The sequence below is a fragment of the Callospermophilus lateralis genome, chromosome 19, assembly GCF_048772815.1.
Source record: "Callospermophilus lateralis isolate mCalLat2 chromosome 19, mCalLat2.hap1, whole genome shotgun sequence".
NCBI classification, from domain to species: domain Eukaryota; kingdom Metazoa; phylum Chordata; class Mammalia; order Rodentia; family Sciuridae; genus Callospermophilus; species Callospermophilus lateralis.
Genome location: NC_135323.1, coordinates 19956791 through 20021740, shown reverse-complemented (window position 1 = coordinate 20021740; position 64950 = coordinate 19956791). Strand labels below are relative to the sequence as shown.

Here is a 64950-nt window from a genome sequence, read left to right as displayed (position 1 = left end):
ACAAATTTAATGCAGTCTCCCAAGTTCTATCTGACAGGGCCAAGAGTTGGTGGGAGGGCATTTCTGGTTAGGGACGGGGTAGCTAGCTCATGGCCTGTGCCTGGAGGGGAGGCCTTCTAGAAGTTTCTGCAGGCTCCAACGGGGATGCAGAAAGTAGCTGGGAGGACTTGACCTTGAAGCTGAGGGCTGGCACCTAATCCAGCATCACGCAGGAGACCTGATGAGCCTTAGCAACAGCAAAAAAAAAAAAAAACAGAAGAGAAAATCATCAAGCTGCAAGAGAAACCACAGCTCCCGCCTGCCCTCCACCTCAGCACGGTGCAGAGGCAGGCGGGAGGGGAGGGAGCAGCCTCAGCCAGGCCTGCTCCCTCCCTCCCCCACCCTAGGCTGGCTCCAGCCTGCAGCCTGGGTCCCTGGGCCGCCCCAGGACAAGCCCCGGGGACCAAGGAACACGGGTGGTCGCTGCAAAGAGACCGGGTCTCGGAATCTTGAGTGTGCCTGAAAATCACGTTTGGACTGAATCTACCAGAACACGACGTCTTGATCATGTTCAGATGGGGGCAGGGGGTCAAAGTTAAAAAAATATATATATGTTTGGTTGAAATAGGTTCTACCGTTCCCTCCCCTCCCGGATCCCGTGGAGTGTCACCTTGCTCCATGTCCAGCGCTGGGTGCGGCTCAGGGACAGGGGACTGGCTCGGCTGCCAGCAGGTCCTCAAGGACCTGGCATGAGCAGGAGGGGCCCTGAGAAGAGGTCCTTGTGACCCGGCCCAGATGGGGGCTGACCCACAGGGGGACAAACCCTTTGTTCTCATTTGACCAACTGTGGACAGGCCCAGCCAAGTGCTCAGACATATTAACCCGGATAACCCCCCTGAGGGCCCTTGAAGGTCTTTGGAGGCTCTTGGAGGCCCTTAGTGTTTTCCTGGTTTGACCAACAAGAGCACCAAGTCCTGGAAGTTGCCTGACTTCCCCAAGGTCACACGTGGGAGGCTCCGTGGCCTGACCGTTCAGAGAGGGAGGGGTCTGGTTGCCACCGTGACCATCCTGGGCCTTGTCCCCAACGTCCTCTGTGTTGGTCCCAGTTATTTCCTCGCCCAGCTGTTAGGTCCCAGGTCTGTGGATCCCGGGACTTTCATTCAAGAAAACCAGAAAGGATGTTCTGAGACGTCCTCTGGGGAGGCCCTGTGCTGGGCCCCAGGAACAGACCTGGGAACATGGACGTTTCTCTTCCCTCGCAGAGCGCTGGGTCCAGAGCGGGGAGAGACAGGAGCACCCCAGCCCCGGTGCACTGGCTCTAGGGGCTGGGCGTCCTCAGGGTCCCCGGGGGTCCTGGGTGAAGTAATGCGATATAAGCACGTGGCCGCTGATTTCTCCCTCCGTCCCAGGGCCCTGAGATGTCCCTGCCCCGTCTGGGGGTGAGAAGCCAAGCTCAGACGGGTCCACGACTTGCCCGTGGTCACAGGACGTAGCAACCTTGGGATTCAAATCCGGGACGGCCACTTGGGCTCTAGGCCCCATCCCAGGGGGCTCCCCAGAGGAGGTGACACCCCTCTGAGTTGTCCAGCAGGGACAGGTCTGGAGGAGGAGGAGGAGGAGGAGGAGGAGGGTGTTGTGGCCTATGAAGGTCTGGAGGGCACCAGGCCGCCACGTGGCTGGTGGCTGCAGGCAGCTGCGCTGTGGCCTGGAGCTCATGTGGGGGCAGAGGTGGTGTCCCCACCTCGTCCCCAGAGGCGGCCCTGCTGGCCATTCTCAAGGGCTGTGTCTGACTTGGGCTCAAGAAGCAGGACAAGACCCAGCACAGGGCCTGGCCCCGCCCACAGGGCCAGGGAGGGACAGGATCCTGGTGGACGGGGAGCCCGGGCGGGATCCTGTCAGTCTGGGCCCTACCGCCCAAACGCAGCACTCGCCTTCCCCTTGGCTGGCTGTGTGACCTTGGGAGAATGACCTGCCTCTCTGAGCCTCGGTCCCCACAACATAGGGACAAGGATGCCTCTGGGGCTTTGATCAGGATTGGCTGTCTTCCTAGGCACAGAGGCCCGGAGGTAGGGACCTCCAAGTGTCCCCTGCCAGAGCCTGGAGGCAGCGTTATCTGGCAAGTTCTCTGCTTTCTCTTAAGGTGAGTGAGAAGCTGGTGGTGGCCATAGGGGCTAGTGTCACCTGGCCACCTGCTGTCACTTCAGATCAGGGCTGTGACCCTCCCTCACCAGCCCACTGTCAATGTCACCATGTCACCGCTTTTCAGCTCCAGCCCACCGCAGGTGTCACAGGCGGCTCCCAGCAGCTGGGGGAGGGGTGGGAACTAAGAGAAGCGTGACTAAGACGGGGACCTAAAACGCACTTTCCTGGAGACCTCCCCCAGAGGCTGGGCTCTTTCACTTTGGCTCTGGTGGGTGACTCATGCGGGGGCAGGTACGGAAGGTGATGCACACCCCTCCCTCTCAGGAAGCTGCTGGTACTGTGGGCTATGGAGGGCCAGTCGGGTCTTCTGGATTCTGAAGGTCAGGGACCAGGGTCAAGAGGAGCTGGGTTGGGATTCCAGCAGGGTTGCTTCATAGCTGTGTGACGCTGGGCAAGTCACTGCCTGTCTCTGTGCTTCATTTTCTCCGTCTGTATCAGGCTAATCCCACATCCACATCCCAGCACTGAACCTGTCCTCTTGTGCTGTGTTTGGAGGACTCCCCATCTCGGAGACCTAAAGTGATGGGTGCAGTGGTGCAGGCCTGTGATTCTAGCAACTCAGGAGGCTGAGGCAGGAAGATGTCCATTTTGTGGCCCGCCTGGACAACTTAGTGAAACCCTCAGCAACTTAGCAAGACTCTATCTGTGGGGTAGGGAGAGAGCCAGGAGGAGACGTTTGTGGAATATCTGTTCTAAGGCCTGTTGCTTATTTCAACCTCACACAAACCTATTTTGCAACTGAGAAATCCAATTCCCTGCAGGTACCCAAGTCACTGAGGGCCACGCCCAGGGCAAAGCTGGTCTCCAAACACCGACCTGTGCTTCTGCCCCCAGAGCCTGTGTGTGAGTCCACACAGCTTTACCGGGTCAATAGAACGGCAGGTATTGAATGAAATGTGTCTTGTTTTTCTTGCAAAGAGAAAAAAGAAGAGCGAGGAGAGAAGAGCCATGAATTGGCTCCAGGGTCTCCTCTCCTTGCAGGTTCCAGTGACAGAGTCTGACCTGCTCTTGGGCCAGGAATCAGTCTGAGGAGAAGGCCCCTGTCCCTTGCCCTTCAGCCTTGGTGACTTGGACGAGTTAAGTTAGAGACATACCTTGACTCGGCTCCTGGGTTCCTTCTGTGTCTCTTAACCTGGTTTTATGTTGCAGGCTATTTTTGTACGTATAACATGATTTGTAAGGACACCAGTTCCTGATGATTAATTTCAAAGAGGAACTTAAGTACCATCAGATAAAGTGGTAAAAATAATGGTGATTCCACTATTGTCTAACTAATTAGACAAATAAAAAAAAAAAAGAGAGAGAGAGAGAGAAGAAATTAAAAAAAATAAAATAAAGGTGATTCCAATGTTACTTAAACTCTTCTGGGCCACCAGAAAAACATGGTAACTCTCTGATTTATTTTATGATACACAGCAAACCAAGGAACAAATTACAAGGGGAAGAAAAACCCCAAAGGACAGGGCTGGGGTTGTGGCTCAGTGGTGGGGCGCTTGCTTAGCACACGTGAGGCTCTGAGTTCAATCCTCGGCACCACATAAGAATTGATGAATAAAATAAAAAAAAAAAAAGAAGCAAAGGAATTGCAGATTAATTTCCCTATGATTTGGATGTAAACTTTCTAAATAAAATACAATTGTAAACTGGGCGTGGTGGTACACACCTGTAATCCCAGCAGCTCAGGAGGCTGAGGCCGGAGGATGGAGAGTGCAAAGCCAGCCTCTGGAAAAGTGAGGTGCTAAGCAACTCAGTGAGACCCTGTCTCTAAATAAAATGTCAAAGAATGGGCTAGGGGGTTGGGATTGGGGCTCAGTGGTGGAGAGCTTGCCTGGCATGTGTGAGGCACCGGGTTTGATCCTCAATACTACATAAAAAAGTAAGTGAATAAAATAAAGGTGTCCATCTAAAAAATTAAAAAAAAAATGGGCTGGGGATGTGGCTCAGTGGTTAAGCACCCCTGGGTTCAAAAAAAAGTACAATTATAAATCCAAAGAATAACATATCTGGAGCAAATAGGGTTTATTTCAGGAATGATCAAGTAATTGATCAACATAATTGTATATTTCACACTAAAGGAGAATAACAGTATGATATCAGCAGAGGTTGAGAAGTCAGTAGAGAACTAAAAGTTCTTTAAAAAAAACTTTAAAAAGGAAATAAAAGTAAACAACTTAAATATGAGAAGTCTTCTTCCCCAATATCTAACGGCAAACATCGTTCTAAACACTAACGCCATTTCCTGTAAAATCAAAACAAAACAGTGTCTTGAAGCTTCCATCCAATACATCAGAATGGAAAAAATGAAATATCCACTATTGTAAAAGAAGAGATAATCTGATATTGTTAGAAACCATTGGCTAGAGGTGGAAAAACACAAATAGATCAGGTGTGAGGGCCTATGTCCTGTAGTCACAGGTATTTGGGAGCCGAGGCAGGAGAATCGCAAGTTTGAGGCCAGCCTCGACAATCTAGGGAGATTCTGTCTCAAAATAGACAGAAAACGCTGGGACATAGCTCAGAGGTACAGTGCTTGCCTACCATGTGTGAGGCCCATAAACAGGGGCCTTTGAAACCTTAACTAACATTATATAAAATTTCACATAGAAATTCACGTCAAAAATCCACAAGCCACAGAATGGAGGAGAAAGCTCAGAAATGGATCTTGATATCAATAGGAATTTAAATCATAACCGAAGTTAGAACTTCCATGCAGTCAGAAGAGGGCAGTGTGCCTAATAACGGGTTCTAGCAGAACTGGCTATCTGTTTGGAAAAAAAGTAAAGAAATAAAGTTGGATTCCGTCTGGTGAGGTAGCCCAACGGTAGAGCATTTGCCCTTCATGTACCAGGCCCTGGGTTCGATCCGCAGTATCACAGCCGGAAATATACAACAAAGAAATAAAGTTGGGTCAATATCTCACACATATGCAAAGGTAAATCACAGACCAACTAAAGGATTAATAAAAGTCTTAGAAGAATAATCTGGGCATTATGCCACATGCCTGTAATCCAAGTGACTTGGGAGGCCAAGGCAGGAGGATTGCAATTTCGAGGTCAGCCTCAGCAACTTAGCAAGGGCCTAAACTGCTTAGTGAGACCCTGTCTCAAAATAAAAAAATAAAATAAAAAGGTTTGGGAATGTGGATCAGTGGTAAAGCACCTCTGAGTTCAGTCCTTATAGCAGTAAGTCAGATAGCCCAAAAGAAAAAAGGTTAAGGGTATATAAAGACAGTCCACGCAGAATCGGATCCGAATTACAAGTAAATAAAACATGCTTGCTTTCACTCATCACCAGAGAAACACAAAGTACAATGAGCTAGTACTTTACACCTCTCAGGTAAGAGAAAATGCACCGTGGCGGCTTCCTCAGGAAGTACTCTCATGGATTGCTGGTGGGTAAGCAGACTGTGGCCAACTAGAAAGAAGATGGATACAGGTGGAGGGAGTCAAGAGCAAAAGCAAACTAAGGCATTTTGGAAATCAATCTGGCAATAGCCAGTAAAATATTTTTGCAAAGTCCCAAGAAATATATTTCTTTTTTTAAAAAAAATTATTTTTTTTTAGTTGTAATTGGACACAATACCTTTATTTTATTTATTCATTTTTATGTGGTGCAAAACTCAGGGCTTCGCACATGCTAAGGGAGTGCTCTACTGCTGAGCCACAACCTCAACCCTGTATTTTATTATTATTATTATTTTTTGGGGGGGTATTGAGATTGAACTCAGGGGCACTTGAACACTGAGCCACGTCCCCAGCCCTACTTTGTATTTTATTTAGAGACAGGGTCTCACTGAGTTGCTTAGTGCCTCATTTGTGCTGAGGCTGGCTTTGAACTCATGATCCTCCTGCCTTAGCCTTTGAACTCACCTCCCCAGCTGCTGGGATTACAGGCCGGTTCCACCAGAGATTCAACACAGGGAAGGGGCCAGGGACTACTTGGAGGAAGGATGAGAGGAGAGAGACCCCAAAATAACACTGGTCAACTGATCTGGGAGCAGTCGGCTCATCTTGGAGCAGAGAAAAAATCTTCAGCAGAATTGTAGCGATTTCTTCCAAGAAGATAAAAATCTGCAAACCACTTAATTCAACTGAACATAATTATTTAAATGCTAATACCCATATTTATTTATTTACTACATTCCCCAGCCCTTTTTACGTTTTATTTTTATTTTTGCAATTCTGAGGTGAGAACCCAGGGCCTCAGGCATGCCAGGCACCTAAGTGCTCTACCACTGAGCCACACCCCCAGCCATTTCAGTTTTATTTTGAGTCAGGGTCTAGCTAAGTTGCCAGGGCTGGCCTCAGACTTGTGATCCTCTTGCCCCAGCCTCCTGAGCTGCTGGGATTACAGCCTGCACCACTGTTCCTGGCTGGATTTTAGTGCAAAAGTAAAGAAAGCCAAAGATTCTGAAATTCCAAGGTAGCAAGTTTCTCTGGCCTGGGTCTCTGGAATGAGCGTCTGTCTGTTTGTGGGTGTGGCTCAGAGCACCCCAATGACGTGGCCTTGCAGCCGAGTGCTTTGGGGTTCAGGAGGGCAGCCTCGTGCTCTGGGGCTCCAGGGCCTGATCCATCACAGACCTGCTGGCGCTCATCACCCCAGGACTGCAGGCTGCAGGGAAAGATCACCTGGGGGTCTAGGGTCAGGTCCTGGTGCCCAGGAACAGGGTTTAATTGTTCTGGGTGGTGCCTTGGAATCTCTATGATGATGATTATTTATAAATGATTATAAGTTTTTATTTTCACAAAGCTTTTGGAAACCAGTGCATCTCGGCTTATTCAGACAGTTAGCTATTCACACAAGAAGCGGCTTCTGGTTTATAATTGGATAATTATCCTTTTCTGGTGCAGCCATTAGCGGCTCTTTAGGGGTTGGCCAGGGACCATTTTCTATGTCATCCATTTTTGCCAAGCTTCAAGAGGAGAACCTTTATCAAAAAGCTATACTTAAAAAAAAAAAAAAAAAAATCACATGATGTCACGCCCTGCTTCACACCTCCAAGGGCTTCCTCATACTCTCAGGATGGAATCCAAAGTCCTCAGTGGGACCCAGCGGGGCTGATGTGGTGGGGTCCAGCCTGGGCTCCCAGCGGCCCCCCACTCACTCAGTTAAGCTGAAGCCACACAGTCCTTCTCTCAGCCCCCTCCTGGCTTCTCATCTTCAAAATATTCAAACACAGGGTCTGGGGTTGTGCTCAGTGGTAGAGCACTTGCCTAGCATGTGTGAGGCACTGGGTCTGATCCTCAGCACCATATATAAAAAAAAAAAAAACACAAATAAATAAAATAAAGGTATTGTGTCCACCTGCAACTTAAAAAAAAAAAATTAAAAAGACATTTAAACACGGAAGAGTTGAAAGGATGGTGTAATGGTCACTTACACAGCCACAACTGAGATTCAGTCACATCTGTTTTGTTGCCGTGTATTTTGCTAAAACATTGAAAATTTAATTGTAGATACCATGACGCTTAACCCCGAAATACTTCAGCATCCATCTTCTAAAAAATAAAAATGCTTTCCCCTCTAGTCACATGTTATCATATACCCAAGAAAATTAAGAGGAATCCGTTCATATTGAATCGATATTCAAATGAAACCAATTATTCCCAAATTGCATTTTATAGATTTTTTTCTTTTTTTGTAGTGGGGATTGAGCCCAGGGATGCTTAACCACTGAACTACATCCAAAGCTCTTTTAAAAAATATTTTATTTAGAGAGAGAGTCTCGCTAAGTTGCTTAGGGACTCGCTAAATTGCTGAGGCTGGCCTCGAACTTGTGATCCTCCTGCCTCGGCCTGCCGAGCTTCTGGGATTACAGGCGAGGGCTGTTAGGTGCAGGACAGGCCGAGTCAGCTGTCTGCAGGGCATGCCAAACAAAGTTGGCTGCAGGATGATCTGGCCGCTCAACCCTCTGTCTGGTTCTTTATCAACTATTTGCTTGGAGCCCAAACGCCCAAGCCCCCGCTCAAGACTGAACACTCAACCCCCTGCTCAAAGCCAAACACGTAACCCCCTTGTGTGCCAACAAGGCAGTTTGCAGACCCAGAGACCCCATTAGATTTGGGCTATAAAAACTCCCTCCTGCCGGGCCCCTCTCTCTTTTCTCTCTTGCTCTGTCTCTCTTGCTCTCTCTCTCTCTCTCTCTCTCTCTCTCTCTCTCTCTCTCTCTTTTCTCCTCTGTTGCACTGCTGCAATGAAATGTAACTTCACAGGCCTCACCCCAGAGGACTCTGGGGGAGGTGCCCAGATACCTGTTCCAACAAGCCAGGGCCTTCTTCCTGCCCAGGCTTCAGAAACACGGGCGTAACAGCCCCTCATCTTTTCTTGCCTCTGCGACATTTACTTAGAAAGAGACCAGCCTCGCTGTCTGGAGCACACCCCGTGTTCTGCACTGGCCAGCCTCATGTTCCTTGGTCCTCAGCTACTTGGTGGGTGACACTAATAAGCAGCCAGGTTAATGACTGCTGTGACAGCTTTTGGCTGGGCCAGCAGAGCTCTAAGACCCTTTGGGTCCTTGGGGCCTCAGGCCTCCAGGGAGCTCTGTGGGCTGGATCCCATTGCTGTCCCAGCAAAGTCACCTCAGTCTCTCCGTGTCAGCACGGACAAGGAATTTAGGGAACTACAGCAAGACCTGGGCTCACAGGGGACGCAGATGGAGGACAGAGGAAGCCGAGCATCTTCTGAGACCGGGGTGACACAAGGTACCTGGGAACCCCAGAGGGGGGCATGGCTGCAGGATGTCAGTCTGCAGGTGGCAAAGAGGCCGTGTCCGATTCCTTCCCGGGCAGCAGAATCCAGGGACAGACTTGTGACCCCGTCACATTCCGAGAGCCTAGACCTCCTCTCAGTTTTCTGGTGTCCCTTATTACCCAGAGGTTTCAGGTCCTTCTTTTTTTCTTTTCTTTTTTACGGGGGGGAGGGGTACTGAGGCTTGAACTCAGGGGCACTGGACCACTGAGCCCCATCCCCAGCTCTATTTTGTATTTTATTTAGAGACAGGGTCTCACTGGGTTGCTTAGTGCCTTGCTTTTGCTGACACTGGCTTTGAACTTACGATCCTCCTGCCTCAGCCTCCTAAGCTGCTGGGATTTACAGGCGAGTACCACAGCGCCCAGCTCATGTGATTCATTTTTCATGCATTTAAAATGCTAAATAGACAAAATTAGTGGATATCCACTACATCTTTATTATTATTATAATTAGATGCTGGGAATTGAACTCGGGGTCTTGAAAGTGGTAAGCAAGTGCTGCACCACCAAGTCACACACCTAGCCACATCTTATAGTATTCGTGGCATCTCATGGTCCATACCATAATTGTAATGAACTATAATCCCAAATCCACCACTTCCAGAAGTGCCCCCGCCACCTTTTCCTTTAGGTTCAGAACAAAATGTCTGGAGTCTGTCCTTACTACATACCAAGGAAAATCAAGTCCTTCATGATCTCTGAGGATCCCCGAGGTGGGGTCCCCCTCTCCTGGCTCAGGCAGTGCCTGTCACTAATGTGCTTGGCCTCGGGAGTCACTCTATCTTTTTGCCCTTTTTTGGCTCCAAGTGGAAACCCCCGGATTCCTGATTGCTCCAAAGCTCCGCTAACTCAAGGTTGGGTGACGAACAATCTCCTTCCCTCGACTGCCAGTAAATACCTCTAAATTACTTTTCTTCCGCCCACATTTCCATCCTAAACCAGGCACTAGATGGTATATAGTCTTGGCATTTCTGAGAGAGGGAGGTGCCGTTCGGGGACTCCCCCTCACTGATGTAAATCTAAGTTGAGGAGGCATCTATTGTGCGAGCAAAAGGCAGAATGGGACCTTCCAGGTTGCTTCTTTCAATATCCCTTGTCTTGGATTCCTTGTGGGGAAAATTTGCATAGAGCTCAAGGAGCATTTTGGGAAAAAAGGAATCCAGACCACAATTCTTTTTCCTTCTGAAGTTCAATGTTACTGGAAGTTTTGATGGACTGACTTAGTCCAGACTGGAGACCACAGACAGAAAAGGACACTGAACTCCTGCAAGAGGGAACTGGCCATGATCTAGAGGAGGGGACCCAGCCTAAATGAAAGGGCCCAGGAGCCCACTGGAAATCAGTCTGGTGCTCTTTGCAGTGTGTGGATAGAGCTGGGAACTCCTCCCGTCAAGCCATTAACATGGGGTGGGGTAGGAGGGTAAAGGTTTTGTTTTTCGTGGTGATGATACCAGAGTGGCAGAGACAAGCTGTTCAACAGGAAACCCAGGCCCTCTAGTGGTTAATTCTCATGTTTTTGGACACATTGGGTGTCCCAAAGAGGTGATGATTTGTACACCAAGCTGGGGAACCTGCTATACTGTTTGCATTTGTAGATTTCCTCTCCACCCTCCAATCTGTTGTAAAGGGACAATTGTCCGCAGGTGCCTGTCCTTACTACTGCAGGACAGTGGCAGACATTTTGGAATGAAGGAGTTTTTCTTTAACATCCAATTCTTGGGTAGCAGTCCTCTAGCTTCTGATCTGGTCTGAGTGGTATTTTTTTTTTTCCTTTTTCTTCTCTTTTTCTTTTTCTCTCTCCTCCCCCATTCCACAGATCATTATGTAACTGATTTAATGTCTGTTTTCTTCTTTAAAAGGAAACTTCATTTTATTTTTTGAAATAATATACAGAGGTTTGAACCCAGGGGCACTTCATCAGTGAGCCACATCCCCAGCCCTTTTATTTTAGATATTTTATTAGAGACAGGGTCTTGCTGAGTTGCTTAGGGTCTTGCTAAGCTGCTGAGGCTGGCTGTGAACTCACCATCCTCTTGCCTCAGCCTCCCGAGCTGCTGGGATGACAGGCGTGGATTGCCTCTCTGTCTGTGGCTCTCTGAAAACAGTGTTGGGTATTCGTTCATTGATTTGATTACTTGTGGCAAAGTGCCCATCATGCGCCAGGCCCTGTACCAGGCATGGATGGGGCGGTGGGGAGTAGCCGTTGGCCAAATCCTGTCTCTGCTCTTATGTAGCTTGCGTCCTAGCGAGGAGATAGGGATGACAATATGTGGCTTGGCGGTGGTGTGGGCTGCACGGTGTGTGATGAAGTTAATAAGGACCCGCAGCCCTAGATCTTTTGACCTTTGGGCAGGGACCTGAAGGGAGGGAGGGTGGGAGAGTCCAAGGTGAAGGTCAAGGCCCTCAGGTGAGGCCACGCTGGGCTGTCCTGGGAATAGCGAAAGGCCAACATGGAGGCAGGTGGTACTGGGAAAGGAGCCCAGATGAGGCTGGAAGGCAGCAGGGCCTGACCTGCTACCCTGTGGGATCCTGGGGATCCCTGAGAAGACCTGGGCTTTGATGTGGAGAGCTAGCGGAGGGTTCTGACCGAGTGATGGGTCTTTTAATAAGTAAGAACCACTCTGGCTGCTGTCCCGTGAAGAGCTTGTGGGGGACTCCAGAGAGGGAACTGTGAGCCAAAGAGGACACTGCAACAGGCTCTGGTGGTGGGGCTGCATCCAGAGCTGTTCCGTTGGCTCCCTTGAGTGGACGTTGACTCACGTAACTCCCCGTAGCCACCCACTTCCCCGGCTTCAGAACCTCCTTAGGCCTTTGGCCACGTCTGCTGCCCATTGAGCTTCCCACACCCCGTGTGACCCAAGGCCCAGAGAACTAATCCTCGGGCCCTGTCTTTAGCCAGTATTCCTGACGTTTCCAAACCGGATGAGCTTCAGGGCCTGGCCTTGTGTTTGGGTAACGTCCATCTCCATCTTTAGATGGCTGCTTTCCAAGCCCGGGGGCACTGCTCACTGCTCTGTCTGGAGCCAGTTTACCAAAGGTGCTCAATAAATGATTGCTGAGTGGTGGCCAGATGAACTGGCCGGCTCTGTTCTTCAGGACTTGGGCCTGTTTCCTGCCCCGTCTGAAGGTTCCAGGTTGAAGCTGGACACCAGGCTAGGGACGATTCCCTGCCCCTCCCCAGAGTCAGGTCCTCAGTGACCCCAACCTTGAGCCCTGGCCTGGGGTAGCAGCCCCCAGTCTGGAAATGCCACCTCGGAGCTCTGGTCCACTTCCAGAGAGGCCCTATGTGTCCCTTGCCACCCTGCAGTCGAGACAACACAGCCACCCAGGGCTAATTTTTCTAAACTTTTGTTTATTTTATAGCAATTGTCATGATAAGAGAAGTAGATAACACATTTAAAAACTTTCTCAGGGCCAAAGGGTGCCAGAGTATTTACAAACACATATGGGGGGTCGCGGGGGCAAGACATGAGTCTGGGGCTCTGGGGCTGGGGTTCCACCAGGACCCTGCCCCAGGTCCCAAGCCAGGCTTGAATGCTACCAGCCTGGGGGCTCTGTTCAGTGGACCTGGTGGGGGACCCTCCAGCTGGCCCGTGGCCCCACCTCCCATCCATGGGGCTCCCCACACCCCACAGGCCAGCTCAGAGGGGCCTCTGGGAAGCACCGAAGGACGGGGGCAGTGTGGGAGACACAGGGGCTTGGACAGAGCCCCGGGACGCCCTGGCCTGCCCCGGGGTGGGTCAGAGACCCCCACAGGTGCGCGCACACACACGTACACATTGTACCTTCACAGAGGAACTGCAAGGGGGAGGGTTTTTTTGTGATTTTTTTTTTTTTGTCTTCTAAGTCTCCATGTCTACGGTGTTATTAATTTTTTGCTATTTTTCTGTTTCTTCAACAATGACATAAACTGAGGTAAACATCTGTGACCAACACCTCTCCTAAGGGGCAAAGGGTCCCAACCCGACCAACAGAGACAGTAGCAGCAGCAGCAGCGGCGGCGGCGGCAACAGGAACAGAGTCCTGGCCCAGTTCCAGTCCTGTTCAGGGTCAGGCTGGTTGCTGCCGCTGAAAACAGAGGGGACTGGGCTACACAGCTAGGGTCCCCTCCAGCTCTAACATCCTAGGTACTAGTACGACAAGGGAGGACACTCCCAACAGGATCTCAACAGAGAGGGAGAGGGTGTCTGGCGGGGACGAGGACTGGAGTCTCGCTTCCTTGTTATTGCAGGAGATCAGGCTGTCGAGAGGCCTAAGGCAAAAGGAGAAGTGGCTGCTGGACAGAGGGCCTGGACGGCCCAGGTGGCCGGGCAGTGACAGGGCCTTCTCTGAGATGTGGCCTCGGCGGGAGGGGGTTTGCTACTTACCTGGCGTAGGTGGGCCCCATGCCCTCTGGGAGAGGGGTCTCGAGGATCGGGCGCATTGGGGAGGTGGCCAGGCCCTGGACGACACACGCTGATTGTAAACTGGGCAGGGCAGGGGACCGATAGCCCTTTTGCGTGGTGGGACTGAGGGGTGGGTGGACATGTGGGGGGCTCCAGGCCAGAGGGTGGTTGGTGTCCCTTGTTGCAGGCCTGGCCTATCAAGGAGTCCCCACAAATGCTCCAGAACCCCAGAAGGAACCCTGGTAGAGGCAGCCGGGGCTGGTGGGCAGGGCACTGCCAGGCAGCAGGAGCAGCCTCATCCATGTTGAGGTTATTGCGGGCCCAGCCTCCACAGAGGGCGGGTCGCCGGGAGCTGGCTGAGGCTGGCTCCTTTCCTCTTGGTTTGGTGCCCAGGGGCCAGGACCAGCCTGCAGGTGCCTCCTTGCTGGATTCCCTGAGGGGTGTGGTCAAAATGCAGGCCTGGCCGCCCTCTTGACAGCTGCCTGGTGAGGAGGCCCGGGCAGGGTTGCGGAGGCGTCTGGCAGCACAGTCACCGGGAAGCACAGGGCATCCCACACATGTGCTCTACACACCCGCACACACCAGTCACTTACCCTCGCGGGCTTCCACGCCCTCCCGCATGCCCACAGATGCCCTCCTACCCCTGCCTTCTCCAGGGACTACGGAGGTGGGGGTGGGGTCAGCCTGTCCGGGCAACATCAAAATGAAATGTCTGACTCCAGCAGCAGCCCAGGAGAGATGACTGTTCCAAACTAACTGGCTGCCCCTGGGGTCCCCGCTGAGTGTCCGGGTGGAGCCCCAGGACTGGGAGGATCTGGGAGAGGGTTCTGGGGCAGGCGGCAGGTGCCCCCGCAGAGGGAGCTGGACCTGCCCTGGGCTCCCCTGCCCTAGTGGATGCGGTGGCCCCTGAGACCCCTGCCCTGGAGCCCTTCTGACCCCCAGAGGTGTAAAGACAGTAGTTTGGGGGATAGGGAGAGGGGAAGGACTACCAGAGCACCACCTCAGTGGCTGTGTGGCCAGGGCAATGTCTCCCCTCCCGGGCTCAGGGTTCTTATCAGCAGAATGAGGGGGGTAGGAACACCACTAGATTCTTGGGGCCTGTGCCCGCACATATGTGACATCCAGACTTGTGCTACATTTTCCAGGGGCTTGGCCTCTCCCTCCAACCTCCCAGGAAAGGGGCAGGATATGCCTGCCCTCTGCTGGATGCCTTCCTCCTTACCGCCAGGACTCGAGCCCCATCTCAGCCCTAAGCTTCAGTCCCTTTCTGTGCCCAGGGTGCAATGGGGACAGAGTGGAGTGGCCAGAAGGGCGGGGACTGTGGGATAATCTACCAGGGTGTGCAAAGGGCCAGGAGCAACTTGCAGGGTTCCCAGGGCTCAGGGAGGTGTGGGGGAGTCTGGCCCGCAAGCTCCCTGGCTCTGGTGTCGGGGCCTCTGAATCCTCGAGTCTGCGGGGTTTGGCTCCCTGGGCCGAGGCCCACCGGCAGGACCGCGGCGCGGTCTCCTGGTGGCTCTATCACCCGCCCGCCGGACTGGCCGGGTGCCTGGGCCGCCTACTCTACTGCTACTCCCTCCCGCCGCCGCAGCGGCTGCTCCATATCCCGCCGCCTGGCAGAACCGGCTCAGCGCGGACCGAGGGCTGCTCCCCAGCCGCCCGGCTGCGTGCTCGGCGCCGGCGGGGCCGGCTCAGACGCAGATCTCGATGGCCGTGGCCAGCACCACCTGCCCTTTGCTCTTGTCCGGGCGGCCATCGGTCCTGCCGGGGGGCCCCGGGGGCGCCAGGCCAGCCTCAGGCACCGGAACGGGCACGGGCACGGGCATGGGCACCGGCACCGGCACCGGCCCGACAGCGGGGGGCGCGGGCCGCGAGCCGCTGCCGCTCTCGGTCAGCACCGTGCGCTTGAGCGGCCCGGGCGCCTCGAGGCGCAGCGGCCCCGCGTTGGGCAGGCGGTCCCCGGGGCCCGGCGGCTTGCGCGCGCGGTGCGAGGGCCGCCGCCGCAGCTCGGACGTGAGCTCGTGCTTGAGGAAGCGGAAGACCTCCTTGGCCGGCCCGCGGCGCTCGGGCTCCAGGGCCAGCAGGCGCTGGAACATGCGCAGCGCCGGCTCCGTGAAGCGGCGCCACTGCGACGGCAGCCCGGGCAGGCGGCCGCGCTGCCAGCGCACGAACTCCTCGAAGAAGGCGTCGGCGCCCGACGCCGCCTCCCACGGGAAGTTGCCGGTGAGCACGCAGAAGATGAGCACGCCGAAGGCCCACACGTCCACGCCCGTGTCCACCGCGAAGCCGTCGGCGCGGCCCGCCTGGCACACCTCGGGCGCCGTGTAGGGGATCGTGCCGCTCACGCGTTTCACACGGCAGCCCACGCGGCGCGTCATCCCGAAGTCGGCCAGCTTCACGCGGCGACACTCACGATCGAACAGCAGCACGTTCTCAGGCTTGATGTCGCGGTGCACCAGCTGCCGCCCGTGCATGAAGTCCAGCGCCAGGCCCAGCTGCTGCACGCAGCGCTTCACGGTGTCCTCCGGGAGCCCAACCTGCCGGCCAGGCAGGAGAGCCAAGCTAAGTGGTGACCAGGCACGCCTGTCCCCACCCCACCTCCTCCTCCTCCTCCCTCTGGCCCTGCCCTGGGGCTGCGGTCCTCTCTTGCCTCTAACTGGACATTGCCCCTCCCTGTGACTGCCCCAGGTCCTGGTGCCAGCCACCCCCCCCCCCATCCTAGCAGGCACTTTTCCATCCCATCTCTGGAGGGGCCGTTGTCATCCCCCACCCTACCCAATAACGGTGGCAATCCCAGACTGAGCCCCAGGTGCAGACCAGGTGCTGCCATAGCCCCTTTCAGATGGGTCTTATGTCCACTTCCCCTAAAGGACACTGAGGCTCCGGGGAGGCTCCAGGAAGCCTCCTCCGCCAGCACTTGGCACAGCAGAGTCTATCCTGGGGCCTTCCCCACTCTCTCTGCCCCAGGGTCACCTCCTTTCCAGGTGGACTGGACACCTCCCACTTTGAGCAGCTCCTGAGCAAGGTGCCGCTGGACTTGAGCCCATAGCCCGCCCGGCTGTCTCCTCCCGGGTGCTCGTCTCTGTCGTCATCTGGCCTACCAGGGGCAGGTTTCACTAGGACAGGGGCAGGACCTTTTTCTCTGGCAGCTCTCCAAATAGGGACGGACATACAGTAGGCACTCAATAAATGCTTGTTGATTCAACCATCTGACTCCTAGTCTCACACTCTGGAGACCCTGAAGACGAACATTTCCCCTCTCTGTGCCACCACCCCAGGTACCTGGGGAGGGATGATGTCAAACAGGTCCCCAGCAGGCGCGTACTCCTGGGCGAACACGTAGCAGTCCTCGGTCTCGAAGACCACGTCGAAGGCCTTGATGATGAAGGGGCTGGACGAGAGGCTGTTGGTGATGCTCACCTCCCGCAGGAAGTTCTTTAGCTTCGTTTTGCTCTTGTTCACAAACTTCAGTGCCATTTTTGTGCCTGGTGGGGGCCATGGTGACAATGGTGAGGCCTCTCCCTGTACCTTGCACCTGCCACATTCCCATACCTGTCTGCACAGCCTGTCCAGCAACAAGGCCCACCAGGGCTCTAGCAGGCATGACGGTCCCTGTCCTGTAGATGGGAAACAGGCCCAGAGAGGGGAATGGACTTGCCTGAGGCCACACAGCAGGCCTTGCTCAGGTGCGTCTGCTGCCCTGTCTGCAGCCCTCCTCAGGAGGCGCCCAGGAGGCTGCTCTCCTGTTTTGCGGCCATGCTACATACTTATTGGTGGCATCTCTTTTCCCAGCCAGAGCATGACCTTGAGCACAGGAAACTGTCTTGTCAGCTGCTGCGTCTCTGAGTCCAGCACAGAGTAGTTGCTCAGCAAAGATTTGTTAAATGGGTGAACAAAGAAGATACGACACTGAAAGACAAAGGCCCCTGACACTGTGCCTGGACAGACACGTGTGCCCTCCCGGGTGCACACACGTGTGTCCACAGAGCACTTACCTGTGACAGGACCAACTCCAGCATCTCACATTCACGACTCATGCTTCATACTGACCCTAGGAGGGGAGCGCTAGCCCTGTTTTCTACACGAGGGAATGGAGGCACAGGAAGGTGGCCACTTGTCACATAGCAAGCAAGCAGTGATCAGGGACCCATGTCCAGTACTACTCCTGCTGCCCTCAGTGGGCACAGAGACCCGGCCCTGGCTGTGTTCTCTGAGTGGGCACTGCTGTGAGGTGGGGGCTAAGCGAGATGGCTCTGGAACTAGCAACTGGGTGCCATCCAGGTTTGAGACCTCTAGCTGCACGACCTTGGCTAGGTGTGGGTCTCATTGTCCCCCTGGAGAAATGGCGATGGTCACACTGACCTCACCTTCTGACCATGGTACCCTACTCCCAAGGACCCCTCACTCTGCCACCTCCCTAGGGCTAGCCATCGCCACATCACCAACTCCCCAAGCACAACTGTACCCCCGTCCTCTCCCCCAAACTCCTGAGGTCCCTGGGTGCATCCCCTTGGCTGTGCCAAATGGCCCCAAATGGCCTGCCCTCCAGCCTGGAACTCTGCCCCGAGTCCTCCTTGTCCCATCTGCTCGGTCTCCTCTCTGGGCCACTTCAGTTCCTGTCCCCTCCACCAGGACCACGGTCTCTGCCTCCTAGCTCCCCACCAATCTTAATAACGGCCACCCTGTGGACACTCACCTGTGCCCTTGTAGGCCACCAGGTCGACCTTCCCATAGGTGCCTTTGCCCAGCTCCCGGACAAGTTCGTAGTGCTTGGTGACATCGCTGGCAGCCAGTGTGCGGAGGGTCAGTGCCTGCATGTCTTCGGTCAGCAGGGGCACACCTGTGCCCGGGCCTGGGGTGGTCCCTGGCCCACAGCAGGGCAGGGAGTGCGGTGGGTCGGGCTCTGGGCAGCCCACGCTCATCTTCTCCCTGTTGTGTGGGGGGGTTCAGTGTGAAGAGTGACATCAGACCAGGTCCCCCTTCTCCACCTACCTGCCGCCTCCCCTGCACCCAGGAAACACTCCTGGGCCCCATGCTAGGCCCAAGATGACCACAAGGGGGCGACAAGCATCTCTGTCACATCACTTTCCAGAAGCTTCCTGGTCAGGCTGGAGCCAATCCCTATGGCTCCTTAGCACTTGTGCACCCCTGGCCCATTGGTCTGCTGCTGTCATCCACCCAGTGCCAGGCAAGACACACATTTATGTCACACCGACACGGCCATGTCAACCTCAGGTGCATGGGCTCATTCATAAATTTGCCTTGTGCTTTGCTTTCTCGGGAGATGGGATCAAACCAGGACTGTGTGCAAGCTCAGCTCTGAGCCACATCCCGGCCCAGCCCCGAATACGAAGCAAGTGCTGTCAGGCGGGCATCGAAACCCTGGGACACAGCACCCACCCGACACACAAATCCCTGCTCTTTGGTGCTTATGTCCCAGGGAGAAGGGACAATAAACAGAGAAAACACAAATTATATATGATGATCAAAGGGGACATGGGCTGGGGGAGGACAAGGCTGGGATGGATGAAGGGCAGGCCTGAGGGGGGACTGCGGCATCCAGTACCTCCACCACGTGGCCTGGCCTCGGCTCTGGCAGGACAGTGCAGACACGGCCACACACAGCACTGCCTAGACCTCCCCCAACAGATGACAACACAACCCTGCTCGGGCACAACACAGCTGTGGTCCCAGGGCTGCACACTACCCCGTCCCTGGATGCTGGGACAAAGACCCCGTCCTTCCTTCCAGTCACCGCCTGAGACTCCTTTGTTGTCCACACAAGCTGGGGCAGTCCTCCTGGATCCACCCCTCACGGCCACTGCGTTTGTCCCCAAGTAGACCAGTGTCCTTGAATCTAACTGTGCGTACTGGGGGGGGGGGAGCAGGGTGTCACAGGGAGTGAGTCCAGGGCTGGGGACGGGAGACCTGACTGAAAGGTTCCAAGTGGGTGACAACAAACTCAAGAGGGTGACAGGGAGCTCATGCCCGATCCTGGCCTTTATTTTTCCCGGTTATTTCCTTCACTTAGTATCTCTGCAGCCTGTTGAGGCGTGTCGGAGGCACATCACTACACATATCCAAAACCCAGGATCTGATGAGTCGTGACAGATCCATATTCATGAAACCACCATATGTCCCTCACCCCAAGAGTTTGCTTTTGCCCCTTTATAAGCTCCTGTCCCGCCCCATCCTTGTCTTCTAGGTGTCCACCCTGGGACCTTCATTTCTTGCGTGCGAAGTAGGGAGGCCTGGGCCTTGGGCCTTTTCCCGGCGCATGCGTGAAGGTGTGCACGCATGCGCGCATCAGCCGTGGGGGCCAGTACCCGCCCTCTATCAGCTGCCCTCCTGGCGCACCTCCCTCTGCCCTGGCCTCGTTCCCTGTTACTTCTAATCCCAGAGGCCTCACCCAGCACTCCCAGCCCCGCAGTCCTCTGCTCCCTGAAGGACAAGCACCATCGCTCCATCTGAGAGAAAGCCCAGATTTGGAGTCAGACAGCCTGGGTTTGAATCCTAAATCTGTCGCTTGCTCGCTGAATGTGATGGGCAGGTTAGTTCATGCCTCTGGGCTTTGATTTCCTCCTGTACAAAAAGGATGTGACCACGGCACCTATTAGCCGAGCTGTTAGGATCAAGTAAAATGGTAGACATGAAGCACCTGGTACCTAGTATACAGTAAGCGCTCCATAAGTGCCTGGCCTGATGCCCATATGATCATGAGCAGCATTTGCAGGGAGGGGCCACTCTTTGGGAGTCCAGCACCCCCCCCCCCAGCGGCTCCCTCCCAGGCCCAAAGCCTCTTCCTCTTCCCTCTCACGACCCAGCCTCCCACTTCGCAAGGAGGAGGAACATCAGGACGGAGCTTCCTGGCCTCCCACCAGCCCCAAGCGGAGCTCCATCTGCACCATCCTCCTGGTTGGCTGGGGCGCAGGGAGCCCTCCCCCAGCTTGACTTCCACCCCTCAGGATTCGCTCCCTCCATTCATGAGCCAGCTCTGCTCGGGGACCGGGCTCCAACAGTCCCTTCCCTCCCCAGCTAGGGCCGTGCTGGGGACTTCATCTGAAATGCCACATGGTCGCCCTCAGGGTCTAGTCTGCAGTCCGGTGAGCTCCTTTTAGAGACCCCTGGAGGGAGGAATGGCACAGACCTCCGGAAACCAAGTCCTGCCTCCCCTTCCTCTGCCCTCAGATCCTGATGGAACCAGGCGTCCAGGTGGTCCCAGCTCTAGGCTGCACGGCTCTGGGTCTCTTTGCAGCAGCCACAACCGGGCTGTAGGGGGTGCTGTTTCCCCACGCTGCTCTCTCCTTGGTGTCTGGGCAGCCAGAGATCACTTCTTCCAAGCCCCAGCAAACATCCACTACCCGGTGACCAGGACCCAGTTGAGAAACTGCCTGGGCTGGCTTGGTGCCAGCAGGGAATGCTGTGGTCACTTTTGTGTGGTTGTCCTCAGGACAGTGTGTCCCAAGCCCCCGCCTCTGTGTTGTGTGTGGTACTGGGGATGGAATCCAGTGGCTCCTGCATGCTAGGCAAGGGCTCTGCCTTGGAGCTACATCCCCAGTCTAAGGATTTCCCTGGTTGCTGAGGCTGGCCTCAAATTTTTCATCCTCCTGCTTCAGCCTCCCAAGTTGCTAGGATTGTAGGTGTGTGCCACCATGCCCTGCTCTCTTGGCCCTTTCTGTGGATGGTGTTGGGGAGATGCTGGGCTGCTCTCCTGACCTGGTCCCGACATGTGTAGACTCCCCAGGGCCGAGGTGGACAGTCCCTGTGAGTGCAGGCACATGTGTACACAAGTGTGTAATGCCACACGGTGGCTTTGGACTGCTTCTGCGTCCCCTGGGAGCTTGACTGGCCCCTGCAAGTGGCCACACGCCTTCCCTGCTCACACCAGGGACTGCTGGGTACCTGGCTTGCCCCTGCCCCTTTGTCCTCTAGGCTGACCTGGGTTCAGCCCTTGCTCTTTGCCTACAGCCTCTGTGGCCCCAGCCAGTCTCCACCAGCGCTGCAAAGCCCCCTCTGTCACTTCCCCGGCCACTCAGGCCTCGTCCTCTGGGAAGCTTCCCTGATGCCCCCCAGGTACCAGTTCCCACTTCTGTGAGCACCAGGATCCTGCACCCTGTCCCTTTCTCACGGACTCTGCGGACCCTGTGGGGAGGGGGTGTGTCTGGACAGCGGCCCTGTCCATCAGGCCAGGAGCTCCCCAGAGGGCCCGGTTTTGGGGGTCCCCACATTGCCCCCTCCTGCCTGTCCCTCAGGTCTGTTTTCCACAAGGAATGGATCCACACGCCTGTCCCGGCCGCCACAGCCGCCACGTCATTACCCAGGTACTCGCTGCCTCTGACCCAGTTACCACGCATGTGACTTAGGAGGCACAGTGGCAGTGACAGAAACAGCACGGGCCTCAAGGCTCCGCAGCCTTGATCCCAACATGTGCCACACTTTGGCTGGGTGACCTTCAGTGGGTCCCACTACTCCTCTGGTCCTCAATTCACATATCCATACGGTGGAGGAAACAAGTGCCATCAGCACTAACTGTCCCTCTTGCTACAGGGCCAGGGGCCACCTTGCCTGATTCCCAATATCCTCCAGGGTAGGTTGTTTTTTTTTTTTAAATTTAATTAATTAATTTATCTGTGTGGTACTGGGGAGTGAACCTAGGGGTGCTCTACCACTAAGCCACATCCCCAGCCCTTTTTTTATGTTTAATTTTGAGACAGGGTCTTGCTAAATTGCTGAGGCATCCTCCTGCCTCAGCCTCCACAGTCACTGGGATTACAGCCCTGTGCCACTGCGCAGGGGTAGGGTAAGTATTATTGATAACACGGTCACTTTAGACACTCAAATAAAGTTCAGAGAGACTAAGTCCTGCACCCAAGGTCACACAGCCAGCTCTGAGCCTGGCTCCAGGCTGGCACTTCACCCACCGTATCTTCCAAAGCCAGAATGCTGGGCTCATCTCCCCCAGATCCCTTGGGAGCAGACAGGGGCGGGGTCTCAGCCAGGAAAGCCCTGCCCTCCGGGCGGCCCTGCTGAACCTGCCTGGCATTGGGCACCGGGCTGGGGCTGCACAGGCGCCAGCTGCTGTGCTCCTTTTCCAGATGAGAACCCCAGGCCCCGAGTGAAGCAGGGACATCCGAGTGGCAGCGGGCGGGAAGGCCTTGAGGCGTGCGCCAGCGCTGGGGGAACTGGATCCTCAAGTGCTTATGTCGCTGCAGCAACTAGAAGGGCAGCTGTGGCCTCTGCTGACCTCAGTTCCCTCTGGGTAGTGGCTGCCACACCCACCCACACTCAGGCTCACTCTGCAGCCCCTGGGGACCTCCTTGGGCCATGCACCTCAAGGGTGTGTCCTCCCTGGCCCCAAGGGAGGCCCTCCATCTCCCTTCTGAGTGGCTGAGAGCAGGTGGGGCCCCTCTTTAACGCAGCAAGGGTGGCTCTGCCATATGCTGGGAGGGCCACCGTGGTGGGGGAGGGTTTCCCAGGAGAGAAGCGAGACTGAACCGCCCACCACTTCCTGTTGGCAGGCAGCTGGGGCTGGTGTCACCCTGCGAAGCTACACTCGACTCAGGCCTGCCTTGGAGCCCTGCCCCCACCACGCGTGGACACACACGGACACACAGGCATGTCCCCAGGCAGACATGGACACACACGGACACACAGGCATGTCCCCAGGCACACACGGACACACACAGACACGCGCAAATACACGTGCGAGCAGACTCTGGAACACGCGTGCGCACGTAGGGAGCGCTGCCAGCTCGGCAGAATTCCCCTCATTGAGTCCTCACAAGAACCGTGGGAAGGGGACAGGAAGCGTCCTCTGTTTTCTGAGAAAAGCTTCATGGAGGGATAAACTGTACATGACGAAGCTGTCCATCAAGAGCGTGCAGTTCAGTGATTTCAGCCAGGCAGAGCCGGGGGACCCCGCCACACGGAGTGTGGCTCTGTTTTACAGATGAAGGTTGAGGATTTGCCATGGAGGACAGCCACCTGGCCGCCAAACTTGTTTCCCCTCCTGCAGTACAAAGTCACTGTTGGAAAGTGGCTGTCCCACAGGAAGTCACATCCTCAGCCTCCTTTGCATCCAGGTGTGGCCCTGAGGTCTGTTTCCCCCTGGGAGTGTGAATTGGAGGTGTGTCACCCCCAATCTGGGGTTTGTCCAGATTCAACGGCTCCTCTAGTCTCCTGGCCTGGTGCAGAGGACTCTAAAGGGTGACGGGGCCCCAGGAAGGAGGGGCCCAGGCATCAGGAGGACCCTTGTTCCTGGACGGGGCACCTCACTTCCCTGGATTAGTATCACTCTTCCGAGACCCTGTGGGAGGCAGCCACGTGCTGGGGTCTCAGGACCAAGGTGCCCCTGTGACTTCACCTGCGGGCCAGGGTTCCCTGTCTGCTTTATTCTGAGCAGGAGAAGCGAACTTCTGCTGTCAGGCTGCGACCTGGGCTGACTTAGCACAGCAACTGGTGCCGCTCCAGTTGAGGGGCTGTGTAGCCAGGACGCAGAGCTAAGATCTGAACCTCCATGTGTTCAGATGCCTGGAACCTAGCCAGAAGTTACCCCGGATAGTGACAACACTGCGGCCAAGTGACAAGAATCCAACTGTAGGAGTGAGTGGGGGTGACGAGTCTGTCGAGAAGAGAGCCTGCCATTCCCCCGCTTTGTGGGAGAATAACACTGGCCACATATTTACCATGTGCCGGGTGCCGTGCTCACCACGCTGGGCCACGTCACCTCATGATCACTGTCCTGGGAGGTAGAAGCTGGCTGTGGCTATCTCTGGTTCTGCTGTGGCTTCAGTGTCCCCTCTAGAATCCATGTTGATATTTAATTAAGGGGTGGGATCGCAAGAACTGGTTAGGACACAATGGCTGTGTCCTCATGAATGGGCCAATGCCATTACTGTGGGGATAGGTTCCTTATGAACGCGGAGTCCAGCCCCCACTTGGCCTCTCTCTCTTGTCCTGCTGCCTTCCACCATGGGATGGCTGAGCAAGAAGGCCCTTGTCAGACGCCAGCCCCTTGACCTTGGACTTCTGAGCCTCCAGCGTTGTGAGAGAGAAACTGCTGCTCATTATTAGTTACCCCGTCTGTGGTACTCTGCAGTGGCCCTAAGTGGCCTAGGACTGCTACTGAGGCACAGAGGGGCTAAGTAGTTCGCCCAAGAGTTTGTAGTTAGCAGAGCTGTGATTTGAACTCAGGCTGCGGATCCCAGGCTGTCACGCTCCGTGTCCTGTGAGGCTCTGGAAGGCAGACCCGGGCAGAGTGACTCAAAATAAGACGCTACAGGAAGGATGTGCGTTACCCATCACGGGGGTGGAGAAGCAGAGGCTGGGAGCCCATCTGCTGGGGACTCAGTTGGGGGGTTGGCTGGACCCAGTGATACAGCCAGGTCCTGCTGATTCTCACACTAGGATCCTGTGATCCCCTGTTCCATGCCCAGGTCCCCTCCCCTAGGTGCCTGGATGGGCAGGTGCTGAGGGCACCCTAACAGGGGCCAGGTGGGGAGGATGCCATGGGCTGGACCCTTGTCCCGGGTGGGTCACCTCCCTTCTGTGGGTTCGTATTATTATTAAAAGGTCCTGAAGAAGCAGCTGTGAGCTGGTGGAGTCGGCACCCAGGAGCCTGTGATTTCGCCTGCATCCCTGTTGGTCCCTGTACCGCGAGCGGCCGGAGCTGCGCCCTCAGCCTGAGCGCTCCACACCTCCGTCCTCCTCTCTCACCTGCCTCCAGGTTCCTGGCTCTGATCCTGCTCGTCAAATAACGTAAGAGCAGATCTGCCCAGTCCTGGCCTCAACACGCATTTTCAACGGTTTCTTTTCTTTTGGGGGCACCAGGGATTGAACTCAGGGGCACTTGACCCCTGAGCCACATCCCAGCCCTACTTTGCATTTTATTTAGAGACAGGGTCTCACTGAGTTGCTTAGTGCTTCTTCCTTTTGCCGAGGCTGGCTTTGAACTCGGGATCCTCCCGTCTCAGCCTCCGGAGCGGCTGGGATGACAGGAGTGCGCCACGGTGCCGCTTCAGTGGTTTCTTGAGTGAGCACGGTCTGTCTCCTTCCGCTCAGCCAGAGCCCCCTTTCTTTGGATGGCCCTCTCTCTGCCCGTGTGGTTCAGGAGGGTGGTCTCCACTCTGGCTTCAGGCGTGGGGCTGACCTAGGCCTCCCCAACCCAAAAATCCATGTCTGCCAGAGATGGACATGTGACCAAAGGTGACCCACCAGGGTCAAGCGCTAGGACTTTGGCTACAGGTCTCAGCACAGAGGTGCCCTCTCGGCCTGAGCTGTAAAGCTGGAGGGCACGGTCTGCAGCTGCTGGGGACTGTCTACCAACATGAGCGGTGAGTCTGCCTGACCACGAGGCAGCAAAGAGATACGAGGAGATGAAAGATGCAGGGACTCCTGGTGACTTTGAGCCAGTCACACCCCTGAACATTTCTTTCATGAATCAAGTCTGTTTCCTTTTTGGCTTAATGAAGCCTGTTGGAGTTGGTTTGAGAACCCCCAACCTAAAGAGTCCAGAAAAGTGTCCGTACAGTCCAGCAAGAGGCCCAGGAGCTCCTGGAGAGCGAGCCCCTGCCACCATCAGCCAGCCATTCCCAGCACTGGGCCAGGATGGGACAAACGCGGGCTGAATAATTCTGTGCGTGTTTGGGAAGCTGTAACTTTTTACATCTTGGCTTTTCAGGATGTGACCCTGTGGGCACGTAATTGTTTCTCCAGGGGTGGTGGGAAGGACCGTTAGGTTCGTTTCATAGGCGCAGAGACTAAGGGCCAGAGGGAACATGCTTTGCTCACAGTCACTTAGAAAGTCAGTGGCAGGGCTGAGCCAGAAGCCAGGGCGCCACAGGGCAAGGCGCTGTCCCATTTGGCAGCCCAGTCCAGCCCCCTGCACAGCACAGACAGGAGGAGCTGTGAGTGGCACCGGTCACTGTGCACAGAAAGGCTGGCAGGGCTGAGACGGGTGGTGACAGCCAGAGAGAGGACAGTGACAGAAGCCCTGCTGAGTGCCAAGCGCCTCAGGTAAATGAACTCATCCTTATACCATCCTGTGACATATTACCCCCAAATTACAGATGAGGAAACTGAGGCACCCTTAACTGAGATCATCCCGTCCAGGGAGCCACAGAGCCAAGGTTCACACCCAGGCCCATCACTCACACCCAGCAGCTTAACCTCTAGGCTGTCTCTAAAATGACAGTGTGAATCTCACCATTTATGTTGCCAATTTCATATTCACTGCAACCCCATTTTACAGACAAGGACACTGAGGCTTAGAGGGGTTAGGCAACTCGCCCCAAATCAATCCATGCATGAGCAGCAGAGCTCCGACTCCCCCTCTTAGTTCTTGGTCTCTGGTTCCCAGCCTCAGGTCCCCCTCCCACCCCACTGCGTTCAGCACCACGGGCGTGGACAGCGCCCAGGCAGGCCCAGCCTCCAAGTGCAAGAGGCCCTAGAGGATGAGGAGCAGGCGGAGGGACTGGAGAACTGGAATCGGGACGGTGGTGGTCGGAAAGCCACGTCTGGGCACATTGCCATTTAGTTAACCAGACCTTTACTGAAAGACACCTGGTCACACCCGACGCTTTGCTACTCACTACACACAATGAGTGGCCTGCACACAAGTCGTTTTGCAGAGTGCACAAGTGTCTCTCTAGGGTAGCTCTACAAACAGGGTTGTGGACTGAAGGGCAAGTGTGTTTGGGATACCCGCAGGTGCCTGACCCCCTGCTGGGAGCTGTGCCCCGCACTCCTGACCCCCCGGTAGGGCAGGGCTGCTTCCTGGAGGAACACAGCGGCGGCCACCAGCCCCTTCATCCTCTCTGGGCCTCCATGTCACTGTCACTGAGGTCAGGCAGTTCCAGATGGTTAGTGCTACCTTGACGTGGGGGAAGGGTTCTCGCTTGCGAGGGTTCACGAAGCCACTCAGCCCCTGTGACACACACCCTATCACCACCCCTCACTCCCACTGGTCCGAGCCACCAGCCTCTCAGCCGCCCCTGCCCCGGGAGCCTGCCCTTGTCACAGCAGCCAGGGGGCACCCCATCACTGCCAGCTCAGCACCTCCACTGGCTCCCGGCCCATTCCATGGTCCTCCCGATGCCCCTGTTGGCCCCCGGGCCGTCTCTCCTGGGCCCTGTGCTTGGCACTAGGGTCTTCCTGCTGTTCCCGAGCCGGCCAGTCCTGCGTGGGGCGGTCCCTCCGCTAGAAAGCTCTTCCCTGACAGCGTGTGGCTTGGCTCCTTCCCCCAGGACCCGCTCAGGGGACACCTTGCCAGAGAGGGCTGCCCTCCTGCCCTCCGACCCCCACACCCTGCTCGCTTTCCCCTGGTAGATGTATCGTTTGCCGATGTATGACACAATTCACCGCCTCGCGGCATCCACTGTGACTTCTCTTTGTCCCACTAGGTCTCAAGCACCTGGACGGCAGGAACCGTGGTGCCTGGTGAGTTAGCTGCTGGCCCCAGGGCTGCCACAGGGGAGTGAAGGGAAGTGCTGTAGGAAGGCGCTTCCTGAGGGACAGTCCTGTAGGGCCTGGGGGGTAAAAGGAGCCAGGTGTGGCTGGGGACAGGGAGACCGGGGGACAGTGACAGGAGAGGTTGTATTTGCTCTTGCACCCAGGCACAGAGCCAGGTTTCCAGAGGACAGTGACCTGCCCAGTGGCCGCCTGAGTCCCCACAGTGGGCCAGGTGGAGCTCGGGAGGGGAAGTCCTTTCTCTGGGTCCCCAAGCCAGGTTTCCTGGGGCCACCTGACTTTAACACTTTCCCTGAAGGATGTCCCTGCCCCTCACGTTAGTTTACTGAAGTTCAGACAGCTGTCCGCACGTGGACTCTCCTGTCACTGCTAGGGAGAGGGGGACCCAGAGCCAGGCCCTCTGGGCCCTGAAGGAGGCTTATGAGCTGCTTAGCCAGGCTCTGGCCTCGGCCACTGGTCCCCTGGGAGCCCTGGCCATCTCTCTTCCATTTTCCAACCTATGAAATGAACTAGTTTACTGGTTCTTACCTTTCAGGGATCTTTACAAGCTCAGGACCCTGTTCCTTGAGAAATGTCCCCATGCAGCAGTGTCCCCTTCTATATATGACACCAGAGGACAGGGCCCTGGGGAGCCCCCAGACTCTAAATGGGACTCTGCTTCCCCACGGTCCTTTGACACAGTACAGACCCTGTCACGCACCCCGTTCCGCTTCAAAGGAAGAAGATGGTGTTCTCAGGTCTCGCCCTTGTCGTCCACTGAGGTGAAAACCATGCTCTGTCCCTTCTTGGCAGTGTGACCTTGGGCGGGCTGTGCCACCTGCCTAAGCCCCAGCTTGCCCAGCAGTGAGACGGAGCTGACCATGCCCAGTGGGCCTGGTGGGCCTGGTTCTGAGCAGGTGCCCGGAGGGGCCGGGGAGCTGGTTCTGTGGCTGATGCTGCAGGTGAGCCTGGTTTTCTGTCCTGCCCACGGAGGCCATGTGGGCTCCCTAAACCTCACCCTGAACCCACTCAAGCCGGAAGGAACGACGGTCAGTGGACCCACCTCTCCCATTTCCCAGATGAGGAAACTGAGGCAGAGTGGGGACTGTACCAAGACCCAGTCACCGCGGCGGGACAGCGCCTGCTCCTCCTCTCTGCCCTGCCTCCAGGGGCCGCAGGGTTCCCTGTGCTGGGTATGAGGCTCCAGGTCTGGCTCCAGCCTCAGCCTCTCCTTCCACTCCCCTCCCAGCTGGCGCGCAGTCTGCCCCTTCCCTGGGGCACAGCCTGGGTGGCTATTAATAGTCTGTGACTCTGCCAGCCTGCAGCTGGTACCCAGAGCTGAACAGGCTACAGAACCTCTTCTGGCCCCAGGGGAGGCGGGAGCCCTGGGCCTCATCCTCCCCTGCTCCAGGGCCTGGGGCAGAGGCAGCCCTGGGGCCCTGGGGCCGTGGGGCCCGGTTTTCCCAGCCTCACTGCCTGGGGGAGGCGGGCAGCCGGGCCCTTCGGGGGGAACAGACTAGGGCACAGGGGGCTGGGGTCCCTCCCCACTGCCTGGCGAGGCAGGGGCCTTGGCTGGGTGAGCAGGGACTCCTGGGAGGCTCGGCCCCTCCCCTGCTCCCACAGGAACGGATGGACGTGCTGTCCCCAGCAGGCTGGGGCCCAGGCCGGGACACCACCATCTGGGTTGTGAGGCTTTGGGCAAATCACTTACTCCCTGAGCCTCGGTTTCCTCGTCAGTTAGTGAGCACAGTGAGGACGCAGGTTCAGATAGAGGTGATAACAGCCAGTGCTCCTGAGCCTCTTAGGGGAGGGGAGCCTCATGTGCATATTGACTCATTTGAAACCTACAACAAACTTAGGAGAAGCTATTTATCATCCCCGGAGACCAGAGAAGGAAAGATTAAGTAAGCATCTGGGTCACACAGCTAGGAAGGGGCCTCCGAGATCATCTGCTGGCTCCAGATCCTTCAGTATTTGTGGAGCGCCTTTGGAGCGCTCGGCCCTGTTCTTGGACCTGGAGGACAGCAGTGAGCCACAGAACAGCCGTGCCCTCAAGGAGCCTGTGTTCTGATTGGTGCCCTCAAGGAGCCTGTGTTCTGATTGGTGCCCTCAAGGAGCCTGTGTTCTGATTGGTGCCCTCAAGGAGCCTGTGTTCTGATTGGTGCCCTCAAGGAGCCTGTGTTCTGATTGGTGGCAGACGAGGAGGAGCTGGGCACAGTGGCACAGGCCTGTAATCCCAGCAACTCGGAAGGCTGAGGCAGGAGGGTCTCCAGTTTAAGGCCAGCCTCAGCAACTTGGTGAGACTCTGTCTCAAAATAATAAAAAAGGCTGGTGACGTAGCTCAGTGGCAGAGCACCCCTGGGTTCAAACCCCAGGGCCACATTTTTTTTTATAAAAAGGGGAGGTAAAGGATGAATGTCAGTGGCAAGACATTCTAGAGGGAAGGACCCCATGAGTGGGCGGCCACAGAGCCTCGCTGAGAAGCCTGTCGCCCATGGACACAGAGCTGGAGAGCTTTCCCGGTGGGAGCCAGGGAGGCCAGCGGTGGGCTGCGCAGGCGTGCTCAGGGGCAGGACGGCAGAGGGGTGGCCAGGGACGACGGGCAGCACGGAGGGCAGGGGGAGGGGGAGGCCGTTGTCATGCAGGGCTCTGGAGACCACGACACAGATCTGGTTTTCTCTCTCGGTGAGAAGCAGGTTAGATCCCAGGCCTGAGCCACCTTCCTGAAGCCAGCCATGTGCCACCCCTGACTGGTGGAGGCAGCCACACCACACCCACCTGGGCCTCGAACCCTCGCACTCAGAGACTCCTCAGGATCCAGCCAGAGCGGAGACCCTTCCCTGCCCAGCAATATGTCAGGACCGTGGCCAAGCCCAGGCCAGGCCCCCTGGGTCCTTCTCACGGCCATGCTTTGTGGGCTGTGTATGAGTGGTGGGGGACTCTTCCCTGAACTGCAGACACGGGGACTTGAACAAAGCCCTGTCCCCTCACCTGGAGCCTCCATTTATCCATCTCTAAAAGTGACGCTGGTGCTCCCTTTCTGCTCAGGGCTTCTGAGGACTAAGAGCAAAACTTCAGGAGACACTAGGTGCCATTCACAGCCCTTTACAAATATTCACTCACTTAAGCCTCATGATGGCCCTACAGGCAGGTACTAGTATCGCCCCTGTTTTATAGACAGGGGTATGAGGCACAGAGAGGTTAGGTACCTTGCCCAAAGTCACACAGCTGGGTCTGGATTGCTTTTTTTTTGGGGGGGTGGGGGTGGGGGGAGGCACAAGGGATTGAACTCAGAGGCACTAGGCCACTGAGACATATCCTCAGCCTGATTTTGTGTTTTATTCAGAGACATTGTTTCACCGAGTTGCTTAGGGCCTAAGTTGCTGATGCTGGCTTTGAACTCATGATCCTCCTGCCTCAGCCTCCCGAGCTGCTGGGATGACAGGCCTGCCCCACGGTGCCTGGCTTGGATTGCAGTGGCGGAGCTGGGCTCAGAGTCCTGCTCAGGGCCAGGAGTGCAGCGCCCAGGGCCAAATGAGAAGATGACGTCCCGTGCCTGGCCGCTTGCCTGGCAGCCGGGTGCACTTGGCGGGGTAAACTCTTCACTGCCTCCTTCCAGCCCAAGGGTGACATGGTCCCCAGGCGGGGCTGAGAGGGGTCTTGAGAGTCCTCTCTCAGGTGTGGTCAAGCCATGATGTGGATGGGACCAGGGGCGGGCAGGAGAGGTGGCTTCCAGGTCCAGCTGCTGCCATTTCCTGAGACCCAGATGGAGCAGGCGAGGGATGCCTGGGGCCTGCAGGAGGTGCTGGTCCTGGCTCTGGCCCTGAGCCACCGGCCTGGGGCAGAGGCCTCCAGCAGTCACTGACCCGCCCAGCAGGCCTTGCCTGGACAGCAGAGGCTGGGGTTCAGAGAGTCCCCCGGACCCTCAGCCCTGAGCCCACCCTACCCTGTGCACCTCGGAGCAGGGGTGAGGTGTTCTTAAGCACTACAAATTGCTACCTTCCAAAGACGCCTGTCCTGCCTTGGGACAGCACCAAGAGCCTTTCATTCCTGGGACCTGCCCAGGGAAGCATAACCACCAAGGCTTACCCACCCTCTCACCAATGCCCCTTTGAAAAACTGCCAACAGTTCCTGGGCACATTTTCTAGGGCAGACCCTGTCCTAGGCCCTTTTCATGATTGCATTCACTTAATCCCCCAGATGACCCTATATGGTTAGTATTATCCCTGTCTTACACACAAGTAAACTGAGGCCCAGAGAGGTTAAGTGACTTGCTGAAGGTCCACAGCAACCAAACGAGGTACAAACCTAGGCATGGTCCAGAGTCCGCGCTCTCAACCATGGTGCTCTGTCATCTACTTTGACCTCAGGCTGCTGCAGACCTGTGTCCAGAAAGATGGCACACTTCCTTCCAGGGCCATGCCCAGTGGCTGGGGCCCAGTGCTGGCCCCTGGCCCATCTACTTGGCAACACCCATCAGTTTCATTAACGTTTAGGGAATGTTGGGTTTCTGAGTGACTGCTGCATCCACGCACCCTTCTGGCTGACTGAAACCCAGACCTCAGTCTCACAAAGTGAGAGCAAGGAGGAGGCTTACAGGCAAGGAAACTTCAGTCTAACGTTCTCTGGACCCAGGGGTAAACTGAGGCCTGGCAGGAAGCCTTCCTCTGAGAATCCTTGGCAGGTCCTGGGTCTAGAACTTGGACTCTGCAAGTGGCAGAGTGAAAACAGATTTAGATGACTGGGTGCCTCTAGCACAGGGCGGCAGTGTGTGACAGAGATGGGACCAGAGTGTCCAGGCTCATGCCCACTTCACCTCTGAGCCCTAAAGACCCCGGATGGCCACGGCTCTCTGCATCTTCCGGCCTGCGCAGGGGAGGCCGGGAACACACACGTGCAGAGACACACAGAAGGTCCCCTGCTGAGCAAACATTTTTCTAGCCTCTTCCCTGGGCCTTCAGACCTGGACGCCAGTAGCAGTGGCCAGCAGGTCACATCAATGAGTGAACAGGCCAGGGGGGTCCCAGGGCAAGCTGCAGGGGCATGTGCCCTGTCCAAACAAGGTGGCCATTCCTCAGGTCCGGCACAGGGTTGCCACCTCACTTGATTCTTCTGGAGGACCTGAATCAGTATTTGAATATGAGACCTTCCAACCGTTTTTTTTTTTTTTTTTTTGCACCGATAGCAAATGTAAACATGTAAATACACCAGGTCGACAAAACGCTTCTATAAGCTGTATTTTTTTTTTTTTTTTTTTTAGTTGTCAATGGACCTTTACTTTATTTATTTCTATGTGTTGCTGAAGATGGAACCCAGGGCTCCCACATGCTAGGCAAGCGCTCTGTCACTGGGCCACCACCCCGCCCCCGTTCTTAAGCTGTATTTGACAACACGTGCTGGGTCATATGCTGGGCTCTGGGTTTGACAAGGCCAATGTGATGGGGATCAGACAGCCCTGTCCCCCGGAGGTCACAGCCCAGATGTGCTGAGGAACTTCCATAGCGTACGCAGACACACGCCACGGTCTCCAAGCCACCAAGCCACCAACCAATCACATTCATCTCTATAGGATGCGCCAGGCCAGGTCAGGTCAAAAGGGGAGGTGGAGGCAGAAGCTGCTCCCAGGCCATTTTAGAGTGGGGCTCTAGGCCGGGGGTGGGGGCAGCATGGGACAGCGGAAGATGATTAGAAAACCCGGAGCAGATGGGCCAGGAGAGAGCAGGCTGGGGAGTGAGGTGGTTTAGGGCCAGACTGCAGAGGCTTGGACTCAGTGGGGGGTCACTGCAGATTAGACACGGTCCTCCTCCTCTGGCCTAATGTCTCCCCCTGGTCAATGACTCCACTCTCTACCCTGGGTCCACTCCCTTCCTGTGAGTGTGTGGTCCCAACCCGCCAGGGCACGTGAACTCCTTCCCGGATGGTTAGGACTCACCTGGATGCTTCTCACGACCCAACTCCTATCTACAGCTGCCCTGCTGGCTGCAGAGAGTGGCATGCCCTCTGTCACCCTCTCTGGGAAATGCCACATGCTTGCCCAAGGTCACACAGTCTTTAGGGCAGCTGCCACTCCCCAGCCTATGCTGAGGGTGGCTGCCTCAGCTGTCCCCTCAGCTGTCCTTGAACTTTCAGGAGGGGCTACAAGAAGTTGGGCCTGAAGCAGTCCCTGTCCTCCCCTCCTCAGGGTCTCACCTTTACCCCCGGGGCCATGCCAGCAGCAGGTGTGTGGGACGGGGAGGCAGGGACCTGGTGTGGTGAAGGGGGAGAAGAGGCATCAACGGCTCAGGCTCAGGGTCTCCAAGTCTGCAGAAGCTGGGGGTCAGGTGCCTCAGGTTTGGGGTCAGGAACTGATCAGCTGGCAATGACCAGGGCCACCTTAACGGTCCAACTAAGTGTGGCCGGGCAAGCCGACAACAGCTTGGGGGTCTGATCAAGAAAAGGAACAGCTCAGGAGAGCCCAGGAGAAGTGACAAAGGGCCCGACTCAGTGCACACACACCAGCTAAAGGTTCGAATGAATCAGTAAACAAAGGAGCTACTGGGGGGCCCCAGGTACCCAGGGTCCTGCATCCTGAGACTCAGTATGCTCACCTATCAACTGGGTTTGGAGCCAATGCCTGCCTGCAGAGGGCTCCCAGCGAGGAGACTGGGGGGATCCCAGCAGCCCAGAGTGTTCTCTGGCATCGGCCAGCCCCTGCTGAAGATCTCCCATTCAGAATTTCAGGGTACAACCTCCGGGGACACCTCACTTCCCCAGGAGTTGCAGGGCCTAGGGTCCAGGACCACACTGAGGGTGGGGACCGTGGATGCTTTGCAGACTGGAATCTAAAGCAAGACCCTGGAATGGCCCCTGGGCTGTCCAGGACACACTGACCCAATCCTAGATTTGGCCCTGGGTGTTTTGGAGGTCAGGAGAAAGGAGGAACTTGGGTTTACTGTCCCTGGGACACATGGGGACAGAAAAGTGCTCTGACCTGAAAGGGCTTCTTCATCTAGGCTACCTCTCCTCCCCAGGGACAAGCGCCTCACTTTGAGGAGGGCCTGCCCCCTCCCGGTTCTGCGGGGCAGTGGTCTGGGTGAAGACCACTGCTGTGGCCTGAGTGGCGGGCAGTGGAGACAGAGAAAACAAGGGATCCCCCCACTCCTTCTCTCAAACACACCCCTTCCCTGCTCTCAGACAAAGACACCACCCAAAGCCCCCCCGTCAGCGCCCCAGAGCCACATGCTGCAGGCCCCTCACCTGTGGACACCCCCATATTTTCCCAGGGGACTCTACTTGAGAACTGAGGCTGGCCATGGGGGAGGGGTGTACATACTCCCAGGACCTAGGGTCCAGCGCTCTGGGCTCAGATTTTGAGGAGCCTCTGCACCCTCTGCCCTCCTCTCCACGCACGGGGGGCTCCCTCATCACTCCCTCCTGGGGCCCCGGAGCAGCGCCCAAACCTCAGGGTTAGGGTGTGAGGTGGGGGAAGGGAGAGGAGGAGGGGGCGGCTCCTCCAAGCGAGACACAAAGAGACGTCCTTCAGCCTCGGCTCCATGGCGACGCTGGGGAGGGGGAGCGCGCTCACAATACTCCCTTCCCCACCTGCAGGGATGCAGGGACCCCGGGGGCCACTCACCTGCCGCCCCACACCTGGGCCCGGCTTACCTGGGCTGGGGCCGCGGGGACGCCGCGGCAGGGGGCCTGGGCGCCGTCTCGGTCTCGATCAGCCCGGCCCCGGGGGCTCAGGGCGCCACAGTCACAGGCCGGGATCCGAAGGGTGCCGTCCGGGGCTCGGTCGCCCGGGTCCCGGAGGTTCGAGGGGGGTCCCCGAGGCTTCTTGCTGGTGAGGGTTCCCAGACCTGGGGTTTCCGTGTGCCGGGGCTGGGGCTTAGGATCCCTGGTCTGGGGAGTTCCGAGCTGGGTCTCGGTGGCTTGAGGTGTGGAGTTGCAGCGACCGGGGTCTTGGGAGGGGTTCCAGCAATCCCGTTCGGGGAGCTCTGCGTTCTGGGTCTTGGGGGGCCCAGACCGAAGAGGGGGAGTCTCCGCGGAGCCGCAGGGAGCTCTGTCTTCGGAATCCGAAGGCTGGCTCCGCTGTCCCCCGCGGGAAGCCGCTCGTGGTTGGCTCGGGGGCCTCCGCTGCCCGGGGCTCGCTGGACGCTGGATGCCGGGGGATCCCCGCGCTCCGCGGCGGCGGGGCTGCAGGGTCCCGGCCACCGGCGGGCGCTGGGAGGACGCCCCTCAGCCGCTGGGGGGCTCCGTCGCCGCCGCTACGAGCAGCCCGGCCCTGCGGTCCCGAACCCCGGCCTGGCCCGGGCTCCGGCTGCGGATCCGGCTCGCGCTCCGCCTGGCGCTCGGGCCCCAGCGCCGGTGCCCGCCCGGGCTGCGCTCCATCGCGGCATCGCGGCTCCGCCCTCCCGCCGGCGCGCACCTGCCCGCCCGGCCCGCGGCTCCGCCCTCCGACTCGCGCGCCGCCGCCCGCCCCTTTGTCCGCCCCGCTTGGCGCGCGCGCGCTCCCGCCCGCCCGCCCGCCGCGCGCTGCGGGGCGCAGAGTGTCTCCGCGCGCGGGGCGCGGCGTGGCGCGGCGCGGCGCCCCCACCCGCCTTCCGGCCGCGCTGGGTCCTAGCGCCCGCGGGCTCCTTCCCCCTCCTCCCACCCCCGCCTTTTCTAGGTCAGAGCCCACGAGGGGGCGAGAACGAGGTTACAGATGACTCGGGGGAGTCTCAGAGGGTCACCTGGTCCAGCTGCCTGGCCCCCGAGGGACCACACTGCCCCAGACTGTCCCAGTCAGTGCTTGTGGGGCGGAGCCTGGGTCTGTTTCAAGAAGGGAAAACAAATCCGAGTTCTCCTATTCGATATGCATTCACTCCATCGTCCCTCTGTCCGTCTGCCTGTCGGCCCATCTATCTAGCCATCCATTCATTCATCATCCATCTGATTTCGAGCGAGAACCCAGAGAACAATCTGCTCAGGGATGAGGTCTTAAACTGGGGTCTTGGGCTGTGGACCACTCGGGTGGCATCCGTGACCCATGCTGTAAACGGGAGGTGACTAGTCAAGGAACGCAGTGGGGGTGAACGGGGCTTGGACAGAAGGGAAGAAAGGGGATTCCTGGCAGAGATAGAGGTGCAGCATGTGTAAAGCCACCCGGGTGTGAAGGAGCTTTGTATGATAACCGGAAATTGGTGGCCTGAATGGAAGTGGGGCGGATGAGGACAGAGATGAGATGGGGACAGCGCATCTTTCCAGGCCCTAGTCTCTCTCCCTCTCGTCCTTGCAGCACACTCTGCTTTATGAGAAAGCCCCCCAACGCCCCAGGCACCTCCCCTATTTCTTCTGTGATTAGGCGTTTTTCTCAGTCCTACCATCTGACTGTTTCTAGAACTTTGAAATCCAGGGATTAAGAGCTCAAGTACCATAGGTCACATAAATTACTGAATAGGGGCTGGGGATATAGCTCAGTGGCAGAACAGCGTCTAGCATGCAGGAGGCCTTGGGTTCCATCCCTGAACTGCAAAAAGTAACTGAGGTCAGGCAAAGGCTAGGGAGTGGTGGAAATGTTACAAACTGGAGGGACCCTGGGCTCCCTGTGGCCAGATGGTGTTTCAAGAAAAGCAGAAAATCCATATCCTAACATAAAATCTTCCCGCTTTTCGATGTTTGCAGTGCGTTCCCCAAGTTCAGAAATATTGAATGGACCAAATGAAACACGCTTTGGCGACACATCTGATCTGCAGGTCGTTGGTTGGCAACCTCTCCTGTTGAGAATATTGCTCAGTGTCTAACTTGTCTTTCTCCCATCTCTACTTACGTGCATGTTTCTTGAATGCAAGTCCTTTGTGGCCATCAACTCTGCAAAATGCAAATTGAATCGAGCGGCTCCCCTATGTGAAATTTTGAAGGACTCCCTGTTCCCTCCAGGATAAAGTCTACCCTCCTTATTGTGGCGTTCAAAGCCTTTAGCATTCGGAGCCTGTTCACCATTCCCCTCTCCATTCAGCCTTGACCTCAGTCTCCCTGTTCTGGAACATCTACTTCCTCATCTTTTTTTTATATATATATTTGATTTCCTTTATCTAGAACATCTTTCTCCTCTTCTCTATTTTCCAAACAAATTATCCTGCCAACCAGTTCCTCTGTGGCTGCTGTTCCTCCCTTCCGTCTTCTTGAACTACCAATGTCAGATTCTACCCTCTCGATTCTAAGGCTGTCCAAGGAAGGCGCAGTGCCCCCAAACTAATGAAGGTGTTTGAGTTACTGGGAACACAGTAGAGGGGGGCTGGAGAGGGAGGATGTGGGAAAGAACGCCCTCCTGTGTCTAACAACCAAGTCCCAGGACATTAGAGCTCAGCGAAGACTTTTCCTTTTTATACGGATGAGGAAACTGAGGCCTAGAAAGGAAACGGGTCGAATCAGGCCTTGACACACTCCCAGCCATGGTTATTACTTGTTTGGATCTGAAACATCCCCCTACAGCCATCAAAGGCTTGGTTCTAAGATTGGTGCAACGGGAAGGTGGTGGAAACTTTTTCGGAGGGACGTAGTGAGAGATTTTAGGTCATTGGAGGAGTGTCTTTGAAGGGGCTTGGGGGACATGAGTCTCTCCTCTCCTCTTTTCATTGCTATCCATGTGGTCAAGGAGCTTGCTCTGCCACATGCTCCTGCCACGTCGGACTGCTTCACCACAGGCCCCAAAGCCATGAGACCAAGGAAACCTGGACGGAAGCCTCCAACACGGTGAGCCAAAATAAACCTTTCCTCTTCCTAAGTTGATTTTGTCAGGTATCTGACCATCACAGAACGCTAACCCAGTTCCTGAGGGCTGGCCAGGTTAAGGCCCCCTTCTGCAGAAAGGGGGCTGAGATTACCCATAAAGCACTTAGGAAAAGTTTGCCAAGACGCACTGTGGGAAATAAGATCCTGTCCTCCCCCACGTCGGAGCTGAGAGGGACTTTTGGGTCCAGAGACACGGCAAGGGTCCCACCAAATTTAAGCTAGGGCTGCTGCTGGGAAACTCTGGGCTTTAGTGTCCTGGGGCCAATGGGCAAGAAGAGGGGAGTCTGTTTTATAGAGTGGAAGCCCACAGACACCTGTGGAATCCAACGGTGCATGGATTATGATAACCAACAGTTTGGGTCCCTGAGGACTGAAGGGAAGATGAGAGCTGATAGTGGAACATGGTAGAAATTTTAGGAGATGAGTGTGGATCATTTGAAACGGACAGTGGAAGGGGAAGGAATGAGTCCCTGGTTAGGCCCCCAGATAACTGCAGCAGCCGGGAGAGGAGGCTGTAGTATGCTCCACTAAGTCTTCAAAGTTTCCTCTTAGAAACTCTTCAAAGAGGCACATGTCGGGGCTGGGGCGGAGCTCAGGGGTAGAGCATAGCCATGCATGCAGGAAGCCCTGGGTTCAATCCCAGGAAGGAAGGAAAGAAGGAGGGGGTCATGGGTCTGAGAAATTGCCATGTAGCGCAAGGGGAGGAAGATGGCAGCCACGAACTTGTGCCACTCAGACCTCTGGCGTCAGGGAAAGTATTCAACCAAGCGTGGCAGCTGTGAAACCCATCTCTGGCTCCCCAAAGAGGCTCCAGTTTGCTTCTCATAGACTGGTCCCAGCCAAGAAACAACAGCACACCTGTTCCTTGGAGACACAGAAGCCCTCTAATGGGCGACCTTGGATCAAGGTCGCTCCTTGGCATTGTCAACACATTCTCTGCACTGCAGCCTGAGTCTCTCTCTCCTAAGGGCTGGATCTGGTGCAGCCTGCGGCTTCTCCCAGCCCCCTCTCGCTCCCGCTCTTCGATCTCCTCCCGAGCATTTTCTCCAACAAATTGCTGACCCCACCTTGGCCTGCTTCTCAGAGGACTGAGCCACAGACGTATCTGGAGAGAGGAACTAACGCAGCTGTTTAGGAGGCTGCGGTTCTTGGTCACTGACACCTAGGGATAAACCGTCTTGCCAGCCCCAAGTTTTTTCCCCAGCAAGACCCCCCAGAGGTCTTGATGGGCATAATTTGGATAGCAGAACACAAAGGGAAAACTTGGCCATGATTTCCACAGACACGTAGAAGACAGGTTAGAAAACAGAGATCATCTCCATTTAGATTTCCTCTGCTCAGGGCCCACAGCCCTTTACAGTGATGCCACATCTATATTCCCCCCGGGCAGTTAGCGACTGCTCCCTGTAAATTACCAGGCATGACAGAGGCGAGGCCCCTGGTCACCTGCAGGACAGCGGTCTTGCCCAGGAGGAACCCCCGCCCCCCAGAATGGCCACCAATATACCTAGGACATTGGTACTGGTGACCAGCTCACACAGCCTGATGAACCCTGGTGGCACTGCCGACTGGGGAGCTCCGAGAGCTGATCAGGTTGAAGATGAGAGATAGGATGACATTTGGGGCCATAGTTTGGAAGCAGTTGACAGGCACAGGAGCATCCGGGGCCTCCAGAAGGTAGTCATGGCTGATAAGCAGAGCCAGGAAGTTCACCAGAACCCCAGGCGGATGGGGAGCGACAGCTGGGCAGGTCCCTGTGCAGCAGCTGGAGGGGCCCGTCTTCCAGTCTCTTTCTGGAGAATACATTCTGAAGCGAGAGGCACACTGTTCCAGAGACACTGCCACTGAGCCCCCCACCCCCACCCCACGTGGAAATACAACCCCGGGACCGTGGGTGGCCATCTGGCTGCCACTGTGATGGCAGGAAGAGCAAAGACCTGCTTCTCTTTGGTGTCACCGACCTGCTGGGCTGAACTTGAAGCAGCTTTCAGTTGGGAATTCTGCTCCCTGCACTGAAGGTGTGCCAAGTCCTACGAGGAGAAGAATCTCTCTAGAACCATGACAGCGGCTGTTTCTGGGGACGGAATCCAGGAAATGGGATGGGAGGGGGTGTGATGGGAATTCATCTTCCTCTGTCATGTTTTGTCTTTTTTTAGTAAAAATATCTGACGCGAATATGATGAAATGTTAACATTGATTCTAGCAGTGGCTGTGCACGGGTTTACACTTTTCTTTAATTTCCTTCACTTTTTTTTTTTCCCCAAACAATTAAAAATTATTCAGTGGGAGTATTTTAAAATGGAATCTTCTTTCTTTTTCTTTTCTTTCTTTTTTATTTGTACTGGGGATGGAATCCAGGGCCTCACACATGCTAGGCAAGTACTCTGTCACGGAGTTATATCCCTAGCTTTTTTTATTTTGAGAGAGAGTCTAAGTTGCCGAGGCTGGCCTCCAACTTTCCATCCTCCTGTCTCAGCCTCCAGAGTCACTGAGATTACAGGTGTGTGTCACCATGCAGGGCTTCTTTCTTCTTCTTTTCCTTTTCCTTCGCCTTCTTCCTTACATTTTTGCAGTGCTGGGGATGGAACCCAGGGCCTCGCACATGCTAGGCACCACGGAGCTACACCCCCAGTCGTAAAGGGGATCTTAACAAGAAATGAAAAGAGAAGAAAGAGCTTTCCCAGCATGTGATTGTGTTTTCTATAGCCGGGTCAAGATGACGTCACGGACCACACTCTGGGAAGCGCTGGGGATGGGGTACGGTTGGCCACTGGTCCTGCATCTCCATGCTCCTTAGAGCTGGCGAGTATGGCTCTTTCTCCGGGGAAGTCGTGGAATGAGCTCTGATAGATCTTGGCCCCGACCACAATTATTGTGCCTCTGGACCCCACAGGTTTTTTGGTACTAGGACTTAAATCCGGGGGTGCTTAACCACCAAGCCACACCCCAACCTTTTTAAAATATTTTACTTAGAGACAAGGTCTCGATGAGTTGCTTAGCACCTAGCTTTTGCTGAGGTTGGCTTTGAACTCACGATCCTCCTGCCTCAGCTTCCGGAGCTGCTGGGATTTCAGGAGCGCGCCTGGCCAGGCAGGGGTTCTTGTTGCTGGTTCAGTCCCAGCTGTTCCCATGGGGATAGGTCACCAAAGTCACCCCTGAGGGCTGCAGACATCCGGCAGGAACAAGTGCGGTCTCGCACACATGCCTCCCTGGGGTCTGGCTCTGATCCCGTCCTGAGACCCAGAGACAAGGAGTCAAGTCCTTTGTTTGGTAGGTGATCCCAGGGAGGGGACAGGAAATGAGTGACAAGTGGGGGTGTGTCATCAAGCATTTCTGCACTGGGGGAGAAACACAAGCAGGTCACCTGTGTGCTGCAGAACTCTGAGAGAGGGTTCTGACCACCCTCCCAGTTACCCCAACGGAGGGCAGGGGCTGGGTGGAGCTGCTGGGCGGGGAGGGGCGGGGCGTGAGGAAGTGGGCGGAGCAGGCAGAAGTGGGCGGAGCAGGCAGAAGTGGGCGGAGCAGGCTGAAGCCCGAAGGCTCTGGAGACAAGGTTTCTGGTGAGTGGAATTTGGGAAGGGGGCCAGGATGTTCGGGAGGGTGGGTCTGCCACAAACGCAGGGGCTTGGAACAGTGCTCTAGACCTGCCACGACGCCTGTGGAGTCCTGGTGGCGCAGACCTCTTATTCAGAGCCCTGTTTTCCTTTGGGAATTTACACTCCCTGTCACACCCCTCTGTACTCCACTCCTAAGGGCTGTGACCCAGCTCCCACCAATCAGTGGATAACACCCCGTAGCCAGAGCAATAGTTTCTGAGATGGGTCTGTGCCCCGGGGTCGGGAGGATAGGATGGGCTCTCTCTCTCCGTTGCACTGAACTGTGGCAGGGTGTAGGTCTGGGCTTCCACCAGCAGGGAGAACCTCCAAAATGACGCCAACGCAGCAGATGGCAGAGCAAAGAGATGGAGACAGGCGCAAGCCCGTCAGTGCTTGAGCCCCTTGATCTAGCCATACCTGAAGACTTTTTATTTCTATGACCCAATCAATTCCTTTTTATATATAAAGGAGACACTTGGGTCTCTGTTGCTTAACACCCCAAGCTCCCTGCACTGAGTGTAAATGTGGGTTTCTAAAGCATTTAAAAATGCAGGAGTTGAACTTACAGGGCTCCTCTGCCCTGTGTACTCCCTGTTTCCTCATTCTATATTTTCTTAGAGTCTCAGGTTGTGTAAGTGAGTTTTCAGAGGAAGCTGAGCCTGGCCAGGAAGAGATTGGAGTCCTTGGAGTCCAGCCTCTGTCCCTAAGAGTGGAGCTGGGTCTGGTCAGAGCTCAGCAGGCTGGACAGCTGCTGGGGCTGCCTCTGGGACCCCTTTCCCTTGAAGATCCCAGAATCTCTGCATTCAGAGGCACCCAGGATACAAAGGTGCTGGGGTAACGGTGGGCTAAACAGCCCAGTCCTGGCCTGCAGGAGCTTCGAGCTGAGTGTGGGGGAGGAGACCTCATCAAGCCAGTAAATATAAAATTGACCTTGACCAGGGTTCCAAAGAGATGGAGGCCAGGGCTTCCTGGAAGAAGTGTGGCTGCACAGAGATCTGAAGGGTGAGCAGGAGCATCATAGGCCAAGGCCCGACCAGTGCTCAGGCCCCGCTCACCTCTTCCCCTACAATGGGCGCTGAAGTCCTCTCTCCCCAGAGCCCAGTGCCTGCAATGTGAACATACTCTTTCTCCTTCCTGCCTTTGCGATCTTGCACTCCTCAACCCTGGTAAGTTCTGCCTGATGGCAAACCCGCATCCTGCCTGCTGCCTGTGCAGCCTACTTTCTTTGCTTGAGTCCCAGGGGAGATGATGGGCTGCTGAGCACCTCTCTTCCAATGTTTTTTTTTGAGTCACTTCTCAGGCATGAGTCTCCAGGCTGAGTAGACATCTAGGATGCTCCAGGCCTTCACCAGGAGAGGGCCTTCCCCCAGATGAGGAAACCGAGGCACAGACAGCCGAGGCCCTGCACTAACAAGGCCAGTGTCTTCCACCCCTGGAGTAGAATGGGACTCCTCCTGAGCCCTTCTTGTCCCTTATGCCCTACCCTCCTCAGACCAAGGGCCCTACCCAGGCTGCAAGCTCCAGCCCACTCTGTCCCTCCCCCAGCCCCTCACCCCTGGGAGCCTCTGTTCACGCGTCCACTTACTTAACAAGCACAGATCTGGGCCAGGCTGCCTCAAACCTCCAAAGGACCCCGTGGTGTGGCACTGCCACCTTAGATCAGAGACTCGGGAGGTGGAGCAGTTTGTGAAGCTCCTGTGTCCACGGGACTTGACCCCACGCAGGCTCCCGGGTCAGGCCGGACCTCAGGGCCCATGCCCAGCCCCGCTGCCTCCTGTCCTCCTCAGCCTCGATTCCATGGGATCCCGAGTCGTCTCTCTCCCCTCCACCTCCCTGTCCCCATTTCCATTCCAGCCTGTGGGCTGTGCTGGTGTCCTGGGAGGAAGGACAGTGGAGGCTGGGGTGCTGAGGGCTCCGGCCACACCCTGCTCTTTCCCCGGGGCTGGTAGAGGCTCAGCCTAGCGGGGGCTGGAGGAGGCGGGCAGGGGTGGAGGGTGGAGGGGGCTGGGTGGCGCCGGCCTGCAAGCCCTAATTAAGTGAGTTAATTAGGAGGGGAGGGGCGGAGAGGCCTGTGGGAGTTAATGAGCTTGGCTAATTAAGTGGTTCCCGAGAATGGCTTGAATTCTAGTGGCTGGGGAGAGACAGGGGCTTAGCCAGGATGGAGGGAGGGGGGGACGAGACGCCCTGCGGCTCCCTGGTGTCACCAGGGTTTGTCTGAGGCCATCATCTGGGGTCCGTGGTCACCACTGGGGTCTGAGGCCACAGAGGCCACTACCAAGGACTGCAGCTCCCCCGGGGTCTCTTTGTAAGTTCCTAGCAGGGCCTGGGGCCCTCACCAGGGTTTTGACACCTGGGCCTGAAGTCACCAGTGAGTCCCTGGAGACACAGCCCCCAAGGGTTACAGCTAGATCCCCTTTGAAAGTTCCAGGGCAGGAGGGCAGGATTTGAGTCCCCACCTTGGGACCCTTCCGAGCAACAGTGACAATCCTGTGACTTGTCGGGGACCTTGGCAACCCTTGAACCCCTCTCAGGTCCAGTGTGCAAGTATACCCACCCTTACTGTGGCCAGGGGACAGGGACCTGCAGGTTCCCCTCCCACAGAGGTGACAGCTGGGGCCCAGGGAAGCGGGAAGGGGCTCCTGGGGTGGGCAGGGAATGTTCTCTCCCAGGCCTGGTGCCAGTCACCTTGAAGGCCACCAGCTGTCCCAGGAGCCTGAGGACTTTCTCTTGGCTGGCCTGGTTCTAATTGTGGAGCCCCAAATAACAACGACGGGTCCTCGGGACACAGCACTCACCACCTGTGAGGGGCCAGCCCTTGCCACCAGGGCACTTACAGAACCAAGGGCCCCCGAGAATGAAAAGGTGCTGTCCCTTGTTCAGAAAGCAGAAGGAAGAAAAAAAAAAAAAAAGCCCCTTCTTTTCTCCTGAGGGTGGTTCCCAGTCTGTCATGGTGATTTTATGTCCTGTTTAACGTCACCCTCCCTTGGGCACGGAAACTCTAGCAGAGCAGGTGCGAACCCTCGCAAGGGCCTGGGCCACCTGGCTGAACACCCAGCACTAATCCACCCCACCCAGGCCCTCAGCAGGGTGGCCGCCCAGAAGCCAGGGGTGGGGGTGGAGCTGACTGCGCCTGCTCCGTGGTCCCATCCGGCGTCCCTTACAAATTCAGAGATGAACTGATTTAAGGATCTCAAGACACGGAGCCAGGTCGGGTGGTGCACAGCTGTCACCTCTGCAGCTCGGGAGGTTGAGGCTGGAGGATGGCAAGTTCGAGGTCAGCCTCAGCCACTTAGTGTGAGAGACCCTCGGCAACTCAGCAAGACCTTGCCTCAAAACAAAAAAAATAAAAGTAAAAAGGACTGGGGGTGTAGCTCAGTGGCACATGCCGGGTTCAGTCCCCCAAACCAAGAAAGAAAGAATTTCCAGACGCCAACCAGGGAGCATGAAACCCCACGCCACTGTGCTGGCCGCAGACCCACCAGGCTGACCCTGCTGGACCCAGGCGACCCGACGGAAGCCTGTGGCCACCCTGTGAACTCGGTGGCCCCTGTCCTCATTGTAGATATTTGATTATTGACTCATCCAATTACCAGCTATTTATTTCTCTGTTGTGGTGCTGGGGGTGGCACCCGGGGCCTCACCCATGCTCTACCCCTGGAGCCCCTCGGTATTTATTGGGTGCATGCCCCACACTTTGCAACCAGCCAACAGAGGAACGTCCCTGCCCTCACGGGGCCTCAAGACGGCCAGCAGGGTAAATAAGTAAAGGATGGTGCTTCGAGGGATTGGCGTGAAGGAAGAAAGAAAGCAGAGAAGGGAGCAGAGGCAGGGACGTCCTCGTGGAGAAGGGGACACTTGAGCGGAGCCTGGAAGGAGGTGAGGGACGGAGCCTCGCAGATAGGGGGAGGCAGATGGAGGGAACAGCCGGTGCAGAGACCCTGAGGCCCGAGTGTGTTGGGATGTCCTGGAAACAGGACGATGCCGTGTGGCTGGAGTAGCGTGGGAGATGGTGACGGCCACAGCTCCTCCAGGGCCACCGTGAGGGCTTTGAGGTGGGAAGGTCCTGAGCAGAGGCGGGACGGCCTGGGTCAGGGTCGACGGGCGCCCCCTGGCGGTGGCGGGGAGAACAGACCGTGGAGCGAGGCCGGGAACACGCAGGAGGCGACTGCCCCAGGATGATGAGACAAGAGAGCGACTGGACCAGGGCAGCAGGAGGGGAGGGGGAGAAGCAGTCAGACCCAGAGAGGAAGGCTTAGTCACCCGGATGTGATGGCAGGTGCACCACGGCAGGAGGCCGGGGTTGGAGGATGGGAGAGTCAGGTCACCTCCCAAGGACTCTGCACTGGGCACCTGGACTATGGAGTCCCTTGGGCATCTGAGGACATGGTGCTCTGTCCCAGCCTGGCTCCCCGGATTCCTTGCCTCTCCTGGGGTGTCCCTCCCCTCATCTGCACTCCTGCCTGCCCTGGCCCAGCGGCTGCGACGTGCGGATGCCTCCGTGGACCTGTTTTGGCGGTCCCCACACAAGGTCACAGGCTGAGATGCCCACAGGGGCCAGGGTGGTACAGGGGCATAGCTGGGGCAGGGACGGTGGTCAACTGGAGAGCCCTGGCCCAAGGGGGCCCTCTGCTGGACGTGGGAATGTGGACTCAGTTTCCCAGAGCTTCTGATTTTTCCAGAGAAGGCAGAAATCTGGATCTTAGAATTCCATGCCCTGCTTTTTAAATATCAGCAAGTCATTTTAAAAAGTCACCCTTCTGTGGGACCCAGGCCGGAGGGGACCTTCATGTCCAGGTCTTTGATTCCTGCCTGCTGCAAAACCTGGGCACAGAGATGCCACTCGGGGTCAGACCTGATAGCTCGGCTCCTGGCCAGGCTGGGCAGGAGCCCCGTGAGGACCAGTTAGAATTGCTAGGAGGGAGCAGGTTGGGTGGCAGGCAGTGACATTTCTCCATGCATGGCGTGGTTGCCAGGCAAGGGCAGCCAGTGACCCCTTGGGCAGCAGGGAGGGAATGTGGGGGGGGAAGGTGGCTTAGCCTGTGTCTAGGAAGAAGCAGGGTGGGGTCTGCTCCCAGGCAGGAGGATCAGGAGGACGAGCAAGAAGAGGAGATGGCTGCTCCTGGCTTTCCCTGCCCTGGAGGCCACATCCCTCTCTGCTTTCCTCATCCCAGAAATGGAGCTCCATCTCTCTCCCTGGATAAGGCTGGGCAGAGGGACTGGAGAGAAGCAGGAGACAGAGCCATGCCCCCCCCCCTTTTTGGGTAGGGGTGGTGGGAGAGATCAAATCCAGGGGCCCATTGAGCCACATCTTCAACCCTTTTTTTTAATGCTTTTATTTAGAGACAAGGTTTCGCTGAGTTGCATAGTCTTGCTAAGTTGCTGAGGCTGACTTTGAACTCGCGATCCTCCTGCCTCAGCCTTCCAAGCCTCTGGGATCACAAGCATGCAGCCACCACGCCTGGCTACTGAGGCCATTTTATGGCTGATGAAGCGCTAGAGGCTTTGGGTAACCTGGCCAAGTCCACACGACCCGGAAATAGCGGGCCTGGGGTTCGATCCAGGGTGTGAGACTGCAAAATCCGAACTTGGAACACAGAAGTTGTCAGAGAAGGAGGCGGAGGCCGCAGAACCGGCTCCTGGCTGAGCCAGTGACCGCTTGTGTGAGCGCAGCGCTCCCTCTAGTGGCCTGTCTGCCACAGTGCAGGGCAGACCAAGGGACCTTGGTGGGACAAGACCCTTTCACGGCCCGCATCATTACCTACATTTCCAGCTTCTGCTCTCGATAGCCCCTGCAGGACCTGCATCCCCTACCCAGAGGGTCCACCCAAGGCCCTGTTACTGATTCGAGGTCTTCATCTGTGCCATCCCCAGGGCCCTTCTTGCCACCCCCGTTTTTCTCTATCAGAACCGGGGTCTGTGTCTACGCTGCGGTTCTCAAACTGCGGCACATGGCCATCTCCACGCCAGGGCGGAAGACTCCGTGTCCCCTCCCTGCAACTTCAGACTTGTGGGGTACAGAGCTCAGGGGGAAGGCAGGGGAGATCTCGGGCAGTGCCCTGGCGTCCTGGCGTCCCCTTTCCACCTCTCCACTCCTTGGCCCACCATTCCCAAGCTCAAAGCCCTGACCTCGTCGTCGCCCACCGTTCTGACACCTCCATCTCGGTCGCGCCCGCCCGTCTCTGTTCTATCCCTCTGTCCTCCCCATCGCTTGCCCTGGGACCGAGCTCACAGAGACTGCCAGTCCACTCCGAGGCTACCTTCTTACTCCCCTCCGCTGCCACCCGTGTCCACCCTGTCCAGCCTGGGCTCCGCCTCCTCGCTGGAACTGCGGTCGGGGACACGCCCCCGCGGCTGCCGAGGAGCCGCGCCCACTCTCGGCCTGCCCTGAGCGAGCCCCACGCGGGGCTGGTGGCTTCCCTTCTCATTCAGGGGCACAGGGAGCCCCACTCTGCCTGCCGCTGCTTTTTCCTGGTCTCTCTCTGAATTTGCTTCCCAGATGCTCCTCCTCCTGTAAATAACTCTCCTGGGGATCTTGGAGGGGCCGGGGGCTCTGCGCGTCTCACCAGCCCTGGGGGATGCCAGTGTGGGTCTGCAGACCCCGCTCTGCGCAGCCTTTCCCCACCTCCTCTCTCCTCCAGCTTTGGCTCCTGCTTCAGTAGAAAAAAATGGATCAGATTCTCCTCCAACACCCCAAGCCCAACTGACTATACTCCCAGCCCCTGGCTTCTTCCCAGGCCCTGGGGGAGGGGTTCTTGTAGGCCGACCCCACTGCACACCGGTGCAGGGACTTTATTTTCTCCTGGAGTCACCACCCTGTTCCCTTCCCAGAACCACCGCCCTGAGCCCTGGGGTCTCCTTGACCCACCTCTCTTCCCATTTCTTGGTCCTCTGCCCACCCTTACCTGCCCATGCCTTACTGGGGATTGAACCCAGGACTCTGCACGTGCCAGGCAAGTGCTCCGCCACTGAGCCACTCCTTGCCCTTTTTATTCTGAGACAGAGTCTGGGAATTTGCCCAGGCTGGATTCGAACTTAGGATCTTCCTGTCTCAGCCTCCTGAGAAGCTCCGCTTACAGGCGTGCACCACCACACCCCGCCATTCTTCGACTTTTTTTTTTTTTTTTTTTTGTACTGGGGATTGAACTCGGGGGCGCTTAACAACTAAGCCACATCCCCATCCCTTTTTAATGATTTATTTACAGACAGGGTCTCACTGAGTTGCTTAGGGCCTCACTACATTGCTGAGGCTAGCTTTGAACTTGAGATCCTCCTGCCTCAGCCTCCAGAGCCGCTGGGATTACAGGCATTTGCCACCAAGCTCAGCCATTCCCCACTTCTAATCATTCCAACTCCTTTAACTGATCGTCAGTACTTTTCTACCTCCACGTTTTCTCCAGAACATATTTACATTGCTCCCCGCCGGTTGTGAGGGTTACCTGTCAACTTCCCACTTTGGGATATGAGAATTTAGCTCCTTGATGTCACCTCCACCTCCCACCCACTTCCACTTCCTGTTCCCCACCCCACAATACAGTGGTTTCCTAATATTGGCCAGATGCGTAATGTTTACATCTTGCGGAAACATTATTTATAGCTCTGGGTAGAATCCTTTGATTTCTTTCCCTTTTAGTAATTGACATTCTTTTTTAGTGAAGTTTCAAGTTCACAGAACAACAGAGCAGAGAGTGATGGAATCTACCAAGAGATTCTTCAGCTTTGTCACAGAGTCCTTCCCCCACAGTTCCTATTATTAACGTCTTGCATTAGCGTGGCACACCTGTTACCATTAACGAACCAATAGTGATGCACTGTCATCAATTCAAGTTCGTATGGGACTTGACAATGCGTAAGGTCACGGATTCACCTTGACGGCATCGTACAGAATAGTATCACGGCCGTGTGTGTGTGTGTGTGTGTGTGTGTGTGTGTGTGTGTGCGCGCGCGCGCGCGCACGCACGGTTGGGGCACGCCTGTCATCCCAGAAGCTCTGGAGGCTGAAGCTGGAGAATTGCAAGTTCAAAGCCAGCCTCAGCAATTTAGGGAGACTCAGTCTCAAAAAAATAAAATAAAAAAGGGCTGGGCATGTGGCTCAGTGGTTAAGAACTCCTGGGTTCAATCCCTGGTACTGGGGAAAAAAAGAATAACATCACCATCCAAAAATTCAGGGTGCACTACCTCCTCCCTCCCCTCAAGTCCTTGGTGAATTGATCTTTTCTGTCTTTATGGGTTTGGCTTTTCCACAATGTCATAATGTGAGAGTCACACAGTACTTTTCTTTCACTTAGCAATATGCACTTAGAGCTCCTCTATGGCATTTTGCGGCCCGATGGCTCATTTCTTTGATTGCTCAATAATATTCCATTACGTGGAGATACCTATTGAAGGACATTGTGTTTGCTTCCAAGTTTTGGCAATTCTGAGTAAAGCTCTTGCACAGACAGAACACTAAAAACAAGTAACAAAACCAGAAATAGAATTCGGGGCGCAGTGGCGCATGCCTGCTAGTTCCAGCTACTCGGGAGACTGAGGTAGGAAGATTGCAAGTTTGAGGCCAGCCTGGGCAGTTTAGTGAGAGCCCGTCTCAAAATAAAATAGAAAGGGCTGGAGACTTAAGTCAGTGGCAGAGCCCCTCCAGCATGAGTGAGATCCTAGGTTTGATTCCTAGTACTGGAATTAGAAAACAGAAGCAAAACTTGAAACTAAAACCTTCTATGCAGCAAAGGAAACCATCAACAGAGCACCAAGGTCACTTACAGAATGAGAGAAAATATTTGCAAACCGTATGTCTAATGAAGAGGTTGATCTCCCCAAAACATAACTCCATGGCAAAAAGAAGAGAACAAAAAACCCAACTTAGCTGGGCATGGTTGCGTACCCAGCAACTGGGGAGGCTGAGGCAGGAGGATCCCAAGTTCAAAGTCAGCTGGGCAACTTAGTAAGACCCTCAGCAGCAGAGCAAGACCCTGTCTCAAAATAAAAAATAAGAAGGGCAGGGCCGTTCCTAATCTCAGGGAAAACAGGATCACCTTTCTTCCCCCTCCCAGGCAGAGTTATCTGTCCCTCGGTACACACCCGCCCATAGGAAGGAAGTCATCCAGACTTTGGGGATGGCACCAGATGACCTCAGAAACCACTGTCTCCCAAACTAACAAGTGAATTACAGCTCCCAACAGAGCACACAGGGAATGGAGCCTTTGAATCACCTCTTTAAAAGACCCCTACTCCTGCTGACGGAGACAATCAGCCTCTGGGACAGGAGTCTCCTGGGTTTCTCCTTTGCTAGCAAAGCAATGGACTTCTTTTTCCTTTTTCTCAAAAAAAAAAAAAAAAAAAAATAGACTGGGGATGTGGCTCAGGGATAAAGTATCCCTGGGTCAATCCCCAATAACAAACAAACAAAACAGCTACGTAATAACCCAATTCAAAATGGGTTAAGGGGAGCTGGGGTTGTGGCTCAGTGGTAGCACGCTCACCCAGCATGTAGGAGGCACTGGGTTCAATCCTCAGCGCCACATAAATGTAAAATAAAGACATTGTGTCCACCTAAAACTAAAAAATAAATATTTTTTTAAAAATGGGTTAAGGTCCCAGTACTAAAAAAAAAAAAAAAAAAAAGGTTAAAGATGTAAATAGATATTTCTCCAAGGAAGACATATAAATGACTAATAGGTATTTTTTAAATGCTCAGTGTCACTAATCATCAGGGAAATGTGCATCAAAACCACACCTCTTGGAATGGCTATTATTTAAAAAAAAAAAAAGTGTTGGCAATGACTCTGCGGAATGGAACTCTTGCATGTTGTTGATGGGAATTCAAAGTGGTACAGCTACTGTGGAGACCAGCATGGCAGTTCCTCAAGAACTAAAAGTAGAACTACCACAGGATCTAGCGATCCCCCTGGTGGGCATTTATCTGAAAAAATTGAAATCAAGATCTCAAAGGGATATTAGTGGTCCTCTGTTCACAGCAACACTATGAACAGTTGTTCACAACAACTCTAATGTGGGAGTGACTCACATGTCTTTTTTTTTTTTAGTACTAGGGATCTAACCCAGGTGTGCTTTACTCATGAGTTACATCCCCAGCGCCCCCCTCCATTTTTTTTTCTTTTTACTTTAAGAAAGGGTCTCACTAAGTTACTTAGGGCTTTGCTAAATCGCTGAGGCTGGCTTTGAACCTGTGATCCTCTGACCTCAGTCTCCCAAATCACTGGGATTACAGGGATGGGCCACCAGGCCCGGCCCAGATGTCTACCAACAGATGATTACCTAGAAGAAACGTGGTGTGTACATACAATGGAATACTTCAAGTCTTTTTAAAGGGAATTTGGGGCTGGGGTTGTGGCTCAGCGGTAGAGTGCTTGCCTAGTGTGCATGAGGCACCGGGTTCGATCCCTGGCACCACATTAAAAATAAATAAATCAAAACAAATAAAGGTGTTGTGTCCATCTACAACTAAAATATATATTTGTATACTTTTAAAAGGAAGGAAGCCGTTCTTGCACGTGGTTGGGCACCTCCCTGACTGGGTGTGAGGCCTTCCGGCCAAGCTGTGTCAGAACATACCCCCACCCTCTCTAGGTATGAGAGGACTGACCATTGACCCTGAGACCAATCACTGACCCTGACCTTGGAAAGCTGTCCCCCTCGACCTTCATTGGATGGAATTTTCCCCTGAAATTCTTGTTCCCCAATAAAAGGCCACTCCCTGGCGTGCCCTCTCTCTCTCCTGCTGGTCTCTTGTGTAAACCTCGCTACCACATCAGGTGGCTCCAGGCAGGAGCCGGGGAGGGCCGTCTCTGACCTGGTCAAGGAAAAGGTAAGTTGAGTTTATGTGTCTTTATTTCTGATCTCACTAGTTAACTTCTATGCCTAGGACCTCTAGTAGGAAGCTAGCGTGCTGGTCACGCGGCAGAGAGGTCATTATGCTGAGTAATGTCAACCAGCACAGAAAGACAAGCGTGGCCGGATTTCCAGACCTTGGTTGTATAATTGCTAGGGCTGATGGGGAGGAACACAGGAAACTACTAATTAATGGGCATAAAGTTTCAGTCAAAAAATATGGATAAGCTCTAGAGATACCTGCAGCTGTGTTTCAATAGCCGGGAGCAGAGGAGCACGTCTGTCATCCCAGCAGCTCAGGAGGCTGAGGCAGGAGGATCGCGAGTTCAAAGCCAGCCTCAGCCAAAGCGAGGCGCCAAGCAACTCAGGGAGACCCTGCCTCTAAATAAAATACAAAATAGGGCTGGGGATGGGGCTCAGTGGTTGAGTGCCCCTGAGTTCAATCCCTGGTAACCCCCACCTCGCCAAAAAAAGAAAAAAAAAGAAACCCAGCAGACATACTGGACTTGGCCCACAGACTGTAGTCACCAATCGCTGTTCTAACACTTTACCATTTCTGCTATGATAGTCTTAATTTCCACCCTTTCTTTCTTCCTCTTTCTTTCACTAAGCACGTGATCCCAGCCCCAATTTTTCTTTTTTTTTCTGCTCATTCTGGGAGGTGCCTGCCCCCTCCCCTCCCCCCCATAGCATCTAGTTTTAGTTTCACAGTTGCAACATTTCTTCTTAAATCTCTGAACACATTAATAATAGTTTTGTTTTTCAGTGTTCTTTCTCCTGCGTAGTCCATTTCCTCCTGATTCTGTTCGTCTTGGTTCTGCCTCTTCTAAGACAGGCTTTTCTCAAGGGTGCATCTCTGGTTATCCACTCAGAAGTTCCAAAATCCAATAGAAATCACAGCAGGGGCTGCCTCTGTGGGCGGGGTGGGGGCGGGACTGAGCAGGTCATGATGTGACTTTCTGGGAGATGGACGAGTTCTCTACCTGGATCCAGGTGTGGGTGACACAGGTGTGCCCACCTTCAGAACTCATTAAACCAATCACTTAAGACCTTGCATTCCACTTCAAGTAAACCCTCCTGTAACAGGGTCCACTTTAAGCTCTGGATGCAGCCCTGGCTGCTCTGCTTCTGCGACTTACTTTTAAAACGGACCTGTTTCTTTCTCCCCCTCCTCCCCCTTCCTAATCTCACCTTTCTTCCCCATCCTAGGCAGATTTATCTGTCCTTGAGTACACACCCACCCACCATAGACATGAAGTCATCCAGACCTCGGGGATGGCACCAGAAGATCTCAGAAATGACTGTCTCTCAAATTAACACGTGGATGACCACTCTACAGAGAACCCGTGGAATGTAGCCCTTGAGTCACCTCTTAAATAGCCCCCTGTTCCTGCTGATGGGCAGAATCACAGCCTTTGGGACAGGAGTCCCCTGTGTTTCTCCTTCGCTAGCAAAGCAGTAAACCTTCTTTTTCTTTTTTCTCAAAACTGCATCCTTGTTATTGGATTGGCACTGGGGACAAGGACAGAGCTTTCGGCAACACTGCCTCAATTTTTAAAAATACAATTTATGCGGGCTGGGGCTGGGGCTCAGTGGCAGAGTGCTTGCCTTGCACCTGTGAGGCACAGGGTTCGATCCTCAGCACCACATAAAAACAAACAAAATAAAGATATTGTGTCCACGTATGACTAAAAAAATATATAAAAAAATACGATTTATAAAAGCAAGCTGATGAGAAACGGATTGGTGGCCTGTTGACTCGGGTTTCAATATGGGGAGTTTGGGCTGGGCTGTTTCCTTGGTAAATCCCTGTTAACTCAGACAGTAAGATGAAAGACAGCACTAAGGCTGGGGGTGTAGTTCCAAGGTACAGCTCTATGTGAGGATTTGTGTTCCATCCCCAGCACCAAAAAATAATAAAATAAAGAGCTAATACAAACAGGCCAAAAAAACCCAAAAGGCAATTTGGAGTATTATAGAAACTTCTCAGGGAGAATAACTCTAACCAAATACTCATCACTCAACATTCAGAGGAGGAAAGGGGCCCACCTTAGGTCCTCCTGAGACCTCAGAAAGTCAAGGGCAGGCCCCACAGTTCTGGAGGCCCAAAATGAAGGCCAGGGTGTTGGGGGAGGCTGGGGGCTCCCACATTCAGGATGGAACAGCCACACCTCTGGTGGTACAGACCTCCCCTCATTGCTGCCCAGAGGGCCCAGGGTCAGACCCCAGTGTGTCCTCTCTGGGGACTAAATCTCCAGGCTTTGTAGAGCAGAGGAGGGGCAGCGCCAGTGGCTCTGCTGGAGGACATCTGGGTATTAAAGCCCTTCTTAAACCAATCCGCCTGCTTTTAGCACCAGCTTTACTCTCATTTCCATCAACACCGGTGCCTTCCAGGGGATTTGCCGGGCTCCTTGGGCTGTCCACGCTCAGTGTCAAGTTCCCATACAGAGCAGCCTCCTCTGTCTGTTCAATCAGCTCCCACAGGACATCTGCCTTCCAGCTTCCAAAATGCGGCTGGCCGCTGGGTCCCCCTCCTCAGTCCTCCCTGATGTGCCCTGGGAGGCAGCATCTGAGACCCCCAGAGGTCCAGGTCAGAGTCTGCAGAACCTGTGACCCTTGACCTTACGTGGCAAAGAGAATTTGCAAATATGGTTAAGGTGATGGATTTTGAGCTGCAGAGAATATTCTGGATTATTGCTGGATTATTATTATTCTTGATGTGTCCCCAGATTCATGTGCTGGAACCTGAATTCCTCCACTGGGAGGTGGGGCCTAGCAGGAAATGTGAGGGTCACCAATAAATGAACGCCTTTCTCTCCTGCATTGAGTTATTGCTCTGTATGGACAACCACCATGAGATCAGGTTGTTAGAAGTGAATCGCCCTGAGTTTTGCCTCTTTCGCGTGTGCCCACTTCCGCTCTGCTGTCCATCATGGGCTGAAGTAGCGTGAGGCCCTCACAGAAGCTGAGGCTCTTCCCAGCCTCTAAAACCATGACCCCCCCAAAACCTCTCTTCTTTATAAATGAGCCAGTTTCCAGTATTTTGTTATTGCAGTAGAAAATGGACTAAGACACCAATCTAATCCCATGAATCATTAAAACCTTCTCTGGCTGTGGTCAGGGAGAGTGGTGCAGTGGGAGGAGCCAAAGAGATGCTACCTTGTCGCGGGGTCCACAGGGAGTTGAGGACCGAGGGACGCGGGTGCCTTTTGGGATCTGGGAAAGTCAAGAAAGTTTTCCCTGACAGACCTATCCTATTGATGGTATCCTATCGATAGCCTATTGATACTTTGATTTCAGCTCAGTACTTTTGATCTGGTATACAGAATTGTAAGAAAACAGATTTGTGCAGCAGCTCGGGAGGCCAAGGCAGGAGGATCACGAGTTCAAAGCCAGCCTCAGCAAAAGTGAGGCGCTAAGCAACTCAGTGAGACTGAGTAAGGCTGGGGATGTGGCTCAGTGGTTGAGTGCCCCTGAGTTCAATCCCCTGTACCAAAACAAACAAAAAACACTAAAATTATTATTATTATTATTATTATTATTTGGTTTTAGGAAACTAATTTTGTGGTGATTTGTTATGGAAGCGATTGAAGACTGATGAACATACTGCTGCAGTTGGGAGGTTGAATGTCCTGAGACCCGCGGGTTTAAAGCCTTGGTCCTCAGCTGGTGCCACGGAGAGCCAGAGAGACCTTTACGAAAGGGGCCCAGTTCCTTTCTCACTCTTTTTTGATGCTGGGGATCAGATTCAGGGCCTTGTGCATTCCAGGCAAGCGCAGGACCACTGAGCTATACCCTCAACACTTTTCATTTTTTATAATGAGAAAGGGTCTCACTGAACTGCCCAGAACTGCTGGCCTTGAACTTGGGATCCTCCTGCCTCACACTCCCGAGGAGCTGGGATTATAAGCATGCACCACCAAGCCCAGCTACCTTTTCACTCTGTAAATGGATTACCTCAGGTATTTCATTACAGTAATGCAAAGCTGACTATCACACATACCTTAAAAAATTCACTCACTCTTCTTTGCCTATGGCTCGAGAACCCAGAATTTAGACCGTCTTTAACCAGAAGTCACCACTCAAACCCGTGGTCATCTCTAGCCCTTCATGACATGTTCTCATCCGAGTCACTTTTGAATTTTGTGTCGCTAAACCTATTCCTGTGTTCCTTGACTGTTCATCTTTTAAGCCAATTGACGGCTCCCTCTCTCAGTCTCGAGACATTCTCTGGCTCCCTCAGCTACATGTGCCCCTGGTGTCCTCCAACTTCACCAGTTGCTCTTCTCAGCTGCCTCGTTAGATTCTCTTCCACATGATCTCAAAAGTGTGGTGTTCCTCAGTCCTGCAGCCTCTCTCTCTCCAGTGTGATCTCATGACTTTCAAAGCCATCTTTGTGCATATGGTGTGACATCCTATCACCAGCCAAGAGGCTCCTCCTCAGCTCCTGCCTCTCACGATCAAGTCCTCACTGGGCATCTTCACTCAAACTTGTTACATGTTTCTTGAATCTGGAATTTCCCCCAAAGGCCCGCATGCTGAAGGCTTGGGCACCAGCCAAAGGTGGTGGAATCCTTTAAGAGGCAGGGCCAAGTGGGAGGAAGTTAGGCTATTGGGGGCGGGCCCTTGAAGGTGATGTTGGACCACGGCCCCTTCCTCTCTCTTTCTTTGCTTTCCGATCACCATGAGGTGAGTAGCTTTGCCCCGCCACATACTCCCCTCATGATGCTCTGCCTCTCCACAGGCCCAAAAGCAATGAAGCAAACTATGGACTGAAAACTTTGGCTCTGTGAGCCAAACTCAACCTTTCTTCCTTATAGATTTATTTTCCTGGGTGGCCACAGCAAGGGAAATCTGACTAACACACTCCTCAAGTTAAAAAATCTCTGTGGTGCTGGGCATGAATGGAACCTGGGGCCCACACATGCTAGGCAAACACTCTACCATTGAGCCATACCCTCAGTCTGTGCAGCAGAATTCTCGAGTTTGTCACCAAATCTCTTCCCTCCCTTGAGTCTTCCCATCATCCACGTATGTATCCAATCCCCAAGCTCCAAGTTCACCTTGATTCTCTTCTTCACCTAACCAATCAGCACATTCTGTAGACTTTGTCCCCTAAATGTTTAGAAGATGTAATTCGTCAGCTTTTCATTGCTATAATGAAAGACTTGAGGCAAACTACTTTGTTAAGAAGGAAGGTTTTTTAGCTCACAGTTTTGGAGGCCAAAAGTTCAGATAGCATTGCATAGGCCCTGATGAGGGTCCCTCTGGCTGCACTACATCATGGTGGGTGTGCATGTGTGTACCTCCTTGGATCTGTATGGTCTCTCTCTCCTTCTTATAAGGTCATCAAGATCCAATCACAGGCACTCCGCCCCAATGACCTAATCTAATTACTTCCCAGTGGTTTTACCGCTAAACACCATCATCAGATTAATTCTCCTCTTAACATTAATAAGGCTTCAGGATCAAACCCCTACATGAATTCAGGGGGTTTAATTCGCCATGTTCAAGCCATAGCAGAAGATATCTCTTCTCCCTGGTCCAGGCCCTGCCTACACCCCCCCGCCCCACATCACCACTGTGACCTCCCTCTGGTGTTTTGTGTCCATGCTGGCCCAGTGCTATCGATTCTCCCCAGAGCAGCCCAAGGGATCATTTAAAATGTCAATCAGATTATATCACTTCCCCCGCTAAAAGCTTCCAAAGATTTCCCAATCCCATCTAGGATAAAATCCATTCTCCTCCGTGGGGCTGACGAGGCTTAAGTGATCTGATCCATTCCTGTCTCACCCCATGACTCACCCCATGTCATTGTCCCTATTCTTTGCCCTGTCCTAGCCACACTGATCTCTTATTCCTTGCAGTCACCAAACTGTAGCAGCCTCTGGGCCTTTGCACCCCCAGTTCTCTTGGCCTGGGTGCCGTTTCCCCCAGTCTTTCCATGGTTAGCTCCTCCCACTCCCCAGGTCCTACCTTCCCTGTTTCCCACACGCAGAGTGGGTGTCTCCTCTACGGCCCCTGTTGATTTCCTCAGCGGCGGGTTTTGAACTTGACAGTCCTCTTTGTCTGTTTACTTGTGTTTTATTGGGACTCTCTCATTAGAGATAAGCCCCAGGGGTGCCGGGAGAGTGTTTTTCACCATCTAGTTTCTAGTTTCTGGTCCAGTCCCACCGTCCAGTTTCTATAGGATACAGTGAACTCTGTTGAGTGACGGAGTGAATGAGCCCTAACCTAGCCTGCGCCGGTGTCTGATTTCATTTTCACAAAGACCCTTTGAGGTTGTCAAACTGGACTACATTTCCCATCTTCCCTTGCAATGAGCCCTTATGGCCAATGCGTGCGGCCCGTCGTGAAAGCAGCTGGTTTCAGATTTGGCTCATGAAAACCTTCAGCGTGAACCTCACTCTCTCATTCACGTGCCAGCTTCAGGCAGAGGATCCAGCAGTGAGGTCCCAGGCGCTGGGTGACAACAGAGTCACCAGACGGGAGGAGCCTGGGTCCCTGAAGGACTGCATGGGGCAGAGCCGTCTCCCTCCCGCCGAGCTCCTGTGGCCATCGAGGCTGGCTTCACCTTACACCAAAACACCGTGCGTAGGTGGCTGGTGAGCAGCACCCAGGTGACACTTTGGCTCACAAGTGCTCACTGAATGCACACGTGTCCTCTGCACCAGCCCACAGCTGAGCCGAGACACTGTGCTCACACCTCTCTGATGACACACCATGCCGCATGCTCGTGGGATGCTTTGTCCCCACGAGGCGGTGAGTCCCTCCAGAGAGGGGTCTGTGTCGCCCACATCCCTACGAGACCCCAGGGCAAGTTCGTTCCGTCCAGGGGAGAGTGAACATCTGCACCCCTCACGGCCTCTCCGTCCCTAAAACTGGCCAAGAAAATACAACTCTTTCGGGCCCCCAGGGTCACACAGAGGCAGGATGTGGCGGGCTCAGCCTGCCCAGGGAGCTGCCACTCAGGAGGGAATCCGAGTGCCCTCCCGGGCCTGGAGAAAGGCTAGGAGAGGTGGTAAAAGGGGTCTGGGGGGCAGCCACAGATGCCCCTGAACCCCCAAGGTGACCTCAACCAGCCTCACTGCCCCGTGCCCTTCCTCCAGCAGCTGAGAAGTGTCCCAGAGCCCCAGAGCCGTCCCTCCACCCTCCGCCTGCCCTGCCTGGCAGCCTGGGCGTCCACATCACTCAGTATTTTTAGCTTCACCACCTGGCACCTGTGGTCACTGACTCTGCCCAGCCTGGCCTGGCGGTATCCCCTCTTTAAGCCTTAAAGGGCCAGAGTCGGCCAGCTAGGAGGGAGACCGGTGTCTCAAAACAGGCTGCCCAACCCCCAGAGCAGGAGGCAGAGGCGCCTCTCCTACAGGGGTCCCCAAAGTGGGAGGCGGGAAATAGAGGGAGGAGGGAGGAGGGGGCAGGATCTCACCGTTGCCCGGCCCTTAGGTCTGTGCCCGTCCCTTTCTGGAGCTTCCCCAATGCCAGCTGCTCACCAGGCGGACGGGTTCCCAGGCCACGTCCATCCCTCCAAGATGGCACCAGACGCAGGGCAGGGCCTGGGTGTGTGTTGATAGCCGTGCCCTCGGGGAGGTCCAGAGACTCATTCATTCATTCCCCGGGCGTTCAGAGGGCCCGGCTGCACGCTTCTGTCTGCACACGGCTGTCACGAGTGTCGTGCCCGGGGTTCAGGGGGTGCGTCTGCAGGCACGGCTGACTCCCTCGGGCCCCCGACACACCCCGAGAGCCCTCAGGTCCTCTCATTGCTTGCTCGGCTGCCCCTGGGTCAAGTCCTCTGCTCAGCTGTCAAGGTCCTTTGTGATCTGTGTCCCCTGTGACCCTGTCCTTGTCACCACCATCCCTGCCTAAGTTCTTTTCCAAACTCCTGAGCTATTGCTCTTGCAGTTCCCACCGGCCTGGGTAGATGTCCCTTCTCGGGGGTCAGTCACCCCCCTGGGAGAGCATCGGCACTTTTCTTGGGTCCTGGGGATTGGGCGCAGGGGTGCTTACGGCTGAGCCTCCTCGGGGTCTTGATAAGTCGCCCAGGCTGGCCTGAACCTGCCATCCTCCTGCCTCGGCCTCCTCAGTGGCTGGGGCCACAGGCGTGGGCCAGCAAGATCCGCACTTTTAGAGCTGGCGGGGGCTCGAGGCTCCGGCCTTTCCTCCTGACCCCCTGGTCTCTGCACACCCACTCCCACCAGGGAGCCTGTCCCGCTGTGCCCAACCTGTCTGCCTGTCTCTGTCTCTGCGCACAGGCTGTCACCCCGTGAGGGCTGGGGCAAGAGCTCCGGTCCTCTGCTGAGTCTCCCAGGGCTCTGGGTGCCCAGTCACCGTCACAGAGTAAGGGACAACCAGGCCAGGGAGGATCTTCCCATTGCACAGATAAGAAGACCAAGGCCCACAGAGCGGAACTCACAGACCCAGGCCCCGCACAGGGAGTGAGGAGGAAACTGGCCCGACCTGCTGGGGGCCTGGGGGGTGCACCCGACTTGTCCCCGCACCTGCCCTTCTCCCCACCCAAGCCGGTGCTGACTCAGGCGGTGATGGAGGCTGGGCACCCTGGGCAGAGGTGACCCCTGTCACATTGTCCAGCCATGCCCAGAGTCCGTGGGCATGGCCTGGGGAACACACTTGACTGGAGGCTGGACGTCCCTGCAGGTGGGGGTGGGGAGAGCTGGCAAAGGGATAATTATAGTCCTCGGGCGTGAAGCCCCACTGCCCCCGCACAGCCCCTCTCCCCACTTAGGTACGTCAAACTCACACCTGCGCCCACAAACCTGCACACGCACTCACAACCACACACACTCACCCCCAAACACCCAGTCACACAGCCGCACATACTTCTATCATTGCTGCCGCCCGCCGCGTCTTACACACACACACACTTTCACTTATTAATTCAACAAAGACTGAATATGTGGCCGGTGCCAGTGGCTGTAGGAAGGGAGGGAGGCTCTCAGGGCAGGGTGGACCTGGGGCTCCCTGGACCCTCCCAGAAGGCCTTCCTGGAGGAGGAGGCACTGCGGGGCCTGGTGCAGGGAGGCGGGAAGGGAAGCCTGGGCAGGGTTTCCCTGGGACCCAGGGAGTGGGAGGAGATGGGCAGTGTCTTCCAGGAGGCCTGGAACACCCAGCCGAGGCTCGACTTGATCCTGTGGGAGCCAGAGAGCCTGGAAGGCTCCGAGCAGAGCAGCCACCTGGGAGGGACAGGGAGGTCCCTCTGGGGCTAGGGTGGGAGAGATGGGGAGAAGGCTTTGGTGACAACGGGACTGAGTCTGAGCGGGATGGTGGAGGGGGACAGCGGACACGCAGGCAGCCCCTCCAGGCCCTGGGCTCTGCCCCCACCCCGCCCACCTGCTGCCCACCGCAGACACTGACCTCCGCAGGGGGACCTCCTCCTGCAGCTCCTCTTCCTCCTTCCCGTGGAAGCAGACCAAGCAGAAGGCGGGCACATCATCGGCTCCGCAGCCCAGGGGCCAGGCCGGAGGCAGCTCCAGGACCGGGCAGGGGCGGCTGGTGGCAGCCTCAGCAGCATTGTCCCTGGCCAGGGCAGGGGTCCCCGAGCCAGCATGCTCCAGGGTCAGCAGCCTGTCGGCCTCGGGGCCCCGCACCTGCCTGCCCGCCACCTGCGCCTTCTCGCTCAGGTTGCCCGTGGCCTCGGGGGGTGAAGAGCCTGTGGCTCTGTCCCTCAGGAGCGCCTGTCCTGACCCCTGACAGGGTTCCAGACACAGTGCTGGGCCCTGGAACGCGGCTTGTCACTGCCTGGGCTCCGGGGTGGCTGGCAGGTGGCCACAGGTCCCCTCCCTGCCCCTCTGGAGCCCTCAGCCTCTCAGCCGCCCACCCTGCAGCTGACTATGGGAGGCAGCACTGGGAGGACAGGCCTGCAGAGGACCTGCCCTTCTGTCCATCTGTCTGTCCAGCTGTGTGCTCCTCCCTGTCCAGGCAGCCGGCGCAGGGTTGGTTTCCCTAAGAAAGTTTGCTCTCCGGGGCTGGGGTGGGTGGCGCCAGTGGCCTCCAGGAAATCGGGCTGAGACCTCCAAAGCGAAAGGTGGGTGAGGACCAGGGGAGGGTGGCGCGATGTCCACGCTGGGCCCCAGGAAAAGTTCTGGCCCCCGCAGCCCGCGGCCGGCTCCCTGGACCGAGGCTCCCCCGCGCAGCGCTCCTGCTCCCTGCGCTCGGCGGCTCGCGGCCGGCTGGGCTGTGGGTATTAATAGCTCCACATTCACGCTGCGAAGCCGGGAGGTTAACTCCTTCCCTGCCACAGCACCGAAGGCCGGCGGGCGGGCGGGGCCACGCCGGCCACAGCGAGGCGACAGGGACGGTGCCTCAGTCCTGCACCCGTCCTGAGCCGGTGCCGCAGCGGGACCCTCACTGCCGCCTCCTGCCCGCGAGCCCTTGCGCAGCCCCGGGCCCCGGGATCTTGGTCAGACATCCCAGGCTACCTGGATCCTTCGTGGGCACCTTCAGGAGGCTGTGCAGGACGGTGGGCTCCGGGTGGCACCCCTGGATGATCAGGGGTCCCCAAATCACGGAGTCCCTCCATATTCCCCTAAAAATCATCTCTGGCCGCTCTGGGTCCAGCTCCATCACTAGCTTCTGTGGGAACCAGAGACGAAGCTGATACCGTGCCTGGAGAGCCTAGGGAGCCGGGTTTGCTGGCAGCATGTTCACTGAGCACCTGCTTTGTGCCGGGCACACGGCGAGGGAGATGTTCCCTTGGCAGGTCAGCAAGTCACTGCAGGAGGTTGACGGTGCCCTTGACAGGCGCCCCAGCCTGCAGTGGGGGTCCAGGCCTGGCTCCAGCCCCGCTCACCTCCGCTGCAATGCACAACACGCAGGATCATCCACAGTGGCCTGGGAGCCCCGGAAACAAAGGAAACAGATATTCAGACCGCGAAAAGTGCTGCTGCTGCGAAGGGAGTTTCCACCAGCAGGAGAATGAGAAGGAAACAGGCAGAGATCTGCAGGGAGAACCTTCCAGAAGGAGCGACCTCTGAAATCCAGAGGCAAGAACGCGTGGGCACTGGAGGGAGAATGTGAGAAGCCGAGAAGATCTTTGGGGGTGCGCCTTGCAGAGGGAGCAGGGGTTTCCGGGGCTCCAGAGGTGGGGTGTCACCAGCTGAGAGAATAGAGCAGGTGAAGCCCACAGCCATGTGAGGTGGATGGCGCATGGCAAAGCAGAAAGAAGACAGAGGGTGGAAGTGTTCGGAGAGATATTTAGGAGGGTCTTGTCCAGAGTTGCCTCTCTGAGGGGGAAGGGTGGTGGGGGAAAATGGGTCCGAGTTGAGGCTATGGAGACTGGCAGGCAGAGGCTAGGAAGGAGACATCTGTATTTGTTGACCGGGATTCTACTGGCTGGGTGATCAGGCCTGCGCTCCCTTGGCCAAGAAACTCTGGGAGATGGGATCAGAGACACCATGTACAGTTGTTTAGGCTGTGCACTGTACAGCCCAGGCTGGCAGACAGGTGGGGGCTGATGTCCTTCCTCCTTCTGCTTTGCCAGGCCTTGTACTTTGGTATGGCGACAGCGTAGAAGTTTGCCTTTTACTAATAGTCCACCCCAAAGTTACCTTTTTCTTACACATAAGTCTGAAGGGTGCCTTTTCCTGTTGGTTCACCAAGAGGGGTGCCTCTTTCTAATTGGTCTGTGTAGGGAGCTCATTTTATATAGTTGGTCCTCTTAGCGGGGTACCTTTTTTGAATTGTTCTCCCCAAAGGGGGTGATTTCTTCCTGCCAGGTTCAAAGGGGGCCCCATAAATTGGGCCGAGGGAGAAGACCCAGAGGCCACAGGTTCTAGTGCTGGGGGCCTGCTCTGTGGCTTTGGATCAGTTCCTGTGTCTCTCTGGAACCACAGACTCCCAGACTTAGCTGAAGCCCAGCTGGCCCAGCTCCTGACCAGCACAGAGGAGGAGAATGAGCCCAAATAGGGGCTCCCTGAGGTCCACAGTGACACGGGGCTGGCACCCCATCTCACCGTTCCACCTGCCCTGCTCCAGCATCAGCGTGG

General features: G+C 55.6%; 1 protein-coding gene across 1 annotated transcript; it reads right to left on the bottom strand.

Moving 5' to 3' along the window:
* Window positions 1-12311: 12311 nt before the first annotated feature.
* On the bottom strand, window positions 12312-63106 carry Sbk1 (SH3 domain binding kinase 1). The gene is made up of 4 exons (XM_076840213.2): window positions 62321-63106; window positions 18009-18241; window positions 16595-16797; window positions 12312-15849 (listed from the first exon to the last, which is right to left on the bottom strand). Exons 2-4 carry the CDS (start codon window positions 18232-18234, stop codon window positions 15004-15006), a joined length of 1275 nt encoding a protein of 424 aa, XP_076696328.1. The 5' UTR covers window positions 18235-18241; window positions 62321-63106; the 3' UTR covers window positions 12312-15003.
* Between the last annotated feature and the right edge of the window lie 1844 nt (window positions 63107-64950).

Bases quoted from the DNA above. Each gene is read 5' to 3' on its own strand.
- Sbk1 (XM_076840213.2), bottom strand. From the start codon at position 18,234: ATGAGCGTGGGCTGCCCAGAGCCCGACCCACCGCACTCCCTGCCCTGC. The intron at 16,798-18,008 runs GTGAGTGTCCAC...GGCCCCCACCAG, and splicing joins GGTGGCCTACAAGGGCACAG to GCACAAAAATGGCACTGAAG. The intron at 15,850-16,594 runs GTACCTGGGGTG...CCTGGCCGGCAG, and splicing joins TTGACATCATCCCTCCCCAG to GTTGGGCTCCCGGAGGACAC.